At 43.8% G+C, this 72089-nt stretch overlaps 1 protein-coding gene and 2 long non-coding RNA genes across 3 annotated transcripts in view; 2 read left to right on the top strand and 1 right to left on the bottom strand.

The window, feature by feature from the left end:
* Window positions 1-16265: 16265 nt before the first annotated feature.
* On the bottom strand, window positions 16266-38334 carry LOC106602152 (neuronal acetylcholine receptor subunit beta-2). Its single transcript, XM_082978579.1, has 9 exons — window positions 37443-38334; window positions 27265-27410; window positions 26130-26174; window positions 24825-24934; window positions 23858-23993; window positions 21390-21780; window positions 18875-19368; window positions 17993-18138; window positions 16266-17420 (listed from the first exon to the last, which is right to left on the bottom strand). Exons 1-9 carry the CDS (start codon window positions 37492-37494, stop codon window positions 17405-17407), a joined length of 1536 nt encoding a protein of 511 aa, XP_082834705.1. The 5' UTR covers window positions 37495-38334; the 3' UTR covers window positions 16266-17404.
* A 28720-nt stretch (window positions 38335-67054) lies between these two features.
* LOC145881536 (uncharacterized) overlaps window positions 67055-72089 on the top strand; it is an 8323-nt gene continuing 3288 nt past the window's right edge. Inside the window, exons 1-6 of the long non-coding RNA XR_014393093.1 lie at window positions 67055-67184; window positions 68949-69024; window positions 69142-69243; window positions 69329-70297; window positions 70771-70913; window positions 71503-71597. This is a non-coding gene — a long non-coding RNA (uncharacterized LOC145881536). The remainder of the gene's footprint in view (window positions 67185-68948; window positions 69025-69141; window positions 69244-69328; window positions 70298-70770; window positions 70914-71502; window positions 71598-72089) is intronic.
* Window positions 71679-72089, top strand: part of LOC145881537 (uncharacterized) — a 3171-nt gene continuing 2760 nt past the window's right edge. The window contains exon 1 of the long non-coding RNA XR_014393094.1: window positions 71679-72089. This exon is cut by the window's right edge and continues 124 nt beyond it. This is a non-coding gene — a long non-coding RNA (uncharacterized LOC145881537).

Raw genomic sequence — 72089 nt, 5'->3', positions numbered from 1 at the left:
CCATACAGTCTGTTATAGGTAGTGATATAATATAACCATACAGTCTGTTATAGGTAGTGATACAATATAACCATACAGTCTGACTGTTATAGGTAGAGATATAATATAACCATACAGTCTGTTATAGGTAGTGATATAATATAACCATACAGTCTGACTGTTATAGGTAGTGATATAATATAACCATACAGTCTGTTATAGGTAGTGATATAATATAACCATACAGTCTGACTGTTATAGGTAGTGATATAATATAATCATACAGTCTGACTGTTATAGGTAGAGATATAATATAACCATACAGTCTGTTATAGGTAGTGATATAATATAACCATACAGTCTGTTATAGGTAGTGATATAATATAACCATACAGTCTGACTGTTATAGGTAGAGATATAATATAACCATACAGTCTGACTGTTATAGGTAGTGATATAATATAACCATACAGTCTGTTATAGGTAGTGATATAATATAACCATACAGTCTGTTACAGGTAGTGATATAATATAACCATACAGTCTGTTATAGGTAGTGATATAATATAACCATACAGTCTGTTATAGGTAGAGATATAATATAACCATACAGTCTGTTATAGGTAGTGATATAATATAACCACACAGTCTGACTGGTATAGGTAGTGATATAATATAACCATACAGTCTGTTATAGGTAGAGATATAATATAACCATACAGTCTGTTATAGGTAGTGATATAATATAACCATACGGTCTGTTATAGGTAGTGATATAATATAACCATACAGTCTGTTATAGGTAGTGATATAATATAACCATACAGTCTGTTATAGGTAGTGATATAATATAACCATACAGTCTGTTATAGGTAGTGATATAATATAACCATACAGTCTGTTATAGGTAGTGATATAATATAACCATACAGTCTGTTATAGGTAGTGATACAATATAACCATACAGTCTGACTGTTATAGGTAGAGATATAATATAACCATACAGTCTGTTATAGGTAGTGATATAATATAACCATACAGTCTGACTGTTATAGGTAGTGATATAATATAACCATACAGTCTGTTAAAGGTAGAGATATAATATAACCATACAGTCTGTTATAGGTAGTGATATAATATAACCATACAGTCTGTTATAGGTAGTGATATAATATAACCATACAGTCTGTTATAGGTAGTGATATAATATAACCATACAGTCTGTTATAGGTAGTGATATAATATAACCATACAGTCTGTTATAGGTAGTGATATAATATAACCATACAGTCTGTTATAGGTAGTGATATAATATAACCATACAGTCTGTTATAGGTAGTGATACAATATAACCATACAGTCTGACTGTTATAGGTAGAGATATAATATAACCATACAGTCTGTTATAGGTAGTGATATAATATAACCATACAGTCTGTTATAGGTAGAGATATAATATAACCATACAGTCTGTTATAGGTAGTGATATAATATAACCATACAGTCTGTTATAGGTAGAGATATAATATAACCATACAGTCTGTTATAGGTAGTGATATAATATAACCATACAGTCTGTTATAGGTAGTGATATAATATAACCATACAGTGTGACTGTTATAGGTAGAGATATAATATAACCATACAGTCTGTTATAGGTAGTGATATAATATAACCATACAGTCTGTTATAGGTAGTGATATAATATAACCATACAGTCTGTTATAGGTAGTGATATAATATAACCATACAGTCTGACTGTTATAGGTAGAGATATAATATAACCATACAGTCTGTTATAGGTAGTGATATAATATAACCATACAGTCTGTTATAGGTAGTGATATAATATAACCATACAGTCTGTTATAGTTAGTGATATAATATAACCATACAGTCTGTTATAGGTAGTGATATAATATAACCATACAGTCTGTTATAGGTAGTGATATAATATAACCATACAGTCTGTTATATGTAGTGATATAATATAACCATACAGTCTGTTATAGGTAGTGATATAATATAACCATACAGTCTGTTATAGGTAGTGATATAATATAACCATACAGTCTGTTATAGGTAGTGATATAATATAACCATACAGTCTGTTATAGGTAGTGATATAATATAACCATACAGTCTGTTATAGGTAGAGATATAATATAACCATACAGTCTGTTATAGGTAGTGATATAATATAACCATACAGTCTGTTATAGGTAGTGATATAATATAACCATACAGTCTGTTATAGGTAGTGATATAATATAACCATACAGTCTGTTATAGGTAGTGATATAATATAACCATACAGTCTGTTATAGGTAGTGATATAATATAACCATACAGTCTGTTATATGTAGTGATATAATATAACCATACAGTCTGTTATATGTAGTGATATAATATAACCATACAGTCTGTTATATGTAGTGATATAATATAACCATACAGTCTGTTATATGTAGTGATATAATATAACCATACAGTCTGTTATATGTAGTGATATAATATAACCATACAGTCTGTTATATGTAGTGATATAATATAACCATACAGTCTGTTATAGGTAGAGATATAATATAACCATACAGTCTGTTATAGGTAGTGATATAATATAACCATACAGTCTGTTATAGGTAGTGATATAATATAACCATACAGTCTGTTATAGGTAGAGATATAATATAACCATACAGTCTGTTATAGGTAGTGATATAATATAACCATACAGTCTGTTATAGGTAGTGATATAATATAACCATACAGTCTGTTATAGGTAGTGATATAATATAACCATACAGTCTGACTGTTATAGGTAGAGATATAATATAACCATACAGTCTGTTATAGGTAGAGATATAATATAACCATACAGTCTGACTGTTATAGGTAGTGATATAATATAACCATACAGTCTGTTATAGGTAGTGATATAATATAACCATACAGTCTGTTATAGGTAGTGATATAATATAACCATACAGTCTGTTATATGTAGTGATATAATATAACCATACAGTCTGTTATTGGTAGTGATATAATATAACCATACAGTCTGTTATAGGTAGTGATATAATATAACCATACAGTCTGTTATAGGTAGTGATATAATATAACCATACAGTCTGTTATAGGTAGAGATATAATATAACCATACAGTCTGACTGTTATAGGTAGTGATATAATATAACCATACAGTCTGTTATAGGTAGTGATATAATATAACCATACAGTCTGACTGTTATAGGTAGTGATATAATATAACCATACAGTCTGTTATAGGTAGAGATATAATATAACCATACAGTCTGACTGTTATAGGTAGAGATATAATATAACCATACAGTCTGTTATAGGTAGTGATATAATATAACCATACAGTCTGACTGTTATAGGTAGAGATATAATATAACCATACAGTCTGTTATAGGTAGAGATATAATATAACCATACAGTCTGTTATAGGTAGTGATATAATATAACCATACAGTCTGTTATAGGTAGTGATATAATATAACCATACAGTCTGTTATAGGTAGTGATATAATATAACCATACAGTCTGTTATAGGTAGAGATATAATATAACCATACAGTCTGTTATATGTAGTGATATAATATAACCATACAGTCTGTTATAGGTAGTGATATAATATAACCATACAGTCTGTTATATGTAGTGATATAATATAACCATACAGTCTGTTATAGGTAGAGATATAATATAACCATACAGTCTGTTATAGGTAGTGATATAATATAACCATTCAGTCTGACTGTTATAGGTAGAGATATAATATAACCATACAGTCTGTTATAGGTAGTGATATAATATAACCATACAGTCTGTTATAGGTAGTGATATAATATAACCATACAGTCTGTTATAGGTAGAGATATAATATAACCATACAGTCTGTTATAGGTAGTGATATAATATAACCATACAGTCTGTTATAGGTAGTGATATAATATAACCATACAGTCTGACTGTTATAGGTAGTTATTTCCAAAGCAGTGAAAGGAGAGTTTGTAAGTCATTGAGCTACCTGGGACAGCAGAGCTATTTAACCACTTTACATTTCTATTTGTAAATCAGAAGCACTATATAAAGAGGCTGTTAAATAATATGAACATTCATTAATATCACTGTCATGGTGGGGTTCATTTGATATTGTGTTATACTGTGAAAGGTCTTTCTGAAAACGATACCTCACTACCCCAGTATGGCCCAGCATGAGGAAATAATGTCAATTTAATTAAAGTATACTGCAGCGTGAACTTAACTTAATCTAACACGAGTTACAATGGTAGGAGCAGGTAATAGACTGGCTCTGTTACATCGTTTTGACCACAGCGTTGTGTTCTTTTTCCAGACACTCAGTGACATAGTATTATTTGAATATCCTCCATGTAATGTTAATGGGGAGCCAACATGGCTGCCATAGAATGTTAACGTGTCATGTATCATAATGCAGAATCCTCAATGTCCCAACTCTCTCAACATATAGCTCTGGTTTGGACCAGATTTCTGCTCGTCCTCAGGCTGCTGCCGTTGTCTTTTTGGAGATTCTCCCTGCATGTGGCCTTCTTCTCCACTGAGCCTTAGTCCCAGTATCAAATTACACCCTGTTCCCTGTGTAGTGCACTACTTATTCCCTGTATAGTGCACTACTTATTCCCTATATGGTGCACTACTGCTGTATGGGCAATGGGATGCCATTTGGGACTCAGGCTAAGATGCTGATTTACCCACTTGAAAACCTAGCATGAGAGGAGAGCGTTAGATTGCCCTGTAGTGTCTCTATGTCCCTTCTAGTTAATATATCTCTACATACACAGTCAGACAAGTTAATCTAGCTCTATATTCTGTCTCTACTATGTCCCTTCTAGTTAATATAGCTCTATATTCTGTCTCTACTATGTCCCTTCTAGTTAATCTAGCTCTATATTCTGTCTCTACTATGTCCCTTCTAGTTAATCTAGCTCTATATTCTGTCTCTACTATGACCCTTCTAGTTAATCTAGCTCTTTATTCTGTCTCTACTGTGTCCTTTCTAGTTAATCTAGCTCTATATGCTGTCTCTACTATGTCTCTTCTAGTTAATCTAGCTCGAAATTCTCTCTACCTGTCCCTTCTAGTTAATATATGTCTATTATTTCTCTATGGCCCTTCTAGTTAAGCTAGCTCTATATTATGTCTCTACTATGTCCTTTATAGCTCGATATTATATTTATACTATGTCCATTCTAGTTAATCTAGCTCTATATTATATTTCTACTATGTCCATTCTAGTTAATCTGGCTCTATATTCCTGTCCTCTGTGTAAGAGTACTCTGCGGTCAGCTCTAATCTAAAACTGGCTGATCAAACACTGCTCCTCTCTCTCTGTGTGTGTGTGTGTGTGTGTGTGTGTGTGTGTGTGTGTGTGTGTGTGTGTGTGTGTGTGTGTGTGTGTGTGTGTGTGTGTGTGTGTGTGTGTGTGTGTGTGTGTGTGTGTGTGTGTGATCAAACACTTGTGTACAGCAGAACGAGTCAGTCCCTTGGCAACTCCTGACCTTAACATTAACAGGCGTTATCTGTGGGCACACAGAAGTGTGTGTGTGGTGGTTGCATGTGTGCGCACGTGTCAACATTTCTGTGTGTGTTTGAATGCATGCGTGACAAAAGTTGTGTGTGTGTGCTGCCGCAGTGACTCGACTTTAAGTTCATCACCGCAGTATTTTTAGTTGAATTGCTCACACAATTTAGAATGAAAAAAACATAGCTTGGCAGTTTTCCAGTTTTAAAATCCTTTTTCTTTTTTTTGCAGACTCCCCGCTGGCAGCAGAACAGACTTAACTACAGCAGTAGAACACTGCAAGATGATCACAATTGCTCATTTTGGAAACAACAAAACAACGCATCGGAGGACAAATGAATGGTCCTAGAACCATTCCAGAATGGAATGGAGTCATTCTAGAAGACAATGGAGAAATTCTGGAATGCTATGCAGGCATTCTTGAAATAAAATGTGAATCTTCAGTGAAGCAGAGTACATCATATCATGTGTTCCATTGATTTGTCAGTAGATAGAATTTATATTTTAATCGCAAATAAAAGGAAAACATAAAACGTCATGAAGATTGCTGTTATGTAGATGAAGTGACAAAAGGCAGGTTGTGAGATGACTGTGTTGACTGTAGGTGCTGCTGTAATGTGTGTTTGTGTGTACACAGAGGGCTGATTATCTGCACTGATGCATTCATTCAAATTAACACCGCTCAAGGTCAGCTGAGGTCGTCGCTCAATGGAGAGACAGAGGTAGAGAAAAAGAGACATACAGAGAGAGAGACGCATAGAGACAGAGATAGACACTGACAGAGAGAAAGAGAGAGAGGCGGAGAGAAAGAGAGAGAGAGAGACAGAGACAGACACTGACAGAGAGCAAGCGAGACAGAGGCAGAGAGGAGACATGCATAGAGACAGAGATAGACACTGTCAGAGAGAAAGAGAGATGCATAGGGACAAAGATAGACACTGACAGAGAGCAAGAGAGGCAGAGAGGAGACATACAGAGAGAGAGAGAGAGAGGCAGAGAGGAGACATACAGAGAGACAGAGGCAGAGAGGAGACATACAGAGAGAGCGAGAGAGAGAGACAGAGACAGAGATAGACACTGACAGAGAGCAAGAGAGACAGAGGCAGAGAGAAAGATAGACAGAGAGAGAGAAAGAGAGAAACAGAGAGAGAGAGACAGAGATAGACACTGACAGAGAGCAAGAGAGACAGAAGCGGAAAGAAATAAGGGACACGACAGTGCACAAGGGACACTCTTGAATAAGGGACACGACAGTGTACAGGATGGCAACTCCAAGAGACGGTTTATTAACATTCCATAAAGCAAGAGGACGCACCACCTGATCATTTAAACCCATGCACCCTGTGCATAACCTTCTGCCGTCTATCCAACACAACAGTAATCTTTAAACATGTTGTACTTTTCTTAAATCTACTTTTGTAATTGACTAAAACAAACAGACAAGATTAAAATGATGTTTGAAAAAGGTCAAGTTTTTGCTGTGAGCCAATGGGGTAACCTAGGTAACCACAGGATGTTGTTTCCCCACAGGCTGTTGGGCCCGCAACGTTCTAATACCGACTGGGACGATAGACCAATGACTGTTCATCTAGGTAAGGGGGTGTGGTCTAGACCATCCTATCAGCCAATCAGGGCTGTCTGTAAATATCTTCAAATGTGTTTCCTAACACCCCCACACAATCAGACTGAGCATTTCAAGGGCCAAGGGAGGCTCAGGGAAATAAATGATAAATATATTTTGAAGTCATTTTCATTAAATATTAGACATACAATGACGATTTAAAAAGAAAATTACAAAGACTGCATGGGGGCTTTAACATTGCCCATTCACCTGTGTATACCAATGACTTACAGAATACGACTGTGAAAACTTACCACATCAAGATGGATACCAGAAGACTTCTGAGTTGGACAGCACCGCACTTTTCAGGATCTTCACTACCTCCTAAATAACACCCTGTCCAGGCCGGCGTCTCTAATGACACACCTTTCTTTCTATTTAATGCACTACTGTTGTAGAAGTAGTGCACTAAATAGGAGGTAGGGGGCCATTTGGGACGCAGGCCAAGGTCTCTACGTTGTCCACACCAGAAACGCATCACTCAGCTTTATGTCCGTATCATGACACGTTAATAGGTAGCGGGGCACACAGTAAATATAGGGCCCCTGTCGATATCCCTCCGCCGTGTGAAGTAACTCACGGTGTCCTGGGCCTGTGTTTCACACCGTTTGTGCTGAGAGATAAAAGGATTGTGATGAGCTAGATCTTCTCCATATGACAGTGGAGTTGATGTGAACGGTATTAAATCATGAACCGGAGTTGACCTCTAGTGTGGGTGAACTGTCATATACAGTCCTGTGTAATTAAGCAATAAGGATCGAGGAGGTGTGGTATGTGGTCAATATACCACGGCTAAGGGCTGTTCTTAGACACGACGCAACGCGGAGTGCCTGGATACAGCCCTTAGCCGTGGTATATTGTCCATATACCACAAACCCCCGATGTGCCTTACTGCTATTATAAACTGGTTACCAACGTCATTAGAGCAGTAAAAATAAATGTTTTGTCATACCCGTGGTATACGGTCTGACATACCACGGCTGTCAGCCAATCAGCATTCAGGGCTTGACCCATGAAGTTACAGACCAGAAGAGGAGGAAGGTTTACTACTGTACAGCTGAAGATACACTTTAAGTATATGTACCGGACAAAAGATACACACACACCATAACACTCTTACTGCAGACAGCAACGAGTCACACACACACACACACACACACACACACACACACACACACACACACACACACACACACACACACACACACACACACACACACACACACCACCTAACACTCCTACTGCAGACAGCAACGAGTCACACACACACACTATAACACTCCTACTGCAGACAGCAACGAATGAGTCACACACACACACACACACACCATAACACTCCTACTGCAGACAGCAACGAGTCACACACACACACCATAACACTCCTACTGCAGACAGCAACGAGTCACACACACACACCATAACACTCCTACTGCAGACAGCAACGAATGAGTCACACACACACACACACACCATAACACTCCTACTGCAGACAGTAACGAGTGAGTCACACACACACACACACCATAACACTCCTACTGCAGACAGCAACGAGTGAGTCACACACACACACACACACACACACACACACACACACACACACCCATAACACTCCTACTGCAGACAGCAACGAATGAGTCACACACACACACACACACCATAACACTCCTACTGCAGACAGCAACGAGTGAGTCACACACACACACACACACACACACCATAACACTCCTACTGCAGACAGCAACGAATGAGTCACACACACACACACACACACACACACACACACACACACACACACACACACACACACACACACACACACACACACACACACACCATAACACTCCTACTGCAGACAGCAACGAATGAGTCACACACACACACACACACACACACACACACCATAACACTCCTACTGCAGACAGCAACGAATGAGTCACACACAAACACACACACACCATAACACTCCTACTGCAGACAGCAACGAGTGAGTCACACACACACACACACACACACACACACACACACACACACACACACACACACACACACACACACACACACACACACACACACACTATAACACTCCTACTGCAGACAGCAACGAGTGAGTCACACACACACACACACACTAACACTCCTACTGCAGACAGCAACGAGTGAGTCACACACACACACACACACACACACACACACACCACACACACACACACACACACACACACACACACACCACACACACAGCCCACACTCACTGTCCCAGTGTCCATTAAAATCAGAGTGCATTTGGCCTCACCTCTGCAAGGAAACATAGAGACCATCTGAGTGTAAGTGTGTGTGCATATTGAGTGTCTCCTGTGTAGCCTTGAGCAGTCTCTGGGTGGTAGGTAATGTTACAGTGTCTACAGAGAGAGTAGTGTACCAGTCTCTGGGTGGTAGGTAATGTTATAGTGTCTACAGAGAGAGTAGTGTACCAGTCTCTGGGTGGTAGGTAATGTTACAGTGTCTACAGAGAGAGTAGTGTACCAGTCTCTGGGTGGTAGGTAATGTTACAGTGTCTACAGAGAGAGTAGTGTACCAGTCTCTGGGTGGTAGGTAATGTTATAGTGTCTACAGAGAGAGTAGTGTACCAGTCTCTGGGTGGTAGGTAATGTTATAGTGTCTACAGAGAGAGTAGTGTACCAGTCTCTGGGTGGTAGGTAGTGTTGCAGTGTCTACAGAGAGAGTAGTGTACCAGTCTCTGGGTGGTAGGTAATGTTATAGTGTCTACAGAGAGAGTAGTGTACCAGTCTCTGGGTGGTAGGTAATGTTACAGTGTCTACAGAGAGAGTAGTGTACCAGTCTCTGGGTGGTAGGTAATGTTACAGTGTCTACAGAGAGAGTAGTGTACCAGTCTCTGGGTGGTAGGTAATGTTATAGTGTCTACAGAGAGAGTAGTGTACCAGTCTCTGGGTGGTAGGTAGTGTTACAGTATCTACAGAGAGAGTAGTGTACCAGTCTCTGGGTGGTAGGTAGTGTTACAGTATCTACAGAGAGAGTAGTGTACCAGTCTCTGGGTGGTAGGTAATGTTACAGTGTCTACAGAGAGAGTAGTGTACCAGTCTCTGGGTGGTAGGTAATGTTACAGTGTCTACAGAAAGAGTAGTGTAACAGTCTCTGGGTGGTAGGTAATGTTATAGTGTCAACAGAGAGAGTAGTGTACCAGTCTCTGGGTGGTAGGTAATGTTACAGTGTCTACAGAGAGAGTAGTGTACCAGTCTCTGGGTGGTAGGTAATGTTATAGTGTCTACAGAGAGAGTAGTGTACCAGTCTCTGGGTGGTAGGTAATGTTATAGTGTCAACAGAGAGAGTAGTGTACCAGTCTCTGGGTGGTAGGTAGTGTTACAGTGTCTACAGAGAGAGTAGTGTACCAGTCTCTGGGTGGTAGGTAATGTTACAGTGTCTACAGAGAGAGTAGTGTACCAGTCTCTGGGTGGTAGGTAATGTTACAGTGTCTACAGAGAGAGTAGTGTACCAGTCTCTGGGTGGTAGGTAATGTTATAGTGTCTCAGAGAGAGTAGTGTACCAGTCTCTGGGTGGTAGGTAATGTTATAGTGTCTACAGAGAGAGTAGTGTACCAGTCTCTGGGTGGTAGGTAATGTTACAGTGTCTACAGAGAGAGTAGTGTACCAGTCTCTGGGTGGTAGGTAATGTTATAGTGTCTACAGAGAGAGTAGTGTACCAGTCTCTGGGTGGTAGGTAATGTTATAGTGTCTACAGAGAGAGTAGTGTACCAGTCTCTGGGTGGTAGGTAATGTTATAGTGTCTCAGAGAGAGTAGTGTACCAGTCTCTGGGTGGTAGGTAATGTTATAGTGTCTCAGAGAGAGTAGTGTACCAGTCTCTGGGTGGTAGGTAATGTTATAGTGTCTACAGAGAGAGTAGTGTACCAGTCTCTGGGTGGTAGGTAATGTCATAGTGTCTCAGAGAGAGTAGTGTACCAGTCTCTGGGTGGTAGGTAATGTTATAGTGTCTACAGAGAGAGTAGTGTACCAGTCTCTGGGTGGTAGGTAATGATATAGTGTCTACAGAGAGAGTAGTGTACCAGTCTCTGGGTGGTAGGTAATGTTATAGTGTCTACAGAGAGAGTAGTGTACCAGTCTCTGGGTGGTAGGTAATGTTATAGTATCTACAGAGAGAGTAGTGTACCAGTCTCTGGGTGGTAGGTAGTGTTACAGTGTCTACAGAGAGAGTAGTGTACCAGTCTCTGGGTGGTAGGTAGTGTTACAGTATCTACAGAGAGAGTAGTGTACCAGTCTCTGGGTGGTAGGTAATGTTATAGTGTCTACAGAGAGAGTAGTGTACCAGTCTCTGGGTGGTAGGTAATGTTACAGTGTCTACAGAGAGAGTCGTGTACCAGTCTCTGGGTGGTAGGTAATGTTATAGTGTCAACAGAGAGAGTAGTGTACCAGTCTCTGGGTGGTAGGTAGTGTTACAGTGTCTACAGAGAGAGTAGTGTACCAGTCTCTGGGTGGTAGGTAATGTTACAGTGTCTACAGAGAGAGTAGTGTACCAGTCTCTGGGTGGTAGGTAATGTTACAGTGTCTACAGAGAGAGTAGTGTACCAGTCTCTGGGTGGTAGGTAATGTTATAGTGTCTACAGAGAGAGTAGTGTACCAGTCTCTGGGTGGTAGGTAATGTTACAGTGTCTACAGAGAGAGTAGTGTACCAGTCTCTGGGTGGTAGGTAATGTTACAGTGTCTACTGAGAGAGTAGTGTACCAGTCTCTGGGTGGTAGGTAATGTTACAGTGTCTACAGAGAGAGTAGTGTACCAGTCTCTGGGTGGTAGGTAATGTTACAGTGTCTACAGAGAGAGTAGTGTACCAGTCTCTGGGTGGTAGGTAATGTTATAGTGTCTACAGAGAGAGTAGTGTACCAGTCTCTGGGTGGTAGGTAATGTTACAGTGTCTACAGAGAGAGTAGTGTACCAGTCTCTGGGTGGTAGGTAATGTTATAGTGTCTACAGAGAGAGTAGTGTACCAGTCTCTGGGTGGTAGGTAATGTTATAGTGTCTCAGAGAGAGTAGTGTACCAGTCTCTGGGTGGTAGGTAATGTTACAGTGTCTACAGAGAGAGTAGTGTACCAGTCTCTGGGTGGTAGGTAATGTTATAGTGTCTACAGAGAGAGTAGTGTACCAGTCTCTGGGTGGTAGGTAATGTTATAGTGTCTACAGAGAGAGTAGTGTACCAGTCTCTGGGTGGTAGGTAGTGTTACAGTGTCTACAGAGAGAGTAGTGTACCAGTCTCTGGGTGGTAGGTAGTGTTACAGTGTCTACAGAGAGAGTAGTGTACCAGTCTCTGGGTGGTAGGTAATGTTATAGTGTCTACAGAGAGAGTAGTGTACCAGTCTCTGGGTGGTAGGTAATGTTACAGTGTCTACAGAGAGAGTAGTGTACCAGTCTCTGGGTGGTAGGTAATGTTATAGTGTCTACAGAGAGAGTAGTGTACCAGTCTCTGGGTGGTAGGTAATGTTATAGTGTCTACAGAGAGAGTAGTGTACCAGTCTCTGGGTGGTAGGTAGATGTTACAGTGATCTACAGAGAGAGTAGTGTACCAGTCTCTGGGTGGTAGGTAATGTTACAGTGTCTACAGAGAGAGTAGTGTACCAGTCTCTGGGTGGTAGGTAATGTTACAGTGTCTACAGAGAGAGTAGTGTACCAGTCTCTGGGTGGTAGGTAATGTTACAGTGTCTACAGAGAGAGTAGTGTACCAGTCTCTGGGTGGTAGGTAATGTTACAGTGTCTACAGAGAGAGTAGTGTACCAGTCTCTGGGTGGTAGGTAATGTTATAGTGTCTACAGAGAGAGTAGTGTACCAGTCTCTGGGTGGTAGGTAATGTTATAGTGTCTACAGAGAGAGTAGTGTACCAGTCTCTGGGTGGTAGGTAATGTTATAGTGTCTACAGAGAGAGTAGTGTACCAGTCTCTGGGTGGTAGGTAATGTTATAGTGTCTACAGAGAGAGTAGTGTACCAGTCTCTGGGTGGTAGGTAATGTTATAGTGTCTACAGAGAGAGTAGTGTACCAGTCTCTGGGTGGTAGGTAATGTTACAGTGTCTACAGAGAGAGTAGTGTACCAGTCTCTGGGTGGTAGGTAATGTTATAGTGTCTACAGAGAGAGTAGTGTACCAGTCTCTGGGTGGTAGGTAATGTTATAGTGTCTACAGAGAGAGTAGTGTACCAGTCTCTGGGTGGTAGGTAATGTTATAGTGTCTACAGAGAGAGTAGTGTACCAGTCTCTGGGTGGTAGGTAATGTTATAGTGTCTACAGAGAGAGTAGTGTACCAGTCTCTGGGTGGTAGGTAATGTTACAGTGTCTACAGAGAGAGTAGTGTACCAGTCTCTGGGTGGTAGGTAATGTTACAGTGTCTACAGAGAGAGTAGTGTACCAGTCTCTGGGTGGTAGGTAATGTTACAGTGTCTACAGAGAGAGTAGTGTACCAGTCTCTGGGTGGTAGGTAATGTTACAGTGTCTACAGAGAGAGTAGTGTACCAGTCTCTGGGTGGTAGGTAATGTTATAGTGTCTACAGAGAGAGTAGTGTACCAGTCTCTGGGTGGTAGGTAATGTTATAGTGTCTACAGAGAGAGTAGTGTACCAGTCTCTGGGTGGTAGGTAATGTTACGGTGTCTACAGAGAGATTAGTGTACCAGTCTCTGGGTGGTAGGTAATGTTATTGTGTCTACAGAGAGAGTAGTGTACCAGTCTCTGGGTGGTAGGTAATGTTACAGTGTCTACAGAGAGAGTAGTGTACCAGTCTCTGGGTGGTAGGTAATGTTACAGTGTCTACAGAGAGAGTAGTGTACCAGTCTCTGGGTGGTAGGTAATGTTACAGTGTCTACAGAGAGAGTAGTGTACCAGTCTCTGGGTGGTAGGTAATGTTACAGTGTCTACAGAGAGAGTAGTGTACCAGTCTCTGGGTGGTAGGTAATGTTACAGTGTCTACAGAGAGAGTAGTGTACCAGTATCTGGGTGGTAGGTAATGTTATAGTGTCTACAGAGAGAGTAGTGTAACAGTCTCTGGGTGGTAGGTAATGTTACAGTGTCTACAGAGAGAGTAGTGTACCAGTCTCTGGGTGGTAGGTAATGTTACAGTGTCTACAGAGAGAGTAGTGTACCAGTCTCTGGGTGGTAGATAATGTTATAGTGTCTACAGAGAGAGTAGTGTACCAGTCTCTGGGTGGTAGGTAATGTTACAGTGTCTACTGAGAGAGTAGTGTACCAGTCTCTGGGTGGTAGGTAATGTTATAGTGTCTACAGAGAGAGTAGTGTACCAGTCTCTGGGTGGTAGGTAATGTTATAGTGTCTACAGAGAGAGTAGTGTACCAGTTTCTGGGTGGTAGGTAATGTTATAGTGTCTACAGAGAGAGTAGTGTACCAGTCTCTGGGTGGTAGGTAATGTTATAGTGTCTACAGAGAGAGTAGTGTACCAGTCTCTGGGTGGTAGGTAATGTTATAGTGTCTACAGAAAGAGTAGTGTAACAGTCTCTGGGTGGTAGGTAATGTTATAGTGTCTCAGAGAGAGTAGTGTACCAGTCTCTGGGTGGTAGGTAATGTTATAGTGTCTCAGAGAGAGTAGTGTACCAGTCTCTGGGTGGTAGGTAATGTTACAGTGTCTACAGAGAGAGTAGTGTACCAGTCTCTGGGTGGTAGGTAATGTTACAGTGTCTACAGAGAGAGTAGTGTACCAGTCTCTGGGTGGTAGGTAATGTTATAGTGTCTACAGAGAGAGTAGTGTACCAGTCTCTGGGTGGTAGGTAGTGTTACAGTGTCTACAGAGAGAGTAGTGTACCAGTCTCTGGGTGGTAGGTAATGTTATAGTGTCTACAGAGAGAGTAGTGTACCAGTCTCTGGGTGGTAGGTAATGTTATAGTGTCAACAGAGAGAGTAGTGTAACAGTCTCTGGGTGGTAGGTAATGTTATAGTGTCAACAGAGAGAGTAGTGTACCAGTCTCTGGGTGGTAGGTAATGTTACAGTGTCTACAGAGAGAGTAGTGTACCAGTCTCTGGGTGGTAGGTAATGTTACAGTGTCTACAGAGAGAGTAGTGTACCAGTCTCTGGGTGGTAGGTAATGTTACAGTGTCTACAGAGAGAGTAGTGTACCAGTCTCTGGGTGGTAGGTAATGTTACAGTGTCTACAGAGAGAGTAGTGTACCAGTCTCTGGGTGGTAGGTAATGTTACAGTGTCTACAGAGAGAGTAGTGTACCAGTCTTTTGGGTGGTAGGTAATGTTACAGTGTCTACAGAGAGAGTAGTTATAATGATGTGTTTTGACCCACTAACTCAAATATGATACAGGCACAGTCTAAATAAGAACTGTTGTCACACACACACACACACACACACACACACACACACACACACACACACACACACACACACACACACACACACACACTGAAGTGTCCAAAATATGCCTCAGTACTCAGAAGGTGTATGCAGCTGTTAATAGAGCCTCCAAGAGGAAACAGCCATGTGAACCGTTGATCCAGAAGAGTTGATGACAGAAGGTTGACAGTTGACAGACGATTCAGAAAGGACCAGGAGATGGAAGGCCAGCAGATTGGTACATTGGTTTGGAAAACATTTCCTCATGGCTCCGTCACCCCTATAAGGGACACACAGCAGGACTAGACTATCCTGACTAGACATTCCCCAGATTTCAACTTTGACCTGTACACGACATGGGAATGGTCCTGTATTCATCTTCACATCATTCCAACCACACGCATGTTTATTAGTATTCCTTTAGAAATGGAAGACTTACGACATATTTTGGAATTCCTCAGATCAAAGGTCATTTTTCCTTGCGTCTCAGACTAAACACATCTTGTGAAGGCCAGTCAGAATGCCAGTTCTCATCCTGAAGATGGGAATCAAGTTGGTTCTCTTTCCACCGCTCCTCTGTAGCTCTAGACAGCGTCCCAAAAGGCACCCTATTCCCTACGTAGTGCACTTCTTTGACCAGGGCCCACAGGGTGCCAGTTGGGACGCAGTCCTAGTGTTTCCCCCGTGCTCTCACACACATCAGTAAAACAGACCAAAGGTGTTTTTTAGAGCATTTTATTTGACATAATACAAAGGAGCCCATTGTTGCTCTTGTTGTTTTTCTCCAGATGTCATACTGATTTGGAATCAATAATATCCTGGTGTTAAAATCCTTGAATTATTCCTCTTATAATAATTAGTCTATCGTCATTAGCTGTATTCATCTATTATTAAGGCAGATACAAAGTGAACGTCCCAGCTAAATCCTGGAACATGGGCTACATCCAAAAACCGCACCCTATTCCCTAGATAGTGCACTCCTTTTGACCAGGACCCATAGGGCTCTGGTCAAAAGTAGTGCCCCGTATAGGGAATAAGGTGCCATTTTGGACTCAGCCATGTGGTCAGATATGTGGGAAGTAGAGTAGCAGACTGACAGGTTTAACATACAGTTGGTATTTAAACATAATAAGTAGAGTGTGTGTTGTGTGGAACTAGGGAAGCGGCGTGATCATTAGTCTTTTCAAAACCATCTTTTAATAACAAGTCTCTTCACAATGACCTTTGTCAGTCCTTCAAATGAGTTTCCTTCCTTTAGCTTTAAGTGTAGAGTCTTAGACCTATCCTTTTGATAGGCTACTGCAAGTGTAATGGCTTGAGAGAGAGAGAGAGAGAGAGAGAACCCACATTTTCCAAACATAAGATAATGCAATTATAACTACTGTACACTCTCTTAAAGAGGAGAACACAGTTCAAAGTGCGTCCAAGTGAAATCTTCCTCAAAAGAAGAGAGAGAACAAGAGAGAGAGACAGAAAGAAAGAGAGAAAGAAAAAAAGAGACAGACAGAAAGAAAGAGAGAGAGCGAACAAACAAAGGAAAGAGAGACCCTGTCCATGAATAGTACATGAGAAGGAAGAGAAGAGAACCTGAATGTGTCCTGTTGGTAGTTGAGATCTAGCTTGTCTTGAAGAGTGGAGAGCCCAGAGAGAGTTAGAGAGAGAGAGAGATCCAGCATAATGCTCACAGTAGACCGTATAGTACCTCTACAATGTCTTCTAATGCTTGATGAGCTACTGACCAGGGTAGAAGTACTACTGACGGTGCTGGCTTTGGCACAGGTTGCTCCAGAGTTCGTAGGACAGCGGTCCGTTTAGCTGCTACGGGGTTTCCCTCTCCAACGCCCACTCCCAGGGGCTCTCAGAAATCACCATACCTGAGAGAGGAGAAATAAAACATGTAGAAATATTACAATGATACGGGAATATAGAAGAGAGTTGAGTTTTAGCCATGTTATTGGATTTATGTGTATTTCATCTGTTTATTTGACCATGTCTTCGTGTGTGTGTGTGTGTGTGTGTGTGTGTGTGTGTGTGTGTGTGTGTGTGTGTGTGTGTGTGTGTGTGTGTGTGTGTGACTCACTCGTTGATGTCTGCAGTAGGAGTGTTGTAGCTCTGTGTGTGTGTGTGTGTGTGTGAATGTGTGTGTGTGTGTGTGTGTGTGACTCACTCGTTGCTGTCTGCAGTAGGAGTGTTGTAGCTCTGTGTGTGTGTGTGTGTGTGTGTGTGTGTGTGTGTGTGTGTGTGACTCACTCGTTGCTGTCTGCAGTAGGAGTGTTGTAGCTCTGTGTGTGTGTGTGTGTGTGTGTGTGTGTGTGTGTGTGTGTGTGTGTGTGTGACTCACTCGTTGCTGTCTGCAGTAGGAGTGTTGTAGCTCTGTGTGTGTGTGTGTGTGTGTGTGTGTGTGTGTGTGTGTGTGTGTGTGTGTGTGTGTGTGTGTGTGACTCACTCGTTGCTGTCTGCAGTAGGAGTGTTGTAGCTCTGGAAGAGGGGCTGCATGAAGAGACCCAGAGTTCCCACCACACACACCAGGATAAAGATCCACAGGAACAGACGGTCAATTACCATCGCTACGTACTTCCAGTCCTCTATGATCTACAGGGGGGAGACGGAGAGAGAGGGGGAGAGGGAGAGGGAGAGAGAGGGGGAGAGAGGGGGAGAGGAAGAGAGGGGGGAGAGGGAGAGAGAGGGGGAGAGAGGGGGAGAGGAAGAGAGAGGGGGAGAGAGAGAGAGAGAGAGAGAGGGGGAGAGGGAGAGAGAGAAGGAGAGGGGGAGAGGGAGAGAGAGAGAGAGGGGGAGAGAGAGAGAAGGAGAGGGGGAGAGGGAGAGAGAGAGAGAAGGAGAGAGAGGGGGAGAGGAAGAGAGAGGGGGAGAGGGGGAGAGGAAGAGAGAGAGAGAGAGAGAGAGGGGGAGAGAGAGAGAAGGAGAGGGGGAGAGGGAGAGAGAGAGAGAGAGAGAGAGAGAGGAAGAGAGAGAGAGAGAGAAAGAGAGAGAGAGAGAGAGAGAGAGAGAGAGAGAGAGAGAGAGAGAGAGAGAGAGAGAGAGAGAGAGAGAGAGAGAAGGTGTAGGGGGGGATAGACAGGAACAGAGGGGGAGAGAGAGAGGTTGGGAGAGAGAGAATGAAAGAGAGAGGTGGGAGGTGTGGAGAGAGAGAGACAGCGGGAGAGAGAGAATGAAAGAGAGAGGTGGGAGGTGTGGAGAGAGAGAGACAGCGGGAGAGAGAGAAAGAGAGGGGGAGGGGGGAGAGAGATTGTGTGACTGTAAAAAATGTATATGCCAATTACAAATCTACACAAATCATTTGAACAGATTCCATTCTCCTCCTCCTCACCCCTTCATCTCCGTCCTCCGTCTTCATGTGTTCAGCGATATACCTCACTCCATCCACCGCCTCCTCCAGGTCAGCGTCCCACTGGACCGCCACGCGACGCCTGATCTCCGGAATACCACCGTCCCCCGACACGTCTCCCACCTTCCAGCCAAACTTCCGGGCCGAATCCTCCTTCACACAGAACGAGTCAGAGTCCGTCTGGACTCCTCCCAGCTTGATGTCGGAACACCGCTTTTTCGCCCCGCCTCGGGAATTCCCAGGGTTCCCGGAGGTGGTGTTCCCGGCAGTGGCCTGCTTCCGTCGAAGTTTTTCCCGGACGTTACTGTTCCCGGGTCGTCTCATGAGGAGGAAGGCGGGGAGGCGAAGCAGGAAGAGGCGTTTGACCCAGTCAGGCATGCGGTGGGTGGACGGGGAGCGGTGGTGAACGTTGAGGACACACACACTGGTCACGATGGAGAAGGTCACCAACACCATAGTGAACATCAGGTATTTACCTGGAGAGGAGAGGTTGGTTAATATACACACACACACACACACACACACACACACACACACACACACACACACACACACACACACACACACACACACACACACACACACACAGAGGAAGAATTACCCACATGGAATAAAAAAAATGCAGTACTAACAACACTTAAAATGTATAGAAATAATTGACCAGAACAAACCAACAAACTACGTCTACCTACCTATGAGAGGCCCAGCCAGAGAGATGGACGGTTCTACCTACCTATGAGAGGCCCAGCCAGAGAGATGGACGGTTCTACCTACCTATGAGAGGCCCAGCCAGAGAGATGGACGGTTCTACCTACCTATGTGTCACGTCCTGGCCAGTATAAGGTTAATTGGTATTGTAGTTTGGTCAGGACGTGGCAGAGGGTATTGGTTTTATGTGGTTCGGGGTGGTGTGTTTGTTGAAGGGGCATTTGATTTAGTATTCCAGGGTTTTTGGGCACTGTTTGGTTTTCATGTATTCTATGTTTAGTCTAGTATGTCTGTTTCTATGTTTGGTTAATTGGGGTTGGGACTCTCAGTTGAAGGCAGGTGTTGTCTATTTGCCTTTGACTGAGAGTCCCATATATTAGGGTGTGTTTGTTAGGTGTGGGAGATTGTTCTACGTTTAGCCTTATGCTTTGCCAGACTGTTTTTGTCGATCGTATTCCTGTTTGTTATTTTTGTGTTCATTTGGTACTTATTAAAACGTCGAGATGAGCATTCACATACCTGCTGCGTTTTGGTCCATTTCTACCGACGAGAACTGTGACACTATGAGAGACACAGCCAGAGATGGACGGTTCTACCTACCTATGAGAGACACAGCCAGAGAGATGGACGGTTCTACCTACCTATGAGAGACACAGCCAGAGAGGTGGACGGTTCTACCTACCTATGAGAGGCCCAGCCAGAGAGATGGACGGTTCTACCTACCTATGAGAGGCACAGCCAGAGAGGTGGACGGTTCTACCTACCTATGAGAGGCCCAGCCAGAGAGATGGACGGTTCTACCTACCTATGAGAGACACAGCCAGAGAGATGGACGGTTCTACCTACCTATGAGAGGCCCAGCCAGAGAGGTGGACGGTTCTACCTACCTATGAGAGGCCCAGCCAGAGAGATGGACGGTTCTACCTACCTATGAGAGGCACAGCCAGAGAGATGGACGGTTCTACCTACCTATGAGAGGCACAGCCAGAGAGATGGGCGGTTCTACCTACCTATGAGAGGCACAGCCAGAGAGATGGGCGGTTCTACCTACCTATGAGAGGCCCAGCCAGAGAGATGGACGGTTCTACCTACCTATGAGAGGCCCAGCCAGAGAGATGGACGGTTCTACCTACCTATGAGAGACACAGCCAGAGAGATGGACGGTTCTACCTACCTATGAGAGACACAGCCAGATAGATGGGCGGTTCTACCTACCTATGAGAGACACAGCCAGAGAGATGGATGGTTCTACCTACCTATGAGAGGCACAGCCAGAGAGATGGATGGTTCTACCTACCTATGAGAGACACAGCCAGAGAGATGGACGGTTCTACCTACCTATGAGAGACACAGCCAGAGAGATGGGCGGTTCTACCTACCTATGAGAGACACAGCCAGAGAGGTGGGCGGTTCTACCTACCTATGAGAGGCACAGCTAGAGAGGTGGACGGTTCTACCTACCTATGAGAGGCACAGCCAGAGAGGTGGGCGGTTCTACCTACCTATGAGAGGCACAGCCAGAGAGGTGGGCGGTTCTACCTACCTATGAGAGGCCCAGCCAGAGAGGTGGGCGGTTCTACCTACCTATGAGAGGCACAGCCAGAGAGGTGGGCGGTTCTACCTACCTATGAGAGGCACAGCCAGAGAGGTGGGCGGTTCTACCTACCTATGAGAGGCACAGCCAGAGAGATGGACGGTTCTACCTACCTATGAGAGGCACAGCCAGAGAGATGGACGGTTCTACCTACCTATGAGAGGCACAGCCAGAGAGGTGGGCGGTTCTACCTACCTATGAGAGGCACAGCCAGAGAGGTGGGCGGTACTATCTTAGAGATGAGCAGCAGGAAGACAGTGAGGGCCAGCAGGACAGAGATACACAGGGTCATCTTCTCCCCACAGTCAGAGGGCAGGTAGAAGACCAGGATGGCCAGAGAGGTGATCAGCACACAGGGGATGATCAGGTTGATGGTGTAGAACAGAGGCTTCCTCTTGATGACAAAGTCGTAGGTGATGTCCAGGTAGGTGATGTCGTCGGGGTCTTCGTTCTTGCGGGCGGGCAGCGACACGATGTCCCACTCGCCACTCGGCGTGAAGTCGTCCCGGCTGGCGAAGTCGCTGGTGAGGATGAGGTCGACTTCGGTGTGGTCGTAGGTCCACGAGCGGAACTTGAGTGTGCAGTTCTAGATGGATAGATAGATCAGACATCAGTGACATCAGACAGCATCAGTCAGACAGCATCAGTCAGACAGCATCAGTCACATCAGACACACAGACAGCATCACATCAGACAACATCAGTCACATCAGACATACAGACAGCATCACATCAGACAACATTAGTCAGATCAGACACACAGACAGCATCACATCAGACAACATCAGTCACATCAGACATATAGACAGCATCACATCAGACAACATCAGTCACATCAGACACACAGACAGCATCACATCAGACAACATCAGTCACATCAGACATACAGACAGCATCACATCAGACAACATCAGTCACATCAGACATACAGACAGCATCACATCAGACAACATCAGTCACATCAGACACACAGACAGCATCACATCAGACAACATCAGTCACATCAGACATACAGACAGCATCACATCAGACAACATTAGTCAGATCAGACACACAGACAGCATCACATCAGACAACATCAGTCACATCAGACATACAGACAGCATCACATCAGACAACATCAGTCACATCAGACACACAGACAGCATCACATCAGACAACATCAGTCACATCAGACATACAGACAGCATCACATCAGACAACATCAGTCACATCAGACACACAGACAGCATCACATCAGACAACATCAGTCACATCAGACACACAGACAGCATCACATCAGACAACATTAGTCAGATCAGACACACAGACAGCATCACATCAGACAACATCAGTCACATCAGACACACAGACAGCATCACATCAGACAACATTAGTCAGATCAGACACACAGACAGCATCACATCAGACAACATCAGTCACATCAGACATACAGACAGCATCACATCAGACAACATCAGTCACATCAGACACACAGCCAGCATCACATCAGACAACATCAGTCACATCAGACATACAGACAGCATCACATCAGACAACATCAGTCACATCAGACACACAGACAGCATCACATCAGACAACATCAGTCACAGACACACAGACAGCATCACATCAGACAACATTAGTCACATCAGACACACAGACAGCATCACATCAGACAACATCAGTCACATCAGACACACAGACAGCATCACATCAGACAACATTAGTCAGATCAGACAGCATCACATCAGACAACATCAGTCACATCAGACACACAGACAGCATCAGTCAGACAACATCAGTCACATCAGACACACAGACAGCATCACATCAGACAACATCAGTCACATCAGACACACAGACAGCATCACATCAGACAACATCAGTCACATCAGACATACAGACAGCATCACATCAGACAACATCAGTCACATCAGACACACAGACAGCATCACATCAGACAACATCAGTCACATCAGACACACAGACAGCATCACATCAGACAACATCAGTCACATCAGACACACAGACAGCATCACATCAGACAACATTAGTCACATCAGACACACAGACAGCATCACATCAGACAACATCAGTCACATCAGACAACATCACATCAGACAACATCAGTCACATCAGACACACAGACAGCATCACATCAGACAACATCAGTCACATCAGACAACATCACATCAGACAACATCAGTCACATCAGACACACAGACAGCATCACATCAGACAACATCAGTCACATCAGACAACATCACATCAGACAACATCAGTCACATCAGACACACAGACAGCATCACATCAGACAACATCAGTCACATCAGACATACAGACAGCATCACATCAGACAACATCAGTCACATCAGACACACAGACAGCATCAGTCAGACAGCATCAGTCAGACCAGTATGATATTCCAGTAAACAGGAGTGTTACAGTATCCAGCTAACTTTGATAAACAGCTACATGTAACTTTTCTGTTTGATTAAGAACACTGAACTTGTATATTGGTTGTTGTTGTCGAGTCAATTATACCATGACCATTTTAAGTCTATATTTCTCAAAAGGACAGTTAGCTGTCTCTCATTGGTCCAGCCTTCTGTAACAGCCCCCAGAAGCACAGATCAAAGACAGCATCAACAACAACCACATTACAACAACACCAACAGCCACCTGCTGGTCGAAGGGGAAGTGCTGGACCTCGATGGCGCAGGCTGACTTGTAGATGGCAGGCGGGAGCCAGAAGATGTCTCCTGTGTTGGACACCACGGCGTTGCAATAGAAGGAGACCTCGTACACCCCGTCCGCACTGCAGGGACGAGAGAGTCCACATCAATGTTACACACACACACACACACACACACACACACTGCAGGGTTGAGTAAAGGTGGAACCGCTAACAGATAGATAGTATGTACAGACTGGTGTGATAACGAGGTGTGATTATTCCACATTAATTAACTGCTCCTCGTTAATCCCTCACCCTCGTTAACAGCCTGGTACTTGAGGACACATCAGGACCATTATTTCTGCACTAAATTTCAATTAAAAATCACCGTAGAAACATGAACCTTATTTTAGCTGTGGATTTTCCGCATGAGCGTTCTGGAACAGAGAGAATGTCAGAATGCCTCTACCAGGATGAGGGACATACACAAACGGATACACACATGAACAAAGGTACACACACACACACACACACACACACACACACACACACACACACACACACACACACACACACACACACACACACACACACACACACACACACACACACATGCTGAAAGAAAGGAACATGAGCACACACACACACAGAAACACATGCTGAAAGGGACACAGACACAAACAGACACACACACACATGCTGAAAGGCACGCACACACACATGCTGAAAGGCACGCACACACACATGCTGAAAGGCACGCACACACACACACACACACACACACACACACACACACACACACACACACACACACACACACGCTGAAAGGCACACAAACACACACAGACATGCTGAAAGGCACACACACGTCTGCAACAATACAGTAATACATTGACATCTATAAATGTATCGTACATGTGAATAGGATTCAATTTCATAAATACACACACACACTGCACCTGCGTTACATACTTGTTGTAGAGAACAATATCAGGAAGCCAAATGTGTTGAGATGGAATTCGTAGTTTTTTGATGCCTTCGTATTTCTCTGGGTCCCATCTCAGTCTGTAGTCATTCCACTCCTGGAGACAGAGACAGACAGGGACCCATAAACTACACCACCCAGAAACACACACAGCTCAACATTTCAAACACTGAGATAATGTACAATGGTATAATATGTGGTGATTACAATATGAACATCCCAAATAGCATCCTAGTCCCTATATATCAGGGCTCTCCAACTCTGTTCCTGGAGAGATACCCTCCTGTAGGTTCAGTCCAACTCAGTTCCTGGAGAGCTTCAGTCCTGTAGGTTCAGTCCAACTCAGTTCCTGGAGAGCTTCAGTCCTGTAGGTTCAGTCCAACTCAGTTCTAAGGAGAGTAACAGTCTTGTAGGTTTTAACTCCAACTCAGTTCCTGGAGAGCTACCCTCCTGTAGCTTTACTCCTACAGGACGGTAGCTCTCTAGGAACAGGGTTGGAGTTAAAGCCTACAGGACGGTAGCTCTCCAGAAACAGGGTTGGAGTTAAAACCTACAGGACAGTAGCTCTCCAGGAACAGGGTTGGAGTTAAAACCTACAGGACAGTAGCTCTCCAGGAACAGGGTTGGAGTTAAAACCTACAGGACAGTAGCTCTCCAGAAACAGGGTTGGAGTTAAAACCTACAGGACAGTAGCTCTCCAGGAACAGGGTTGGAGTTAAAACCTACAGGACGGTAGCTCTCCAGAAACAGGGTTGGAGTTAAAACCTACAGGACAGTAGCTCTCCAGGAACAGGGTTGGAGTTAAAACCTACAGGACAGTAGCTCTCCAGGAACAGGGTTGGAGTTAAAACCTACAGGACAGTAGCTCTCCAGGAACAGGGTTGGAGTTAAAACCTACAGGACAGTAGCTCTCCAGGAACAGGGTTGGAGTTAAAACCTACAGGACGGTAGCTCTCCAGAAACAGGGTTGGAGTTAAAACCTACAGGACAGTAGCTCTCCAGAAACAGGGTTGGAGTTAAAACCTACAGGACGGTAGCTCTCCAGAAACAGGGTTGGAGTTAAAACCTACAGGACAGTAGCTCTCCAGAAACAGGGTTGGAGTTAAAACCTACAGGAGGGTATCTCTCCAGAAACAGGGTTGGAGAGCCCTGTCCTGTAGTGCACTACTGGGCACTGGTATAACGTGCCACACTATATAGAGAATATATATAGTGAAAGGGAGGCATTTGGGAGTCATCCACAGTGTTGGTTAACTGGTGCCTGTTAGGGCTGGAAGTGTAAAGACCATCACCTGGAACAGCCAGAGGTTGGTGGTCATAATCTGTTCTCTCTCATTCTGAAAGACAAACACATGGTGACATAGTGTCTGTATATGAATGTTCTGGTCAGTGTGTTATAGACATGGTGACATAGTGTCTGTATATGAATGTTCTGGTCAGTGTGTTTATAGACATGGTGACATAGTGTCTGTATATGAATGTTCTGGTCAGTGTGTTATAGACATGGTGACATAGTGTCTGTATATGAATGTTCTGGTCAGTGTGTTTATAGACATGGTGACATAGTGTCTGTATATGAATGTTCTGGTCAGTGTGTTTATAGAAATGGTGACATAGTGTCTGTATATGAATGTTCTGGTCAGTGTGTTATAGAAATGGTGACATAGTGTCTGTATATGAATGTTCTGGTCAGTGTGTTATAGAAATGGTGACATAGTGTCTGTATATGAATGTTCTGGTCAGTGTGTTTATAGAAATGGTGACATAGTGTCTGTATATGAATGTTCTGGTCAGTGTGTTATAGAAATGGTGACATAGTGTCTGTATATGTATGTTCTGGTCAGTGTGTTTATAGACATGGTGACATAGTGTCTGTATATGAATGTTCTGGTCAGTGTGTTATAGAAATGGTGACATAGTGTCTGTATATGAATGTTCTGGTCAGTGTGTTTATAGAAATGGTGACATAGTGTCTGTATATGAATGTTCTGGTCAGTGTGTTATAGAAATGGTGACATAGTGTCTGTATATGAATGTTCTGGTCAGTGTGTTATAGAAATGGTGACATAGTGTCTGTATATGAATGTTCTGGTCAGTGTGTTATAGAAATGGTGACATAGTGTCTGTATATGAATGTTCTGGTCAGTGTGTTTATAGACATGGTGACATAGTGTCTGTATATGAATGTTCTGGTCAGTGTGTTATAGAAATGGTGACATAGTGTCTGTATATGAATGTTCTGGCCAGTGTGTTATAGAAATGGTGACATAGTGTCTGTATATGAATGTTCTGGTCAGTGTGTTTATAGAAATGGTGACATAGTGTCTGTATATGAATGTTCTGGTCAGTGTGTTATAGAAATGGTGACATAGTGTCTGTATATGAATGTTCTGGTCAGTGTGTGTGTGTGTGTGTGTGTGTACCCACCACACTGATGAGCTGTGACAGAGACACCTGTATAGAGATGGTAACCTGCTGGCTCTTGTTAACAGCAGGACGGATCAGTTTGTTATAACGCTCTGGACTCAACAGGTAGTTCACCAGCCGCTCCTCGGCATTCTCCGCTCCTGTACCTGGACACACACACACACACGAGAGAGAGAGAGAGTTTCTGAAAGCACACACACCAGCCTCCCTTGACTCAACAAGATACAAAACACACTTTCACACACACCAGCTAGCTGTTCACCATCTGAAACGAGCACACGCCCACACGTCTCACACACACACACACACACACACACACACACACACACACACACACACACACACACACACACACACACACACACACACACACACACACACACACACACACACACACACACACACAGGAGATAGACTGCTGATAGTTTAGGTCCCCATAGTAGCACAGCTATTTTATCTGAAAGGAACACACTCACAGACAGAACGTCTGCTCAAACACAGACCCAACACTCTGGCTCAGAGAGACAGATAAATGCCTTATAAAAGGGGCAATCTGGGATTCAAACTACAATAAAAGGGCCACTTTACCTTGGTAAACAGCTGAGGGACGGGGCAGGAGAAATATAACCACTCTCAAATTCATAGACAAAGATATGGATGCAGGGACTGACCATCCACGTGATTCTAGTTTTAATAATGTTCTGAAGCTTCAGGCTACAGTGTTTGTTTACAAACAATGGAGAAAAACAAGCTTATATTTTGGGTTTTGATAGGTTAAGATGGTTGAACTAAGATCAAGAGACATTTATAAATTATATTCTTCAAGAATGAATGGATATATACCATTCATTTCAATGTAAAAAAAACCATTAAATCCCTGATTGCCCCTTTAACTAACAGAGGTTTGTTGGCAGAGAGTTTGAACTCTAGAGGACTGACACACTGTAGCAGCCATCACGGCCCCTCCAGACATGTGGAGAAGGAAAATGTCAACATACACACAATATGAGAGTGTGTGTGTGTGTGTATAAAAAGCAGAGACAGAAACAGAGAGACAGAAAGATGACAGAAAGACGACTGAAAGACAGAGACATTGTCTTTTTCTGCTCCAATGTAACCCTCTCTCTCTCTCTCTCTCTCTCTCTCTCTCTCTCTCCCCCCCCGGTCGTGCTACTCCCACAATACATTGCTCTGACACACTCCTATCTTCTGTCATGATCCCCCCCAGCAGCTGACTGGGAATCAGAGTGTGTAGTGACGTGGCAACGTATGCAGAGACAGCTGGAGGGGAGGAATCTAACACACACTAACGTTTAGTCCACGCATCACTTTTCCTCTGCTGCACTTTACTGTAACAGCCCAGAGACAAAGCAGTTGTAGAGCTGATGTCATTACAACCAGCATTACCCGCAGGGAGAAACCTACCTGTACTGTTAGTTAACTCAACTGCTGTTCAGTTCAGCTAGGCTACCAAAGCTTTCTGTGTGTTAAAGGTTGTGAAGGCCCTAGTTCAGGTTTCTGTGTGTTCAAGGTTGTGAAGACCCTAGTTCAGGTTTCTGTGTGTTCAAGGTTGTGAAGGCCCTAGTTCAGGTTTCTGTGTGTTCAAGGTTGTGAAGACCCTAGTTCAGGTTCTGTGTGTTCAAGGTTGTGAAGGTCCTAGTTAAGGTTTCTGTGTGTTCAAGGTTGTGAAGACCCTAGTTCAGGTTTCTGTGTGTTCAAGGTTGTGAAGGCCCTAGTTCAGGTTTCTGTGTGTTCAAGGTTGTGAAGGCCCTAGTTCAGGTTTCTGTGTGTTCAAGGTTGTGAAGGCCCTAGTTAAGGTTTCTGTGTGTTCAAGGTTGTGAAGACCCTAGTTCAGGTTTCTGTGTGTTCAAGGTTGTGAAGGCCCTAGTTCAGGTTTCTGTGTGTTCAAGGTTGTGAAGACCCTAGTTCAGGTTTCTGTGTGTTCAAGGTTGTGAAGGCCCTAGTTCAGGTTTCTGTGTGTTCAAGGTTGTGAAGGCCCTAGTTCAGGTTTCTGTGTGTTCAAGGTTGTGAAGGCCCTAGTTCAGGTTTCTGTGTGTTCAAGGTTGTGAAGACCCTAGTTCAGGTTTCTGTGTGTTCAAGGTTGTGAAGGCCCTAGTTAAGGTTTCTGTGTGTTCAAGGTTGTGAAGGCCCTAGTTAAGGTTTCTGTGTGTTCAAGGTTGTGAAGGCCCTAGTTCAGGTTTCTGTGTGTTCAAGGTTGTGAAGGCCCTAGTTAAGGTTTCTGTGTGTTCAAGGTTGTGAAGGCCCTAGTTCAGGTTTCTGTGTGTTCAAGGTTGTGAAGACCCTAGTTCAGGTTTCTGTGTGTTCAAGGTTGTGAAGGCCCTAGTTCAGGTTTCTGTGTGTTCAAGGTTGTGAAGGCCCTAGTTCAGGTTTCTGTGTGTTCAAGGTTGTGAAGGCCCTAGTTCAGGTTTCTGTGTGTTCAAGGTTGTGAAGGCCCTAGTTCAGGTTTCTGTGTGTTCAAGGTTGTGAAGACCCTAGTTCAGGTTTCTGTGTGTTCAAGGTTGTGAAGGCCCTAGTTCAGGTTTCTGTGTGTTCAAGGTTGTGAAGACCCTAGTTCAGGTTTCTGTGTGTTCAAGGTTGTGAAGGCCCTAGTTCAGGTTTCTGTGTGTTCAAGGTTGTGAAGGCCCTAGTTCAGGTTTCTGTGTGTTCAAGGTTGTGAAGGCCCTAGTTCAGGTTTCTGTGTGTTCAAGGTTGTGAAGACCCTAGTTCAGGTTTCTGTGTGTTCAAGGTTGTGAAGGCCCTAGTTCAGGTTTCTGTGTGTTCAAGGTTGTGAAGGCCCTAGTTCAGGTTTCTGTGTGTTCAAGGTTGTGAAGGCCCTAGTTCAGGTTTCTGTGTGTTCAAGGTTGTGAAGGCCCTAGTTCAGGTTTCTGTGTGTTCAAGGTTGTGAAGACCCTAGTTCAGGTTTCTGTGTGTTCAAGGTTGTGAAGACCCTAGTTCAGGTTTCTGTGTGTTCAAGGTGTGAAGGCTCAGGTTTCTGTGTGTTCAAGGTTGTGAAGACCCTAGTTCAGGTTTCTGTGTGTTCAAGGTTGTGAAGGCCCCTTAGTTCAGGTTTCTGTGTGTTCAAGGTTGTGAAGGCCCTAGTTCAGGTTTCTGTGTGTTCAAGGTTGTGAAGGCCCTAGTTCAGGTATTCTGTGTGTTCAAGGTTGTGAAAGCCCTAGTTAAGTTGAGTATTGTATCAAGTTAGCAAGTAGACATGTTTCATAGATACCAGGCAGGATATATTCAAAAGCAAGCACTAACATTAGTGACCCTGGTCAGGAGTAGTGCACTACATAGGGAATAGGGCCCTGGTCAGAAGTACTGCACTACATAGGAAATAGGGTCCTGGTCAGAAGTAGTGCACTACATAGGGAATAGGGCCCTGGTCAGACGTACTGCACTACATAGGGAATAGAGCCCTGGTCAGAAGTAGTGCACTACATCGGGAATAAGGCCCTGGTCAGAAGTAGTGCACTACATAGGGAATAAGGCCCTGGTCAGAAGTACTGCACTACATAAGGAATAGGGCCCGGTCAGAAGTAGTGCACTACATAGGGAATAGGGCCCTGGTCAGAAGTAGTGCACTACATAGGGAATAGGGCCCTGGTCAGAAGTAGTGCACTACATGGGGAATAGGGCCCTGGTCAGAAGTAGTGCACTACATAGGAAATAGGGTCCTGGTAAGAAGTAGTGCACTACATAGGGAATAGGGCCCTGGTCAGAAGTACTGCACTACATAGGGAATAGAGCCCTGGTCAGAAGTAGTGCACTACATAGGGAATAGAGCCCTGGTCAGAAGTAGTGCACTACATAGGGAATAGGGTCCTGGTCAGAAGTAGTGCACTACATAGGGAATAGGGCCCTGGTCAGAAGTAGTGCACTACATGGGGAATAGGGCCCTGGTCAGAAGTAGTGCACTACATAGGGAATAGGGCCCTGGTCAGAAGTAGTGCACTACATAGGGAATAGGGCCCTGGCCAGAAGTAGTGCACTACATGGGGAATAGGGCCCTGGTCAGAAGTAGTGCACTACATGGGGAATAGAGTTCCATTTGGAACAAAGACACTGTACACAATCAAATTAGTACTCATCCCTCTGATAGGTCGAGTGACTGACTGATATTAGCATCCACATCCCTCTATAGTTGTGTGTATAATGTACACTGTAGCTAGCTGTTCTATACCGCAGAACAATCACTGCATGTCTTTTCAAAAAAGCTCTTTGCTCTCCCTGTGAATAGGATATTAGCACAGTATCAGAGAGAGAGACAGAGCGAGAGATAGATAGATGTAGAGAGCGAGAGAAAGAGGCAGAGAAAGAGACAGAATCTGTCAAAAGTGAGTTGCTGCAGCATCATGAAAACATCTGTTAAATGTCATGGAATGTTAGAATGATAGCACACATATGGAGAAGATCCTTTGGAGTAAAACACACACACAGACACAGACACACACATAGAAAAACACACACCAGAGGAGAGTGAATCAGTTGAACCTCTACCATGCTGTCTCTTTTCCCTCATCCTGCGTCATGTAGTTAAGGTGTATCTGTAGAAACACTGTTCTTTCACATGTTATCAGCTGGGATAAAGGACATGTAAAGCAGATCATGTTAAGATGGAGAATAAACTCTCTTTGTGCACGTTGATCATTTTGTGGAGATGTAACCAGTTCAATGTATCATTATGGTACCACTGTCTTCATGACTCTTTATTAGGTGTCCCAACTGATGTTTAAGTTTCAACTCAACAAACATTGTGTGTGTGTGTGTGTGTGTGTGTGTGTGTGTGTGTGTGTGTGTGTGTGTGTGTGTGTGTGTGTGTAGCTCACCAGACAAAGCGTTAGCGGTGGAGGAGAGGTAGAACATATCCTGGTTTAAATTATTAAGAGAGAAACCATCTGGAGCGGCTTCCTTTAAGAGCTAGTCTCTCCAGCCTGAACATGCACGCACGCACACACTATCACTCTCTTTCTCAAACAAACAGTGAGGTCTCCTTTATCAGTGTGATGGTCTCAGGTCTCCTTTATCAGTGTGATGGTCTCAGGTCTCCTTTATCAGTGTGATGGTCTCAGGTCTCCTTTATCAGTGTGATGGTCTCAGGTCTCCTTTATCAGTGTGATGGTCTCAGGTCTCCTTTATCAGTGTGATGGTCTCAGGTCTCCTTTATCAGTGTGATGGTCTCAGGTCTCCTTTATCAGTGTGATGGTCTCAGGTCTCCTTTATCAGTGTGATGGTCTCAGGTCTCCTTTATCAGTGTGATGGTCTCAGGTCTCCTTTATCAGTGTGATGGTCTCAGGTCTCCTTTATCAGTGTGATGGTCTCAGGTCTCCTTTATCAGTGTGATGGTCTCAGGTCTCCTTTATCAGTGTGATGGTCTCAGGTCTCCTTTATCAGTGTGATGGTCTCAGGTCTCCTTTATCAGTGTGATGGTCTCAGGTCTCCTTTATCAGTGTGATGGTCTCAGGTCTCCTTTATCAGTGTGATGGTCTCAGGTCTCCTTTATCAGTGTGATGGTCTCAGGTCTCCTTTATCAGTGTGATGGTCTCAGGTCTCCTTTATCAGTGTGATGGTCTCAGGTCTCCTTTATCAGTGTGATGGTCTCAGGTCTCCTTTATCAGTGTGATGGTCTCAGGTCTCCTTTATCAGTGTGATGGTCTCAGGTCTCCTTTATCAGTGTGATGGTCTCAGGTCTCCTTTATCAGTGTGATGGTCTCAGGTCTCCTTTATCAGTGTGATGGTCTCAGGTCTCCTTTATCAGTGTGATGGTCTCAGGTCTCCTTTATCAGTGTGATGGTCTCAGGTCTCCTTTATCAGTGTGATGGTCTCAGGTCTCCTTTATCAGTGTGATGGTCTCAGGTCTCCTTTATCAGTGTGATGGTCTCAGGTCTCCTTTATCAGTGTGATGGTCTCAGGTCTCCTTTATCAGTGTGATGGTCTCAGGTCTCCTTTATCAGTGTGATGGTCTCAGGTCTCCTTTATCAGTGTGATGGTCTCAGGTCTCCTTTATCAGTGTGATGGTCTCAGGTCTCCTTTATCAGTGTGATGGTCTCAGGTCTCCTTTATCAGTGTGATGGTCTCAGGTCTCCTTTATCAGTGTGATGGTCTCAGGTCTCCTTTATCAGTGTGATGGTCTCAGGTCTCAGCTGCTGTGGGTTGTTTCAGTGTGGATGACTTCAGCTTGGAGAGGAAAGGGGATGGGGAGGAGAGAGGGAGGAGAGGAGGGAGGAGAGGCAGTGGGGAGAAGAGAGGGGATAGGGAGAGGAGAGAGGAGAGGTGATGGGGAGAAGAGAGGAGAGGGATGAGGAGAGGAGAGAGGGAGAGGGAGGAGAGGGGGAGAAGAGAGGAGAGGGGGAGAAGAGAGGAGAGGGGATGGGGATGGGGAGAGGAGAGAGGGAGGGAGGAGAGGGGGAGAAGAGAGAGGGAGGAGAGAGGAGAAGGGGAGAGGAGAAGGGGAGAAGAAAGGAGAAAGAAGAGAGGAGAGGGGGAGAAGAGAGAGGAGAGGCGATGGAGAGGAGAGGCGACACCACACCCATAGAGCATCCTCATCACCTCTAGGTTACACTTTATCTGAACCTGGAGCCTTCATAAAGGCTACATAACACTGTCATAACCCTACATAGCACGGTCATAAGTGTTTTTTGTTTCAGCCCAGCGCTAACACACCTGATTCAACGACTCAATCTAACCATCAAGCCCTGGAATAGTGGAATCGGGGGTATTAGTGCTGGGCTGGAACAAATATGTGCAATCCTAAGGGTACACCTGGACTGGGAGGAATGCTGGCCTTTATTAATATTAACAGTAAGGGCAAATAAAAAGCAGACTGAGGCGCCTGTGAGAAAGAACTGTCACACACACACATATACACCCCCCCGTTGGGATGGAAATGTTGGCAGAGTGACACAACTCTCTTGTTACCGCCTGATGAGAACTGCATCCTGGGTAGATCACTAATGCTCAGCTGTCATTGGTCTGCACAGTGTGTTTGTGTGTGTGCACCTGTACTTGTATGTGTATGTTTCTGTGTGTGTGTTTCTGTATGTGTGTGTGGTGTGTGTGTGTGTGTGTGTGTGTGTGTGTGTGTGTGTGTGGTGTGTGTGTGTGTGTGTGTGTGTGTGTGTGTGTGTGTGTGTGTGTGTGTGCTCAACAGACTGCAGGAGACTGGTCCTTTCCTCTGTGGGTTCATGTACCTTGTCTTCTATACCTGGATCACTGGATCACACCTCCACCCCAAGCTGTAAGGCCCTAGTGTGCATCTAGCTAGCAGGAGAGACTGAGGCTGGGGCCGTGGTAGACATGATCAGGACTCTACAGAGAATCAATCTGTCTGTCTGTGTCCTGGAAACTCAATTGAACTTCAACGAATACCTTCACGTTTCAATACAAACTGATTAACTGAATAAGGTATGTGTTGGAGTAAGCAGAGAGGAAGTGGCGAAACAAGAGAGATTTACTCCACCCAAGATCTGTCCCCATGAGATAAGCCCTTTTTGTATGAAGGTCTATGAGAGACTGTCAAATTACATGAGTCTTATTTGATTTAATAGAAATGTCCTAATGTTTAGGCTGTTACAAATGTATTGATACATGTGAATGCACGTGCATTCTGGCAAGATTTAGAAAAACGACTTAGTTGTGCCTGTTGTTCACATGCGTATCTGCTCTCTCATTGGCTAAAATGGTCCCACCTAATCTCACCTGCCTTCAATCACGGAGGACAAGTATTTCCATTCTTAGAGCTGTCACTCGGCTATCTTGTCAACATAAAATATAATCTTTGGAGTAAGGCAGCCGGTCGCAAATTGCTCCTTGTCCCTTACGCTTGGCCATAACCCCTCGATGGGTGTTGGCATGTCTGTAGGGTCTGGGTAGGTATCAGATAGATGTTAGCATGTCTGTAGGGTCTGGGTAGTTATCAGCTAGGTGTTAGCATGTCTGTAGGGTCTGGGTAGGTATCAGATAGGTGTTAGCATGTCTGTAGGGTCTGGGTAGGTATCAGATAGATGTTAGCATGTCTGTAGGGTCTGGGTAGGTATCAGATAGATGTTAGCATGTCTGTAGGGTCTGGGTAGTTATCAGCTAGGTGTTAGCATGTCTGTAGGGTCTAGGTAGGTATCAGATAGCTGTTAGCATGTCTGTAGGGTCTGGGTAGTTATCAGATAGATGTTAGCATGTCTGTAGGGTCTGGGTAGTTATCAGATAGGTGTTAGCATGTCTGTAGGGTCTGGGTAGGTATCAGATAGGTGTTAGCATGTCTGTAGGGTCTGGGTAGTTATCAGATAGATGTTAGCATGTCTGTAGGGTCTGGGTAGTTATCAGATAGATGTTAGCATGTCTGTAGGGTCTGGGTAGGTATCAGATAGGTGTTAGCATGTCTGTAGGGTCTGGATAGTTATCAGCTAGATGTTAGCATGTCTGGTGGTTCTGGGTAGGTATAAACAGTGTACTGGTAAAGCTTCCACCATATTGCTTTCATCTTCCAGATGTGAAAACAATGAAGGGGAGGGGTAAGACGTGACTTGGGATGGGCTGAGTGTCTATGCGGGTCCAAGCAACCCATGGAAAGTGTGTGTTTGACTCCACAAGCTGAAGGCCTTGGTTTCCATTCATGTCTAACTACTTCCTCCTTCACTGGCTGAGCTTCACTTCAGGTATCTGCAGTCTGGCTGAACACTGTGCATGATAATGGGACTATTTACTCCTGCAGTGTTTCTTTAAAGGCCTAGGGAAGTAAAAAATTAGATTTTGTTGTGTTTTATATACACTGAGGGTACAAAACATTAGGAACACCTGCTCTTTCCATGACATAGACTGACCAAGTGAATCCAGGTGAAATCAATGATCCTTTATTGATGTCACCTGTTAAATCCACTTCAGTCAGTGTGGATGAAGGGGAGGAGACATGTTAAAGAAGGATTTTTAGGCCTTCAGACATGAGACATGGATTGTGTGTGTGCCATTAATAGGGTGAATGGACAAGATAAGATATTTAAGTGCCTTTGAACAGGGTTTGGTAGTAGGTGCCAGGCACACCGGTTTGTGTTAAGAACTGCAATGCTGCTGGGTTTTTCACACTCAACAGTTTCCACTGTGTATCAAGAATGGTCCACCACCCAAAGGACATCCAGCCAACTTGACACAACTGTGGGAAGCATCGGAGTCACCATGGGCCAGCCTCCCTGTGGAACACTGTGGAATGTGTGGAGCGCTTTTGAGACCTTGTGGAGTCCATGCCCCAACGAATTGGTGGGGGGTGGGGGGGAATAATACTGTGAAATTGTGAAAATGATGATAACACCCTTTTAGTGTAAGAACTGTTTGAATGGAGTTTTGGCCTGCCTGGTGACATCACCCCCCCCCCCCCCCCCAGCACTAACACACCTGATTCAAATAATCAACGGCTTGATGATGAGTTGATTTGTTTTATCAGGTGTGTTAGTGCCATGGCAAAACCCCTCTGGCTCTCCAGGACCAGGATGAGTAACACTACTAGTGTACTAGTTGTAAGTAGAGTAAATTAGACTTCTCCTGCCATAGTCGTATTGACTCAGTGTCATTAATGTTCTCTACTAAACCGTTATATCCAAGGGCCCAACGTTGACTGAACAGCATTAGGCATGAAAGTTTTCCTTTACAAATGTCTAGCGAGATTCAACAGAACACCACTGTATTCAATAGAGACACACTTTAGAGAGTTGAATCCGTGTGCGCTGTCCATGGTGCTGACAGTTTGCTGAGATCAGGCTACAAGGTCATGCAGTCTGTAATCGTGGCAAACTTTCAGAACAACGGACAACGGAAACTCCCCTGCAAGTTTTCAAGACCTAAAAAAGCGAGGAGAGGGCGAAACAACATACTTACATAAGCTGTTATACGAAAATATCCAGCGACTTTGGAAGCTGTCTTCGTTGCTATATATATATATATATATACATATATACACTTTAGAATGTATATAATATGTTTCCTTACTTGAGTAATAGCCTATCCAAATACATTTCGAAAAGCGATTTATTTCAGTCTGTAGTGTATAGCCTAGATGCATTTCACAAACGACTTCATGACATTGTCTAATTTAAAAACAATGTGGTCAACCCGAGCGGCGTTCATTTTGAGTGAGTCTTCTGCGTGCAAAACATGAAATTTACAAACACAAACGGTTTACCATTGAGGCTACTTACTTGAGAGAGATAAGAGAAGGAGAGAGAGCGATAAAGTCACGGTCACCGCCATATCTCCTCCGTGTCCTTCTTCCCTTCCCCGGAATCCGACGCTCAAAACTTGGATGGGGCTGTGCCGGAGTGGGGTTATTATCTCCGGGAGAGATGGTCAAAAGTTCACGGCAAAGCGCAGCAGGAGATCCAGGACTGTCAACGCGTTCATACACCATCGAGGTCGTCAGAAATGAACCGCGTCGTGATCGTTGTTGTGGTAGCCTACGAACCGATCCGTTTAGATGTTTGCGTCTCCGGTAATTCTCACAAACACGTGCACTCAGTCCTGATCTGATCTTTGCCCCTCCACCCTCAAGCGGTGTGTCACAATACAAATTAGAAAGCGAATGCGTACAGATTAATGTGATAACATATCGATGGACGTAATGGATCACATTGAAATTCCCTGTAACTCTGATACTGAAACAAAATCACGTCGCTATCCTCGTCGTCCGTCGGAGTGGCCCGCGCCTTGCCTCAGACTTGCGGTTTCAGCCAAACGCCACAAACTCGCCGCGTTGACATTTGAGATAAATTTGATCCGTGTCCCAATCTAACAGGCTACGCATGTCTACAGAACAGAGAAATATGTTTTTGCAACTGTTTAGGCTACATTTCACTGAGTATTCCCTACGCCACGTTTAATTAAAAGCATAAACGACAAACCTCTCTTTTTCAGTTGTAACTTTTTTTTTTTACACACCAAATGTATCATGTATCAGGTTAAATAAAGGCGAAATAAAAAATCCTAAACGATAGGCCTATGTCTAAGCGAATGATTGTCGTTAAAACTCGGGCTGGCTCCGTGGACCACTCGAGGTTAGAACGCTCTGAGCTTGGACCGGAATGGAACGCGTCACGTGACCCGGTGGAAGCCTGAGAGGACGGATCCCTGCGCTACTCTGTTACAAAACTCAACTCAACACAGAACCAGATTTCGAAATTGCGCCTGGAATTATTCCCCAATATTCGACTTGCATTGGCAGCTAGACTGACCCCTCACACGCAGGGTATAGCCTGCCAGATGTAGGCTAATACATGGATAAATTAATATATATCCTAAATAAATAAACCTAGTCTACATTATTTTTCATATTTTCAGCAGAATTGTTTAACAATTGCTGCAGGACTGTATTCACGCAAACTGTGAGGATTGTTTAGCTAGCGTTTAATTGCGTTGTTTGAAGAAAGTGTTTTGGGACCACTAACTGCACGTGGCCTGCCCGCGGGCTCCCCAGCGTGATGGTGTATTTGATCAGTGCCTCGAGGCAGTTGGAGGCTCCTGCTGCTCTCCGTGTGATGCCGAACTTATTCACCTGGATGAAATCTGTCTGATAGTCACGACTTCATGATAAGAGGAAGGAAAGTACTGGAACTCACACGTCACACAAACCCTTTCTCTATCACTCGCTCCCCCTCTCTTTCTCCCCACTCTCTGCCTCACTCTTTCTCTCTCTCTCAAACACACACACCTGCTACCCTTACTTCCCAGAAGACTTTGGAAAGCCTTCGAAGTAAGAGGGCACTTAGGTTGCATTATCCGCTTTCGCTGCACATCATTCAATTTAAATGTGGGGTAAAGACTAGGCTACTACACTAGGTCCTGGACTGTGTCCCAAATCATTCCATATTCCCCATATAGTCCTATATATTCCCTATATAGTTTTGACCCTCTTCCCTATTTAGTTCACTTCTTTTTAACCAGGGCCCTGGTCAAAAGTAGTGGACTATATACTGTAGGGAATGGGGAATAATTTGGGATGCAGCCCTGGACCTAGTGTAGTAGCCTAGCCTATCAAGACTGGTCTGAGTGGTGGTGTCGGACGGTCAAAGCAGGACCTCTGTAGCTACAGTAGCACCTGGCACACGCACCAAAGACAGGGGAAGAGGGAAGGGGAGAGAAAGACACAGAGGAGACAATTTTACTTTTTAACATTGAGCTTGTCATTCATGAATAAAGCATGGATGGACTCCAACTATAGAGTCTTAAAAGCTTGGATTTTCCTGCCGCTGACATGACAGGTTCTTTTCTAAGACACTCTGCAGTTGCTTAATACATTTTTTATAGCCATTGATTCTTAAAGAATACAGCTTATAGATGCCCTATGAGCTTAGTTCAACCGTCTTAACCCATCAGAACCCAAAATAGAAGCTTGTTTCACTCCAATGTTTGTAAACAAAGTAAATGTAAACAAACATTATAAAGACTCAAAACATGATTCTTTTGATTTCATGGATGATCAGTCCTTGCATCCATAGTCCCGTCTATACATTTGAGAGTGTTAAAGATGCTCTATGAAGAAATCCCTCTGCCATTTCCTGGTTTTTGAAATTCTAATAGTTTGCCTAATCTCAGTTTACATGACAAAACAAACTAGTATAGAGTAGAGAATCATTGTACCATCTAAACCACTGGGAAATATATTTTCCATAACCAAAAATATTGTATTTTCAGCTGTTTGAAACTTGTGTACGAAACTGAAAGTAGAAGATGCAAAAACAAAACTTATAAAGTGGGAAGTATAGAAAAGGAGCACATAGAACAGATCTACAGCTTCTTAGACTTGCTTTCAATGAAAATGACAGATCTATAACTCACATTTCTATGTGCATTTTGTTGGGTCATCCAAAAAGTGACATATTGCAGTTTTAACATTTCTCCAGTGTTGTCTTTCAAATCCAAGATTGCACCTTCATAGAGAATAGATATTTATTCTCAGCTACTTTCCTTTGATAGTGTCACTGGAAGGACAATACTCAAATGGCACCCTATTTAAGTGCACTACTTTTCTATGGGCTCTGCTCAGAAGGAGTGCACTAAATAGGGAATAGGATGCCATTTGGGGCTCAAGCGAAGTCAACATGTAGATTCGCATATGGGGATCATAGGCTTTACACAGACGATACGATTTCATTTGAAGGATCAATTCAATCAAACCCCTCAATATCCTAATCAAGACATAATACATTAAAACAGTGAGTAAAACAGCCAATATTGTCATATTTTGAAGTGGAACTGAGAAGTAGAAACATATGTTGTGACTCCACTAGTCCTCCAAAATACAAATCATCACACCATAACAAAACGTGATCATTCCTAGGATTTAGAGCTGTGACTAGTGAACGGCAGAGCATGACAATAAATCACTCACACATGACTCACTCTTCCAAGCTCACGGGATATTTTAATCTCATGTAATGGAGGTGTCTGTGTGTGTGTCACATATTTAGTCACTGACACACACACACACACACACACACACACACACACACACACACACACACACACACACACACACACACACACACACACACACACACACACACACACACACACACAAACGCCATATTATATATGAAGATTGCATCCCAAATGGCACCCTATTCCCTATAAAGTGCATTACTTTTGACTAGAGCTGATAGGGTTCTGGTCAACAGTAGTGCCCTACCTAGGGAATAGGGTGCTGGTGAGCTCTTCTAAGTATAGTGATAATCAACCTTTTACCCTGGACCACCACCCTTTACCCTGGACCACCACCCTTTACCCTGGACCACCACATTTTACCCTGGACCACCACATTTTACCTTGGACCACTACCCTTTACCCTGGACCACCACATTTTACCCTGGACCACCACCCTTTACCCTGGACCACCACCCTTTACCCTGGACCACCACCCTTTACCCTGAACCACCACCCTTTACCCTGGACCACTACCCTTTACCCTGGACCACCACCCTTTACCCTGGACCACCACCCTTTACCCTGGACCACCACCCTTTACCCTGGACCACTACCCTTTACCCTGAACCACCACCCTTTACCCTGGACCACCACCCTTTACCCTGAACCACCACCCTTTACCCTGGACCACCACATTTTACCCTGGACCACTACCCTTTACCCTGGACCACTACCCTTTACCCTGGACCACTACCCTTTACCCTGAACCACCACCCTTTACCCTGGACCACCACCCTTTACCCTGGACCACCACCCTTTACCCTGAACCACCACCCTTTACCCTGGACCACCACCCTTTACCTTGGACCACCACCCTTTACCCTGGACCACCACCCTTTACCCTGAACCACCACCCTTTACCCTGGACCACCACCCTTTACCCTGGACCACCACCCTTTACCCTGGACCACCACCCTTTACCCTGGACCACCACCCTTCACCCTGGACCACCACCCTTTACCCTGGACCACCACCCTTTACCCTGGACCACCACCCTTTACCCTGGACCACCACCCTTTACCCTGGACCACCACCCTTTACCCTGGACCACCACCTACCACCCTTTACCACCACCCTTTACCCTGGACCACCACCCTTTACCCTGGACCACCACCCTTTACCCTGGACCACCACCCTTTACCCTGGACCACCACCCTTTACCCCTGGACCACCACCCTTTACCAGTGGACCACCACCCTTTACCTTAGACCACCCCCCTTTATCCTGGACCACGACCCTTTATCCTGGACCACGACCCTTTACCTTGGACCACACACACACACACACGCAGAGGAGAGCAGGTGCAGGAGAGCAACCCAAGGGTTTGGTGACTGTCATGTTACACCTGAGCTCCTTGGCACCATGTGTTTGTGCCTTTGTGTGTGTGTGTGTGTGTTTGTGTGTGTGTGTGTGTGTGTGTGTGTGTGTGTGTGTGTGTGTGTGTGTGTGTGTGTGTGTGTGTGTGTGTGTGTGTGTGTGTGTGTGTGATGTATGTGGGGTTATGTTAATTCCCTTCCCTCATATTTTGGACTGTAGTTTATAGGAACAGCTCCCTGTGCTTCCTGGAATGAATGAAAGTGTGTAAATCCTAAATGACATCCTATTCACTCCATAGTTCACTACCTTTGACCAGAGGCTATGGCTTAAATCACATCCTATTCCCTAGGTAGTGCACAACTTTTAATAAGAGTCACAAAGCCAAAAAAAAGACTATTCCCTCTATATAGTGCATTACTTATAACCAGAGCCTATGTTTTACGTTACATGGAGTTCCCCATATAGTGAGGATCACAGCTGAAAAATACTGCTCCTATTTCTTCCTGCTCCAGTCAGAGAGTGAGCAACATACACTGCATGACCAAAAGTAGGTGGACACCTGCTCGTCCAACATCTATTTCAAAATCATGGGCATTAATATGGACTTGGTTCCCCCTTTGCTGCTGTAACAGCCTTCACTCTTCTGGGAAGGCTTTCCACTAGATGTTGGAACATTGCTGCGGGGACTTGCTTCCATTCAGTCACAAGAGCATTAGTGAGGTCGGGCACTGATGTTGGGTGATTAGGCCTGGCTCACAATCTGTGTTCAAATTCATCCCAAATGTGTACGCTGGGGTTGAAGTCAGGGCTCTGTTTAGGCCAGTCAAGTTCTTCCACACCGATCTCGACAAAACCATTTCTGTATGGACCTCGCTTTCTGCACATGGGCAGACTGTTCCCCAAACTGTTGCCACAAAGTTGGAAGCACAGAATCATCTATAATGTCATTGTATGCTGTAGCTTTAAGATTTCCCTTACTGGAACTAAGGGGCCCGAACCATGAAAAACAGCCCCAGACCATTATTACTGTACAGTTGGCACTGCATTGGGGCAGGTAGCGTTCTCCTGTCATCCGCCAAACCCAGATACGATTATCACTTCACACTGTGCGATGTTACCAAATAAAAATATTGATATGAATGTGGCAAGATTGTACGATTTGCTTCAGATTTGTCATGTTTAGCGATTGGCTTGCGAGGCTATGTCAACTGCAGCGTTGTATTTGATATGCGCATGTGTCAACAGCAGCAGCGCCAGCCTCTGTCTATGCTGATGCGAGAGTGAAGTGAGTTGGGAAAAACTGACAGTATGCATCTTAGAAATAGTTTTCACATATTAACTTTATATGTCTGAACTCAGAATCAAATCGGCTTCCCCAAAATAACATGGTCGCTATGGTAGAATATCTATCTTCCCCAAAATAACATGGTCGCTATGGTAGAATATCTATCTTCCCCAAAATAACATGGTCGCTATGGTAGAGCATCTATCTTCCCCAAAATAACATGGTCGCTATGGTAGAACATCTATCTTCCCCAAAATAACATGGTCGCTATGGTAGAACATCTATCTTCCCCAAAATAACATGGTCGCTATGGTAGAACATCTATCTTCCCCAAAATAACATGGTCGCTATGGTAGAATATCTATCTTCCCCAAAATAACATGGTCGCTATGGTAGAACATCTATCTTCCCTAAAATAACATGGTCGCTATGGTAGAACATCTATCTTCCCCAAAATAACATGGTCGCTATGGTAGAACATCTATTTTGTTTAGCGATTTTGTGCATTTATCAAAATCCCATCAGGTACCCTGATTTCACATGGGTCACGTAAACAAGATTATTAGGGAAATCGTTCTTCCTGTACAGCATGTAAACGTTTAAATCAAACTATTAATTAATCTGACTATTCACAATAATCATATTATTTTGTGCATACTTAGTGCCGGCCGAGGGATCGGCTTGTAACACAGCCACACAACACGATAAAGCAAAAACATTGTGACGCGGCCAGAACTTTGTCAGATTCTACGACTGCATTCTGTGGTACTTCATCTGCAGACTCAGACCCGGTCACACTGGACGAGCCAAAATGTCCGACAATCGTTTACGACCTAAGAATATGCCCACAACCAGGACATTTTGTCTGAGGTGGCATAGGACGACTAAAATCTTACAGTCTGTGGGGTCTCTTAGCCCAAACACCCCAGTCAAGATGCGCGCATGCTTGCGTCCCATCTCACAGCTCCAGGGTCAAAGTTCAGACTGAGGTCACTTCCTGTCTCGTTGTCCACTCAGACTGTCAGCTACACTCCTCCGTGTCTGTTACCCCTCATTCTCCTCTCCTCCAACTATTCCTCCACTCCTCCTCTCGTGGTCCAGCCCTGACTGGGAGTCAGGATAAATCATTATTAGATTCATACAGGAAGGAATATTAGATTCATACAGGAAGGAAGCTGGGGCCCAAAACAGTCACATAGATAGGAGAGGAGAGGAGAGGAGAGGAGAGGGAGACAGACAGACAAGTGCAATTGAAACAGAAATGAGTAGAGAATGAGAGGAGGAGAGGAGGAGAGGAGAGGAAGAGGGCAAAGCTACAGCTGTGACCTCTTGGCAGTGGGGACAAGATGTACGAAACATCACAGAACCCTCCGGAACACTACGGAACACCATAGAACGCTACGGAACACTAGCTCTGGAAGCAGGTGTGTGTCCAATCGGATCGTCCCCGCAGCCAGCCAGCCAGAAGACCATCAGACAGAGCATGAGTGGTGACCAGGATTAGACCAGGTAGCAGAGAGAGATGGGGGGAGCGAGAGAGAGGGGGAGAGAGAGAGGGAGGAAAGAGAGAGACGGAGATGGGGCAGAAAGAGAGAGGGGAGGGGTGAGACAGGGCAGGAGAAAGCAAAATCTGATATGTAAAGTAAGGAATCCTGTCAGCTCTATTTATGGTATTTCTGTCTATACGTCTATGTTATATATCTATCTGTAAAGTTCAGTGTCTATGTATTATTTCTATCTGTACAGTTCAGTGTATTTGTTATATTATGACGTGTGGAGCTCATCTGGTTATATCCAAAATGATGCACTACTGTTGATCAGGGCCCCAAATAGGTCTGGTTAAATATAGTGCATTATATAGTGAATAGGATGGACACAGTCCATGTTGTAGTTACTGAACTAATGAGGGTATCTCAGGGCGTATATAGGAAGGTTGACTGTGATCTATGTGGATAGATGGAACACACTGAAGGGTAGAACAGAAGGGTAGACAGAAACTCTTCTGGAGTTCTACTGTTCTATAGTAGAACACATCAGACAGCGTTCTAATCAGCCTCAAGGAGGTCTTCTCAGGGTCTGGCTGGCTTGGTGTGTCTGAGTGTTCTCAGAATGACAGTACAAAGTGAAGGGTCTCGCTGGCTTGGTGTGTCTGAGTGTTCTCAGAATGACAGTACAAAGTGAAGGGTCTCGCTGGCTTGGTGTGTCTGAGTGTTCTCAGAATGACAGTACAAAGTGAAGGGTCTCACTGGCTTGGTGTGTCTGAGTGTTCTCAGAATGACAGTACAAAGTGAAGGGTCTCGCTGGCTTGGTGTGTCTGAGTGTTCTCAGAATGACAGTACAAAGTGAAGGGTCTCGCTGGCTTGGTGTGTCTGAGTGTTCTCAGAATGACAGTACAAAGTGAAGGATCTCGCTGGCTTGGTGTGTCTGAGTGTTCTCAGAATGACAGTACAAAGTGAAGGGTCTGGCTGGCTTGGTGTGTCTGAGTGTTCTCAGAATGATAGTACAAAGTGAAGGGTTGGGCTGGGGAGATATGGCATCAGCTGGAAGATGTCTCAATCAATCAATCAGCCAACCGGATGGCCGACCGACCGACTAACATATAATTTGTTAATTAATCAATCCAACAAATAACAAAGTGGCCAGATAACATCTGTGGAGTTTTTCCATCCCCCATAGCAGTCTCTACTCATCTGTTTAAACCATCACTGCATCCCAAATGCCACCATATTACCCATAGGGCTCTGGTCAAAAGCAGTGCACTATGTAAAGAACAGGGTGGCACGTCAGAGAGCACAGCACACTTAGCACGCTGACACACACTCAAAATGTTGGTGCCATCCATGACACATTCAGAAAGCATGAGGGTGTCCAGCCAACCAAGGCTGAAACATGCCATCTAAGCTATTTTCGAAGTAACATTTTCCCTTGAGGAGGGACGGAGGGGGAGGGATGGAGGACAGAGGAGGGAGGGAAGAAAGGAGGGGGAGAGAGAAGGGAGGGAGGGTGTAGGAGGCCTATTTCTGGACGAAAGAGAGCACTAGGTGACGTTGCAAGAGGGCAGGAGTTGAGAGGTGCCAGGTGAAATACCTTCAGGCTTTCTGACTCAGCAATACACACACACACACACACACACACACACACACACACACACACACACACACACACACACACACACACACACACACACAGGGGCCGCCACAACGTCATCTGGGTCTGCGTTTTCCACAAAGTTATAAAAAATGGTTCGCTTACCGACATGTTCTGTCAACGTCCCAAATGGCAACCTATTCCTTATTTAGAATACTACTTTTGACAACGGCCCATAGGGCTCTGGTCTTTGTCTTTGTCGGTTAGGACATCTACTTTGTGCATGACACAAGTAATTTTTCCAGCAATTGTTTACAGACAGATTATTTCACTTATAATTCACTGTATCACAATTCCAGTGGGTCAGAAGTTTACATACACTAAGTTGACTGTGCCTTTAAACAGCTTGGAACATTTCTGAAAATGATGTCATGGCTTTAGAAGCTTCTGATAGGCTAATTGACATAATTTGAGTCAATTGGAGGTGTACCTGTGGATGTATTTCGAGGCCTACCTTCAAACTCAGTACCTCTTTGCTTGACATCATGGGAAAATCAAAAGAAATCAGCAAAGATCTCAGAAAAAAAATTGTAGACCTCCACAATTCCATGTTTCATCCTTGGGAGCAATTTCTAAATACCTGAAGGTACTATGTTCATCTGTACAAACAATAGTACGCAAGTATAAACACCATGGGACCACGCAGCCGTCATACCGCTCAGGAAGGAGATGCGTTCTGTCTCCTAGAGATGAACGTACTTCGGTGAAAAAAGTGCAAATCAATCCCAGAACAACAGCAAAGGACCTTGATGCTGGAGGAAACAGGTACAACAGTATCCATATCCACAGTAAAACGAGTCCTATATCGACATAACCTGAAAGGCCGCTCAGCAAGGAAGAAGCCACTGCTCTAAAACCGCCATAAAAAAGCCAGACTACGGTTTGCAACTGCACATGGGGACAAAGATCGTACTTTTTGGAGAAATGTCCTCTGGTCTGATGAAACAAAAATAGAACTGTTTAGCCATAATGACCATTGTTATGTTTGGAGGAAAAAGGGGGAGGCAGCACGCGGGTGGCAGCATCATGTTGTGGGGGTGCTTTGCTGCAGGAGGGACTGGTGCACTTCACAAAATAGATGGCATCATGAGGTAGGGAAATTATGTGGATATATTGAAGCAACATCAAGACATCAGTCAGGAAGTAAAAGCTTGGTTGCAAATGGGTCTTCCAAATGGAAAATGACCTCAAGCATACTTCCAAAGATGTGGCAAAATGGCTTAAGGACAACAAAGTCAAGGTATTGGAGTGGCCATCACAAAGCCCTGACCTCAATCCTATAGAACATTTGTGGGCAGAACTGAAAAAGCGTGTGCGAGAAAGGAGGCCTACAAACCTAATTCAGTTACACCAGCTCTGTCAGGAGGAATGGGCCAAAATTCACCCAAATTATTGTGTGAAGCTTGTGGAAGGCTACCCAAAACATTTGACCCAAGTTAAACAATTGAAAGGCAATGCTACCAAATACTAATTGAGTGTACTTCTGACCCACTGGGAATGTGATGAAAGAAATAAAAGCTGAAAGAAATAATTCTCTCTACTATTATTCTGACATTTCACATTCTTAAAATAAAGTGGTGACCTAAGACAGGGAATTTTAACTAGGATTAAATGTCAGGAATTGTGAAAAACTGAGTTGAAATGTATTTGGCTAAGGTGTATGTAAACTTCCGACTTCAACTGTATGTAAACATTATTAAAGTGACTAGTATACCAGATGTTCCACTGTACATATCTCACCGCTTGTGATTATCAAAACCCATTCAAAAAGAAAATCAAGCTCCCAGTTGTACCACGGTGCCTCCATGTGTTGAGACACATGTAAAAAAGGGAACTTTTCAAACTGTAGTTTCTGTAGGAGCGTCCTATTGTGAGTGGGACACCAGAGTTGGGATTTCCAGGGACCTCACAATACCATAATATCACGATACTTTGGTGCCAATACGATCAAAGCATTGCGATTCTATATGTACTATGATTCTATGAGTATTGAGATTCGATACTGCAATTTTATTGTGATTCAATGTACCAAACATATTGCTCACCATGTCTGCTGTAGAGAGACAAGAGAGAGCCTTCATCTTTTTCCCCATCACTATGGAAACGCTGTATTTGTAACATTTTCTTGCGCATCACGATTACAATTAGTTTCAAGACAATTAACTAACATTTTTAATTTCCTCGAACTGGAGTTCTCTAAACTGGAATAGACCCCAATCCTACCTTTACCCCAGACCTCTCTAGAAATGACTAAAAGATTATTATGCAATACCTATCAGTAATCATTAATTTATAATGTTGATTCATTAATTAAAAACTTCTCAGTAGCTTAGATGAAGTTTGGTCAGTGTGCCAAGTACAGTACCATCCTTTGTAGGCTAATTTTAAGTTGAGAGAAAAGAGAGAGCGAGAGAGAGAGAGAGAGAGAGATTAAGAAGAGAGGGTAGTTTGTCAGGACCTATCAGCACCTAATAAATTCTTCTTTTTAAATTCCCTTTTAATTGGAGCCAAGTCACATTTAGCTCTTTTGAAAGTCTCTCCCACCGGCCTCCCCTACCAGATGTACACTGCATTTTTTGGTACACACACACACAAGAACAGTTCAACTTTGGGACAAATGAGGCACTTTTTTATAAGACTGTTTTCCTAAAAGTCAGTTAGTATTTGATCTATAACTTGCCATGCTAATCACTAGCTAACTCCTCAGGCTCATGGTAACACCTACCTAACTGTCTAAAATGGCACCCCATTCCATATAGTTGTCACACCCTGATCTGTTTCACCTGTCTTTGTGCTTGTCTCCACCCCCCTCCAGGTGTTGCCTATCTTCTTCATTATCCCCAGTATATTTATAGCTGACAGTTTGTTTTGTTTTGGCAAACCCCCTGTTTTTCCCATGCTCCTGTCTGCTCTAGCGCCAGTTTATTTTTTTATTTTTTTATTTATTTTTTAAGCATTCACGTTTTTTAACCATTCTGCCTGCCCTGAGCCTGCTTGTCATTCTGTACCTTGTCACACCACCCTGGATTGCTGACCTCTGCCTGCCCTGAGCCTGCCTGACGTTCTGTACTTTTCGGACTCTGCTCTGGACTACTGACCTTTGACTGCCCTTGACTTGTTTGCCTGCCCCCCTGTTTTTGTAATACATTTTTGTTACTACGAAACTGTCTGCATCTGCGTATTCTCCTGAGCCTTGACAATAGTGCCATTTGGGATTAAACCAATTCCCTATATAGCCCAGCAAACCAAAATTGGTTCTGTGAAAATTCCCAGAACATTAAGTTGCGGCAAATGTTCTCATAACACAAAAACTTTCCAGTCGTGCTGATGATATGAGAATGTTTGTATAAAACATTCAGCTGATATTGTAAGAACATGACCAGAAAACATTGTCTGTCCTTTTAAAAGGTTCCCAGAATGTTTCATTAGGTTGTGGGAACAGTCTGGTGGGAACATTGTGAGGACATCACAACATATATAGAATGTCCCCAAAACACGAACACTGTCCAGTTGTGAAGATGATTCTACAATGTTCCTTTTAGGGTGCAAAAAACATTCACCTGATGTTGCAAGAATATTCCTAGAACACATCTAGTCAGTTCTTTAAAGGTTCCAATAATGTTTATTTAGGTTGTGGGAACATTGTGGGGATATGACAATAGATAGGTTCCCAAAACAAAAAACAGTCCAGTTGTGCTGACATCCAGATAATGTTTGTATCAGGGTGCACAAAACATTACTTTGATGTTGCCAAAACAGCCTTTCTGATTTATTTAAAGGTTCTCAGAACATTTAATTAGGTTGTGGGAAGAGTGTGGGTACATTACAAGAGAATGTAGCTGATACAGAGACAAACAACATTTTAATTTCATTCATAGGACATTTGAACAGAATTGTATCAAACAATCCTATTTTAAACTTCATATGTTAACAATCTGCACATGTGGAGTTTGAACCTGCAATGTCTGGTTCTTAAAACGTCTTCAGGATCGGTGGGTCCCCTGCGGGACGTTGAGCTAATGCGATTAGCATGAGGTTGTAAGTAACAAGAAAATTTCCCCGGACATTGACATATCTGATATTGTCAGAAAGCTTAAATTCTTGTTAATCTAACTGCACTTACCAATTTACAGTAGCTATTACAGTGAAGGAATACCATGCTATTGATGTCCTTGCCGTGTCTGGATCCTGGCTTAAGAAGGCCACCAAACATTCTAAGATTTCCATACCAAACTACAACATTTTCCGTCAAGGTAGAACTGCCAAAGGGGGAGGAGTTGCAATCTACTGCAGAGATAGCTTGCAAAGTTCTGTCATACTTTCCAGGTCTATGCCCAAACAGTTCGAGCTTCTAATTTAAAAAACGAATCTCTCCAGAAATAAGTCTCTCACTGTTGCCGCCTGTTATAGACCCCCCTCAGCTCCCAGCTGTGCCCTGGACACCATATGTGAATTGATTGCCCCCCATCTATCTTCAGAGTTCATTCTGTTAGGTGACCTAAACTGGGATAGGCTTAACACCCCTGACCAGCTTGCCCTCCAAATACACCTCTGCTGTTTTCAATCAGGATCTCAGCGATCACTGCCTCATTGCCTGCATCCGCTATGGGTCCGCGGTCAAACGACCACCCCTCATCACTGTCAAACGCTCCCTGAAACACTTCTGCGAGCAGGCCTTTCTAATCGACCTGGCCCGCGTATCCTGGAAGAATATCGACCTCATCCTGTCAGTCGAGGATGCCTGGTCGTTCTTTAAGAGTAATTTCCTCCCCATCTTAAATAAGCATGCCCCTTTCAAAAAATGTAGAACTAAGAACAGATATAGCCCTTGGTTCACTCCAGACCTGACTGCCCTTGACCAGCACAAAAACATCCTGTGGCGGACTGCAATAGCATTGAATAGTCCCCGCGATATGCAACTGTTCAGGGAAGTCAGGAATCAATACACGCAGTCAGTCAGGAAAGCAAAGGCTAGCTTTTTAAAGCAGAAATTTGCATCCTGTAGCTCTAACTCCAAAAAGTTTTGGGACACTGTAAAGTCCATGGAGAACAAGAGCACCTACTCCCAGCTGCCCACTGCATGAGGCTAGGTAACACGGTCACCATCGATAAATCAATGATCATGGAAAATTTCAATATGCATTTCTCTACGGCTGGCCATGTTTTCCTCCTGGCTACCCCAACCCCAGCCAACAGCTCCGTACCACCCGCAGCTACTTGCCTGAGCCCCACCCAAATCCAGCTAGCAGATGTTCTGAAAGAGCTGCAAAACCTGGACCCGTACAAATCAGCTGGGCTAGACAATCTGGACCCTCTCTTTCTAAAATGATCCGCCGCCATTGTTGCAACCCCTATTACCAGTCTGTTCAACCTCTCTTTCGTATCGTCCGAGATCCCTAAAGATTGGAAAGCTGCCGCGGTCATCCCCCTCTTCAAAGGGGGTGACACTCTAGACCCAAACTGTTATAGACCTATATCCATCCTGCCCTGCCTTTCTAAAGTCTTCGAAAGCCAAGTAAATAAACAGATCACTGACCATTTCGAATCCCACCGTACCTTCTCCGCTGTGCAATCCGGTTTCCGAGCTGGTCATGGATGCAGCTCAGCCACGCTCAAGGTACTAAACAATATCATAACCGCCATCGATAAAAGACAGTACTGTGCAGCCGTCTTCATTGACCTGGCCAATGCTTTCGACTCTGTCAATCCCCGTATTCTTATCGGCAGACTCAATAGCCTTGGTTTCTCAAATGACTGCCTCGCCTGGTTCACCAGCTACTTCGCAGACAGAGTTCAGTGTGTCAAATCGGAGGGCCTGTTGTCCGGACCTCTAGCAGTCTCTATGGGGGTACCGCAGGGTTCAATTCTTGGGCCGACTCTTTTCTCTGTATATATCAACGATATCGCTCTTGCTCCGGGTGATTCCCTGATCCACCTCTATGCAGACGACACCATTCTGTATACATCTGGCCCTTCTTTGGACACTGTGTTAACTAACCTCCAAACGAGCTTCAATGCCATACAACACTCTATCCGTGGCCTCTAACTGCACTTAAATGCTAGTAAAACCAAATGCATGCTTTTCAACCGTTCGCTGCCCCCACCCGCCTGCCCGACTAGCATCACTACTCTGGACGGTACTGACCTAGAATATGTGGACATCTACAAATACCTAGGTGTCTGGCTAGACTGTAAATTCTCCTTCCAGACTCATATCAAACATCTCCAATCCAAAATCAAATCTAGAATCGGCTTTCTATTTCGCAACAAAGCCTCCTTCACTCACGCCGCCAAACTTACCCTAGTAAAACTGACTATACTACCGATCCTCGACTTCGGCGATGTCATTTACAAAATAGATTCCAATACTCTACTCAGCAAACTGGATGTAGTCTATCACGGTGCCATCCGTTTTGTTACCAAAGTCCCTTATATCACCCACCATTGTGACCTGTACGCGCTAGTCGGCTGGCCCTCGCTACATATTCGTTGTCAGACCCACTGGCTCCAGGTCATCTATAAATCTATGCTTGGCAAAGCTCCGATTTACCTCAGCTCACTGGTCACGATAACAACACCCACCCGTAGCATGTGCTCCAGCAGGTATATCTCACTGGTCATCCCCAAAGCCAGCACCTCCTTTGGCCGCCTTTACTTCCAGTTCTCTGCTGCCAGTGACTGGAATGAATTGAAAAAAAATCGCTGAAGCTGGAGACTTACATTTCCCTCACTAACTTTAAACATCAGCTATCTGAGCAGTTAACCGATCACTGTTGCTGCACATATTCCATCTGTAAATAGCCCACCCAATCCACCTACCTCATCCCCATACTGTTTTTATTTACTTTTCTGCTCTTTTGCACACCAGTATCACTACTTGCACATCATCATCTGCTTATCTATCACTCCAGTGTTAATCTGCTAAATCATAATTACTTTGCTACTATGGCCAATTTATTGCCTTACCTCCTCACGCCATTTGCACACACTGTATATAGACTTTCTTATTTTCTGTTGTGTTATTGACTGTACACTTGTTTATTCCATGTGTAACTCTGTGTTGTTGTTTGTGTCGCACTGCTTTGCTTTATTTTGGCCAGGTCGCAGTTGTAAATGAGAACTTGTTCTCAACTAGCCTACCTGGTTAAAAAAAGGTGAACATTGTTTTTATATATATAGTTTGAGGAGAGTGCACCGTTTTTAACATGAAAATATATTAATAAACTAATTAGGCACATTTGGGCAGTCTTGACAAAAATTTTAACAGAAATGCAATGGTTCATTTGATCAGTCTAAATCTTTGCACATACACTGCTGCCATCTAGTGGTCAAGCTCTAAATTGCAGCTGGGCTGGAATAATACATGATGGCCTTTCTCTTGCATTTCAAAGTTGATGGTACAAAAATAAAACAAAAGAACAGTTGTTTTTTTCTTTGTATTATCTTTTACCAGATCTATTGTGTTATATTCTCCTACATTCCTTTCACATTTCCACAAACTTCAAAGTGTTTCCTTTCAAATGGTAACAAGAATATGCATATCCTTGCTTCAGGGCTTGAGTTACAGGCAGTTAGATTTGGGTATGTCATTTTAGGCAAAAATTAAAAAAAAACGGGTCCGATCCTGAAGAAGTTTAAGCCAGGTCTTTTATCCTCTGTGGCACCAGGGAAGCTCTTTTACATCTTATATTTTTTCAGTAAGGTCTTAGACATTACTAACCCAGGGAAATACTGGTAACTGGGTTATTCACCATCATTTCACCCATCCTCTCTATAGGCTGAGTACTTCTGGGGCCATATTTAGATACTGAAAAATAACAATTTCTGACTGGATTTATAAATCTGGACGAAATAAAGAAACATGGTTGAAAAATATGTGGGCTTGAACCATACATTTTCAGCTCTGCTGCCAGATCATTAACCCTCTGTACCACTAAAGGGACAGCTGTGGGATTGTACTGTAGGTTTCTTCAGTGTAATTATGTCAATCAGGAAACAGAACACAATTTCTGAGTTGATCAAATGTTCCCATCCTCTTCATAAACTGTGTACCGGTAACACTGTATTAAATATTCCCATCCTCATCATATGCTGTGTACTGGTAACACTGTATTAAATGTTCCCATCCTCTTCACTGGTAACACTGCATTAAATGTTCCCATCCTCTTCACTGGTAACACTGTATTAAATATTCCCATCCTCTTCATAAGCTGTGTACTGGTAACACTGAATTAAATATTCCCATCCTCTTCATATGCTGTGTACTGGTAACACTGTATTAAATATTCCCATCCTCGTCATATGCTGTGTACTGGTAACACTGTATTAAATGTTCCCATCCTCTTCATAAGCTGTGTACTGGTAACACTGTATTAAATGTTCCCATCCTCTTCATATGCTGTGTACTGGTAACACTGTATTAAATATTCCCATCCTCTTCACTGGTAACACTGCATTAAATATTCCCATCCTCTTCATATGCTGTGTACTGGTAACACTGTATTAAATATTCCCATCCTCGTCATATGCTGTGTACTGGTAACACTGTATTAAATGTTCCCATCCTCTTCATATGCTGTGTACTGGTAACACTGTATTAAATATTCCCATCCTCGTCATATGCTGTGTACTGGTAACACTGTATTAAATGTTCCCATCCTCTTCATATGCTGTGTACTGGTAACACTGTATTAAATATTCCCATCCTCTTCACTGGTAACACTGTATTAAATGTTCCCATTCTCTTCATAAACTGTGTACTGGTAACACTGTATTAAATATTCCCATCCTTGTCATATGCTGTGTACTGGTAACACTGTATTAAATGTTCCCATCCTCTTCACTGGTAACACTGAATTAAATGTTCCCATCCTCTTCACTGGTAATACTGTATTAAATATTCCCATTCTCTTCATAAGCTGTGTACTGGTAACACTGAATTAAATGTTCCCATCCTCTTCATATGCTGTGTACTGGTAATACTGTATTAAATGTTCCCATCCTCTTCATAAGCTGTGTACTGGTAACACTGTGTTTTATGATTTCCTTTCTTCATCACATGTGTTGAATGTCTTATGAAATGTGATTGTAGTTGAGCTTCCTTTAAAGAACTTGTATTTTGGTGTATTACTACGCTTCTTAAATACAGGCTCAGAACCTTCAAACTAAATCAGAAATGCTGACATTTTCTCAATATCAATCAAAACACATGAAAATGCATGCAATACCCATTCTGAAACACTATGATACATAATACAAATACAAAAATACATTCAGGATCAATTAAATAATCTCTTCTTGATGTAAAGGTCCAATGCAGCCGTTTTTATCTCAATATCACATCATTAAGTTCCTGACTGATTGTTTTCAAGTAAAACGGTAAAGGAAAAACACAATAGCAAAAGGCAAAATCATAAGTGTGACAAGTACACAGCACATTTGAATAACTAATTGTGTTCCGTGTCCTGATAGACGATATTAGACTCGAAAACCCTGGCAAGGACATAGCTATCCACTGGTGGCTCAGAGGGTTAATGAGCTGGCTGTAGATCTGAAGATTACAGGTTCAATCCCACATGTTTTTTAACAATTTTTCTTTCAAAAACAAAGAACTAATTAAACAGTACAGCTGGACAGCCGCAACCTAACGAATGTTCTCGGGACTTTCACAGAAACAATTTTGGTTTGCTGGAAAAAAAACATTACTGGTACATTGTGTGACTACATTACCTGGAAACCTAATGAGAACGTTTGGGGAATGTTTCTGTGGTGGTTGTTACAGATGCTGTGCACAACATTTTAGTGAACGTTAGAACATTCCAAGGATATTTCATTAAAAAAAAAAGATTACATTTTTTCCCCCCAAGGATATTGGAACAAAATCTTGGGATGTTATCGTTGTAATGTTAGATAAAACCCTAACTAAAACTTAAATGGGAATCTTAGCTAATGTTGTGGGAACGTTCCTGGTTTGCTGGGAGTGCACTTGCTCTGGTCAAAAGAAGCACACTTTACAGGGAATACAGTGCCTTTTCAGACACATCCATCAAGGACATTGTGGTGGTTGTGGGCCTTTAGATGTTGACATCTGTTGTGTTTCAAGACTATACTGTGGCGTGGATATAGAAACATACTGTACACTGAACCCAACTGACACACAAACACACAATCTTACCCTGTGGTTGTGTTGTCCTGTATGTTAGAGCATGTTGGCAGAGACAGCCTTAGGCATGGCGTTTGTGTGTGTGTGTGTGTGTGTGTGTGTGTGTGTGTGTGTGTGTGTGTGTGTGTGTGTGTGTGTGTGTGTGTGTAACAGAGAATGCATGAGATGTATGTGTGATACATGTAAAAGGCTATACATCCATTCTGTGTGACTGCTCAGTAACCATGCATGATAACCATGCTCACCACATCTGGCCCAGAAGCGCTACATCCTGGGAAGGCTTCAGTTCCAGTCCAGCGGAGTAATAACACAATTGATTCAGTCAACAACACAACACGAACCCCGTACACTTGGGCTGTCTCTCAGTCACCTAAAACTCTGTCCTCTCCTGCACTGATCTGAAAGAAGTGACCAGGTGAAAGCTAAGCCAGTCTAAGCTTCCTTCCACCGTTATTTTTTTCAACTGTGAAGCCAATCAGTGCAGATGAAGAGGAGACAATTGAGAAATAGCCTCTGGCCACGTTCAGTAGCCAAACGTGGTCAAACGTTGCAGAAATACCATGAATTAAGCAGACTTGATTCTTTATTCTACACATCCGATGGGCAAGTTTTTTCTACACAGCATATTTCTATCTGAACGTTCCTAAACGTTGCATCCTGCTGAACAGGCCCCTTGGTCTGGTCACATGTCCACAGATGACGGACCAAGACCACCATCTACTGGTCACTTATTGTACTTGCTACAACCTTCCTTATGAAGACGAGTTTCTATCAATTATGTGTAATAACACAAGATGACTTGTGCACTGTTTTGCAGCGACTGCACAGTCATGTTGGTACTACTCCAGTGTAACCCTAACCCCTACCCTTACCTTAACTATAACCCTTACCTAATCCTTACCAATTTTACGTTTCAACCTCAATGGGTTAGGGAGATCCCAAGGTTCCCGGAGATCACAGAACATTTATTAACGTCTACATTTGTTTTTGACAAGTATATTCTACTACAGAAACCTTAATGTGTACTTAAAAATGATATTAAGTGACCTGAACATAAGCATTATATTTCAAAAATACATAAAAACATATTCCTTAAAATATATTTTAGAGAGTACTAATGTTACTGTCCCCACTACAACAAAAATACTTAAATACATTATTGAAATAATGTAGATATAAATTCATTCCTATGGAGGACTGCTCCTTCTGGGGAGTGTCAATATGGCAGCCGGTGGCTTCAAAGCCTCTCATTGGCCAATACATAGCATCAACAATCCAGGGTTTATATACATCATTAGTTTCTATCTGTTCAATCTGATCTTTTTTTAAACTGTGCTTTCTCAACGTACAACTGACACCATTTAGAAGTGAAACACTGGTTTTACTATAGTATTAGTACATTACAACACTTAGTAGTACAGTATACATACATCTTTAATTACATTATATATATCTTAGTAGTACAGCATACATACATCTTTAATCACATGATATATATCTTAGTACTATACATACATCTTTAATCACATATATATCTTAGTAGTACAGCATACATACATCATTAATCACATTATATATATCTTAGTAGTACAGTATACATACATCTTTAATCACATTATATATATCTTAGTAGTACTGTACACATACATCTTTAATCACATTATATACATCTTAGTAGTACAGCATACATACATCTTTAATCACATTATATATATATCTTAGTAGTACAGTATACATACATCTTTAATGCCAACGTTGTAGGATCCCTAGCTGGCCTATTGTAGGGTCACTAGCTGGCCTACTGTAGGGTCACTAGCTGGCCTATTGTAGGGTCACTAGCTGGCCTATTGTAGGGTCACTAGCTGGCCTACTGTAGGTTCACTAGCTGGCCTACTGTAGGGTCACTAGCTGGCCTATTGTAGGGTCACTAGCTGGCCTATTGTAGGGTCACTAGCTGGCCTATTGTAGGGTCACTAGCTGGTCTATTGTAGGGTCACTAGCTGGCCTATTGTAGATTCCCAAGCTGGCCTATTGTAGGTTCCCTAGCTGGTCTATTGTAGGATCCCTAGCTGGCCTATTGTAGGGTCACTAGCTGGCCTATTGTAGGGTCACTAGCTGGCCTACTGTAGGGTCACTAGCTGGCCTATTGTAGGGTCACTAGCTGGCCTATTGTAGGGTCACTAGCTGGCCTACTGTAGGTTCACTAGCTGGCCTACTGTAGGGTCACTAGCTGGCCTATTGTAGGGTCACTAGCTGGCCTATTGTAGGGTCACTAGCTGGCCTATTGTAGGGTCACTAGCTGGTCTATTGTAGGGTCACTAGCTGGCCTATTGTAGATTCCCGAGTGGGCCTACTGTAGGATCCCTAGATGGTCTATAGTTGGATCCCTAGCAGGCCTTTAGTAAAATCCCTAGATGGTCTATTGTAGGGTCACTAGCTGGTCTATTGTAGGGTCGCTAGCTGGTCTATTGTAGGGTCGCTAGCTGGTCTATTGTAGGGTCACTATCTGGTCTACTGTAGGGTCACTAGCTGGCCTATTGTAGGGTCACTATCTGGTCTACTGTAGGGTCACTAGCTGGCCTATTGTAGGGTCACTAGCTGGCCTATTGTAGGGTCACTAGCTGGCCTATAGTAGGATCCCTAGCTAGCTTATTGTAGGGTCACTAGCTGGTCTATTGTAGGATCCCTAGCTGGCTTATTGTAGGGTCACTAGCTGGCCTATTGTAGGGTCACTAGCTGGCCTATTGTAGGGTCACTAGCTGGCCTATTGTAGGGTCACTAGCTGGTCTATTGTCGGGTCACTAGCTGGTCTATTGTAGGGTCACTAGCTGGTCTATTGTAGGGTCACTAGCTGGCCTATTGTAGGATCCCTAGCTGGTCTATTGTAGGATCCCTAGCTGGCCTATTGTAGGGTCACTAGCTGGCCTATTGTAGGATCCCGAGCGGGCCTACTGTAGGATCCCTAGCAGGTCTATAGTTTGATCCCTAGATGGTCTATTGTAGGGTCACTAGCTGGTCTACTAGGGTCACTAGCTGGCCTATTGTAGGGTCACTAGCTGGCCTATTGTAGGGTCACTTGCGGGTCTACTGTAGGGTCACTAGCTGGCATATTGTAGGGTCACTAGCTGGCCTATTGTAGGGTCACTAGCTGGCCTATAGAAGGATCCCTAGCTAGCTTATTGTAGGGTGACTAGCTGGTCTATTGTAGGATCCCTAGCTGGCTTATTGTAGGATCCCTAGCTGGCTTATTGTAGGGTCACTAGCTTGTCTATTTTAGGATCCCTAGCTGGCCTATTGTAGGGTCACTAGCTGGCCTATTGTATGGTCGCTAGCTGGCCTATTGTAGGGTCGCTAGCTGGCCTATTGTAGGGTCGCTAGCTGGCCTATTGTAGGGTCACTAACTGGTCTATTGTAGGGTCACTAGCTGGCCTATTGTAGGGTCACTAGCTGGCCTATTGTAGAGTCACTAGCTGGTCTATTGTAGGGTCACTAGCTGGCCTACTGTAGGGTCACTAGCTGGTCTATTGTAGGATCCCTAGCTGGCCTATTGTAGGGTCACTAGCTGGCCTATTGTAGGATCCCGAGCGGGCCTACTGTAGGATCCCTAGCAGGTCTATAGTTGGATCCCTAGATGGTCTATTGTAGGGTCACTAACTGGTCTATTGTAGGGTCACTAACTGGTCTATTGTAGGGTCACTAGGTGGCCTATTGTAGGGTCACTAGCTGGTCTATTGTAGGGTCACTAGCTGGCCTATTGTAGGGTCACTAGCTGGCCTATTGTAGGGTCACTAGCTGGCCTATTGTAGGGTCACTAGCTGGCCTATTGTAGGGTCACTAGCTGGCCTATTGTAGGGTCACTAGCTGGCCTGTTGTAGGGTCACTCGATGGTCTATTGTAGGATCCATAGCAGGCCTATTGTAGGATCCCTAGCAGGCCTTTAGTAAAATCCCTATATGGTCTATTGTAGGGTCACTAGCTGGTCTATTGTAGGGTCGCTAGCTGGTCTGTTGTAGGGTCGCTGGCTGGTCTACTGTAGGGTCACTATCTGGTCTACTGTAGGGTCACTAGCTGGCCTATTGTAGGGTCACTATCTGGTCTACTGTAGGGTCACTAGCTGGCCTATTGTAGGGTCACTAGCTGGCCTATTGTAGGGTCACTAGCTGGCCTATAGTAGGATCCCTAGCTAGCTTATTGTAGGGTCACTAGCTGGTCTATTGTAGGATCCCTAGCTGGCTTATTGTAGGATCCCTAGCTGGCCTATTGTAGGGTCACTAGCTGGCCTATTGTAGGGTCACTAGCTGGCCTATTGTAGGGTCACTAGCTGGCCTATTGTAGGGTCACTAGCTGGCCTATTGTAGGGTCACTAGCTGGCCTATTGTAGGGTCACTAGCTGGCCTATTGTAGGGTCACTAGCTGGCCTATTGTAGGGTCACTAGCTGGTCTATTGTCGGGTCACTAGCTGGTCTATTGTAGGGTCACTAGCTGGTCTATTGTAGGGTCACTAGCTGGCCTATTGTAGGATCCCTAGCTGGTCTATTGTAGGATCCCTAGCTGGCCTATTGTAGGGTCACTAGCTGACCTATTGTAGGATCCCGAGCGGGCCTACTGTAGGATCCCTAGCAGGTCTATAGTTTGATCCCTAGATGGTCTATTGTAGGGTCACTAGCTGGTCTACTAGGGTCACTAGCTGGCCTATTGTAGGGTCACTAGCTGGCCTATTGTAGGGTCACTTGCTGGTCTAGTGTAGGGTCACTAGCTGGCCTATTGTAGGGTCACTAGCTGGCCTATTGTAGGGTCACTAGCTGGCCTATTGTAGGGTCACTAGCTGGCCTATAGTAGGATCCCTAGCTAGCTTATTGTAGGGTCACTAGCTGGTCTATTGTAGGATCCCTAGCTGGCTTATTGTAGGGTCACTAGCTTGTCTATTGTAGGATCCCTAGCTGGCCTATTGTAGGGTCACTAGCTGGCCTATTGTAGGGTTGCTAGCTGGCCTATTGTAGGGTCGCTAGCTGGCCTATTGTAGGGTCGCTAGCTGGCCTATTGTAGGGTCACTAACTGGTCTATTGTAGGGTCACTAGCTGGCCTATTGTAGAGTCACTAGCTGGTCTATTGTAGGGTCACTAGCTGGCCTACTGTAGGGTCACTAGCTGGCCTATTGTAGGGTCACTAACTGGTCTATTGTAGGGTCACTAACTGGTCTATTGTAGGGTCACTAGCTGGCCTATTGTAGAGTCACTAGCTGGCCTATTGTAGGGTCACTAGCTGGCCTATAATAGGATCCCTAACTGGCTTATTGTAGGGTCACTAGCTGGTCTATTGTAGGATCCCTAGCTGGCTTATTTTAGGGTCACTAGCTGGCTTATTGTAGGGTCACTAGCTGGCCTATTGTAGGGTCACTAGCTGGTCTATTGTAGGGTCACTAGCTGGCCTATTGTAGGGTCACTAGCTGGTCTATTGTCGGGTCACTAGCTGGTCTATTGTAGGGTCACTAGCTAGTCTATTGTAGGGTCACTAGCTGGCCTATTGTAGGATCCCTAGCTGGTCTATTGTAGGATCCCTAGCTGGCCTATTGTAGGGTCACTAGCAGGCCTATTGTAGGATCCCTAGCAGGCCTACTGTAGGATCCCTAGCAGGCCTATAGTTGGATCCCTAGATGGTCTATTGCAGGGTCACTAGCTGGTCTATTGTAGGATCCCTAGCTGGCCTATTGTAGGGTTGCTAGCTGGCCTATTGTAGGGTTGCTAGCTGGCCTATTGTAGGGTCACTAACTGGTCTATTGTAGGGTCACTAGCCGGCCTATTTTAGAGTCACTAGCTGGTCTATTGTAGAGTCCCTAGCAGGCCTATTGTAGGGTCACTAGCTGGCCTATTGTAGGGTTGCTAGCTGGCCTATTGTAGGGTTGCTAGCTGGCCTATTGTAGGGTTACTAGCTGGCCTATTGTAGAATCCCTAGCTGGCCTATTGTAGAATCCCTAGCTGGCTTATTGTAGGGTCACTAACTGGTCTATTGTAGGGTCACTAGCTGGCCTATTGTAGGGTCACTAGCTGGCCTATTGTAGGGTCACTAGCTGGCCTATTGTAGGGTGACTAGCTGGTCTATTTTAGGGTCACTAGCCGGTCTATTGTAGGGCCACTAGCTGGTCTATTTTAGGGTCACTAGCTGGTCTATTGTAGGGTCACTAGCTGGCCTATTGTAGGTTCACTAGCTGGCCTATTGTAGGTTCTCTCCCCACCAGCGGGTGAGCAGAGTTTTGCACTTATGATGTGATTTGCATCTCTGGTGGGTTGATTTTTATCTGGCAGGAGGATTTGCATCTAAAAGCGGACACCCTGCCAGTAAGGTGAGCAAGTCTGCTGTCTCACCACCCAAATAATTTTGGAGAGCCACCTGCCTGTTCAGTGCTTGATGCTAACTGGGTAGCTAGCCTGTTGGAGAGACACCTGCCTGCTGAGTGCTTGTTGCTAACTGGGTAGCCAGTCTGATGTAAAGCACTGTAGGGCCCTACTGTAGGTCAACCAAGATCATGTGGTTTACAAGAAACTGTATAGGACTTTAAGAAGTCACATGGTACCACTGTGGAGTGTTAGGTGGATTCCTTCTTATTACCCTGACACAGCTCCTCCACTTCTCCTTTTCTCACACCAAACTTTCATCTTTTCATCTTTCACTTTCCTCTCTAGTTTCTGTAGAATATTTAGACGGATGTAAAACCTGAAGAAAGTGCTGCATCAGCAGACTCAAGTCAGGGCCCATATTTATCAAACGTCTCAGTGCAGGACTGCTGATCTAGGATCAGTTTATCTTTTTGATCATCATGAATAAGGTCATGTTGGCAGGGATGACTTGATCCCAGATCAGTATTCCTGACATCCTTGATAAATAAGGGCCCTGATCTCTAGATTTGCTCTTGCGTTGAGTCCAGGTTTGGGTTTATTTCACTGAAGAAGATTGCCTGCAATGTCATTCACACAGACCACATTATTTCACAACATATTTATTTGAAAGTACGGTATAGACACATGTTGGTATTGAGTCTTTCAAGTTTTCTAACATTAGGGAATTTTGGAGTAGCAGAATATTCAACCATTCATAACCCCAGGTTTTGTGCTTGAGAGAGGGTGTTGTGAAACACTTCTGTGCAGCAGCCTGCAAATGTAACTTTCAGTTGGACTTGAGCTTGACTGAACTTTTATTTATAAAGCCCTTCTTACATCAGCTGATGTCACAAAGTGCTGTACAGAAATCCAGCCTAAAACCTCAAACAGCAAGCAATGCAGGTGTGGAAAAACTCCCTAGAAATGCCCGAACCTATTATAGACCAGCTAGGGATCTTACTACAGACCAGCTAGGGATCTTACTATAGACCAGCTAGGGATCTAACTATAGACCAGCTAGGGATCTAACTATAGACCAGCTAGGGATCTTACTATAGACCAGCTAGGGATCTTACTATAGACCAGCTAGGGATCTTACTATAGACCAGCTAGGGATCTTACTATAGACCAGCTAGGGATCTTACTACAGACCAGCTAGGGATCTAACTATAGACCAGCTAGGGATCTAACTATAGACCAGCTAGGGATCTAACTATAGACCAGCTAGGGATCTAACTATAGACCAGCTAGGGATCTAACTATAGACCAGCTAGGGATCTTAATACAGACCAGCTAGGGATCTAACTATAGACCAGCTAGGGATCTTACTACAGACCAGCTAGGGATCTTACTACAGACCAGCTAGGGATCTAACTACAGACAAGCTAGGGATCTTACTACAGACCAGCTAGGGATCTTACTACAGACCAGCTAGGGATCTTACTATAGACCAGCTAGGGATCTTACTACAGACCAGCTAGGGATCTTACTACAGACCAGCTAGGGATCTAACTACAGACCAGCTAGGGATCTTACTACAGACCAGCTAGGGATCTTACTACAGACCAGCTAGGGATCTTACTACAGACCAGCTAGGGATCTTACTACAGACCAGCTAGGGATCTAACTACAGACCAGCTAGGGATCTTACTATAGACCAGCTAGGGATCTTACTACAGACCAGCTAGGGATCTTACTACAGACCAGCTAGGGATCTTACTACAGACCAGCTAGGGATCTTACTACAGACCAGCTAGGGATCTAACTACAGACCAGCTAGGGATCTTACTACAGACCAGCTAGGGATCTTACTACAGACCAGCTAGGGATCTTACTACAGACCAGCTAGGGATCTAACTACAGACCAGCTAGGGATCTTACTATAGACCAGCTAGGGATCTTACTACAGACCAGCTAGGGATCTTACTACAGACCAGCTAGGGATCTTACTACAGACCAGCTAGGGATCTTACTACAGACCAGCTAGGGATCTAACTATAGACCAGCTAGGGATCTTACTACAGACCAGCTAGGGATCTTACTACAGACCAGCTAGGGATCTTACTACAGACCAGCTAGGGATCTAACTACAGACCAGCTAAGGATCTTACTATAGACCAGCTAAGGATCTTACTATAGACCAGCTAGGGATCTTACTATAGACCAGCTAGGGATCTTACTACAGACCAGCTAGGGATCTTACTACAGACCAGCTAGGGATCTAACTATAGACCAGCTAGGTGATCTAACTATAGACCAGCTAAGGATCTTACTATAGACCAGCTAGGGATCTTACTATAGACCAGCTAGGGATCTTACTATAGACCAGCTAGGGATCTTACTATAGACCAGCTAGGGATCTAACTATAGACCAGCTAGGGATCTTACTATAGACCAGCTAGGGATCTTACTACAGACCAGCTAGGGATCTTACTACAGACCAGCTAGGGATCTTACTACAGACCAGCTAGGGATCTTACTATAGACCAGCTAGGGATCTTACTATAGACCAGCTTGGGATCTTACTATAGACCAGCTTGGGATCTTACTATACACCAGCTTGGGATCTTACTATAGACCAGCTTGGGATCTTACTATAGACCAGCTTGGGATCTTACTATACACCAGCTTGGGATCTTACTATAGATCAGCTAGGGATCTTACTATAGACCAGCTAGGGATCTTACTACAGACCAGCTAGGGATCTTACTATAGACCAGCTAGGGATCTAACTATAGACCAGCTAGGGATCCTACTATAGATCAGCTAGGGATCTTACTATAGACCAGCTAGGGATCTTACTATAGACCAGCTAGGGATCTTACTATAGACCAGCTAGGGATCTTACTACAGACCAGCTAGGGATCTTACTACAGACCAGCTAGGGATCTTACTACAGACCAGCTAGGGATCTTACTATAGACCAGCTAGGGATCTAACTATAGACCAGCTAGGGATCTTACTATAGACCAGCTAGGGATCTTACAACAGACCAGCTAAGGATCTTAGTACAGACCAGATAGGGATCTTAATATAGACCAGCTAGGGATCTTACAATACACCAGCAAGGAATCTTGCTATAGACTAGCTAGGGATCTTACTATAGACCAGCTAGGGATCTTACTACAGACCAGCTAGGGATCTTACTATAGACCAGCTAGGGATCTAACTATAGACCAGCTAGGGATCCTACTATAGATCAGCTAGGGATCTTACTATAGACCAGCTAGGGATCTTACTATAGACCAGCTAGGGATCTTACTACAGACCAGCTAGGGATCTTACTACAGACCAGCTAGCGATCTTACTATAGACCTGCTAGGAATCCTACTATAGGCCTGCTAGGGATCCTACTATAGACCTGCTAGGGATCCTACTATAGACCTGCTAGGGATCCTACTATAGGCCTGCCAGGGATCCTATTATAGGCCAGCTAGATATCCTACTATAGGCCTGCTAGGTACTCTATAATAGGCCAGCTGACTGCAGAATGCCAAATGCATCAAAAGTGAAGGGGGTTGGGCGGGATAAATAATGTTGCCTCCAATGTGATTAATATGATGTTACCAGCTAGGCCTGTCATGGACAGATTGGTGAATCTGTTGTTGGCTAAAACCATTCTAGCACCCTCCTCCCGAACAGGGTTCAGCAACCAGTTACTGAGTTACTGTAGGTCGGGACAGGAGCAAGGTTAGAAAGTTCAGAACCCAGTTTGAATACTGAACATTATTATAAAATGGCAGTTGACAGGGCTTTAAATAAGGTATAGACACATTTTGCCTTGCCACATTCAGCCTTCCAAGTTTTCCAAGCTTTAGAATTTTGGAGTAGCTGAACATTCAACCATTCATTTTAACCTAAAGTTTACCTTTGACCCCTATAGCTTATGTGCTTGAGATAGAGGGGAAATAAAACACTTCTACGCAGCATTCTGGAACTTGAACTTTCAGTTTGACTTACTTCCTGTTAACGACGATGGCTTTTATCTGAACCTACCATCCAGTGGTACATTAGTTCATAATTTTTTGACCAAATAAGGTAAAGGATATGCTGATGTTGACACAAAAGGTGGGGTCTCTCAGACTATAAAAAACTTGTGGACACGTTATTCCAATCTTACATTGATGGTCATTCATTTAACATATTTGTATGTATCCATTTTCAACTCTCATAGACTGTGGTAAGATTTATTTTCTCTATTTCACCAGATATGATTATTTCATGCATTGTCTGATTCTAATGTAATATGTTAGTGTCTCAGGGAGACTAAGCAGGTGAACTGTAACTGGGACAAAGTACATATCTACAATACATGTGGAAAGTATTCAGACCCCTTGACTTTTTCCACATTTTGTTACGCTACAGCCTTATTCTGAAATGTATTAAATTGTTTTTTTCCCCCTCATCAATCTACATGCAAAACCCCATAATGAAAAAACCCCTGGAAATATTACATTTACATAAGTATACAGACCCTTTACTCAGTACTTTGTTGAAGCACCTATGGCAGCGATTACAGGCTTGAGTCTTCTTGGGAATGACACTACCAGCTTGGCACACCTGTATTTGGGGAGTTTCTTCCATTCTTCTCTGCATATCCTCTCAAGGTCTGTCAGGTTGGATGGTGAGCGTCGCTGCGCAGCTATTTTCAGGTCTCTCCAGAGATGTTCAATCGGGTTCAACTCTGTGCTCTGGCTGGGCCACTCAAGGACATTCAGAGACTTGTCCCGAAGCCACTCCTAAGTTGTCTTGGCTGTGTGCTTAGGGTCATTGTCCTGTTGGAAGGTGAACCTTCGCCCAAGTCTGAGGTCCTCAGCGCTCTGTACTTTGCTCCGTTCATCTTTCCCTCATTCCTGACTGATATCCCAGTCCCTGCAGCTGAAAAACATCCCCATAGTATGATGTTGCCACCACCATGCTTCACCGTAGGGATGGTGCCAGGTTTCCTTCAGACGTGACACTTGGCATTCAGGCCAAAGTGTTCAATATTGCTTTCTTCAGACCAGAGCATCTTGTTTCTCATGGTCTGAGAGTCCTCAAGGTGCCTCTTGGCAAACTCCAAGCAGGCTGTTATGTGCCTTTTACTACCATCTGTCTGGCCACTCTAACATAAAGGCCTAATTGGTGTAGTGCTGCAGAGATGGTTGTCCTTCTGGAAGGTTCTCCCATCTCCACAGAGGAACTCTGGAGCTATGTCAGAGTGACCATCTGGTTCTTGGTCACCTCCCTGACCAAGGCACTTCTCAACCGATTGCTCAGTTTGGCTGGGCGGCCAGCTTTAGGAAGAGTCTTGGTGGATCCAAACTACTTCAATTTAAGAATGATGGAGGCCACTGTGTTCTTGGGGACCTTCATTTTTTGGTACCCTTTCCCAGATTAGTGCCTCGACACAATCCTGTCTCGGAGCTCTACGGACAATTCCTTTGACATCATGGCTTGGTTTTTGCTCTGACATGCAATGTCAACTGTGGGACCTTATATAGACAGACCTTATAATGGTCTGAATACTTATGTAAATAATGTATTTTTGTTTTTTAATACATTTGCAAAAAAAATCCAAAACATGTTTATACTTATCATTATGGGGTATTTTATGTAGATCGATGAGGATTTAAAACAAATAAAAATCATTCTACGATAAGGCTGTAACGTAAAAAAAATTGTAAAAAGTCAAGGGGTCTGAATACGTTCTGAATGCACTGTATGTCAAATACTGAAGTGTGCTTGATTTAGCTTGACCACTGTGCATGTGTTGCTAGTTGGGTAGAGTTTGGGACTCTCCTATTTTGTCCTTTGTACTGGGTAAGCTAAGTCAAACTCACCTCAAGTATTTGACTTGCTGATACATAAGACACAGATACAAACCTACACTAGAGCTGAAGTAACAGAGGAAAATATAGCATTTGACTTCTAGAAATGTAAGAGACAATCTATAAAAACACAGGTGGAGAATCCAACAATGCAGACCATGGATATTGATGATGACACGTCTCCCAACAAGCCCAGTGTTACATTTTCAGGTATCAATTCAAGTACAAACTCATAGCTTTTGCTCCTTACATTCCTGGATAATATAAGTATTTTAACATTACCAGAGAGAGTTCAAAGCTCTTACATGATATTTCCCTGTGATTCAGTACATTTTCAGTGGTGGAAGAGACCATCCGGAGTTGCTGCAGTGTGTCTGGGGCTGCTGTGTGTTCTCCTATTGGCTGGGATCATAGGCCTGTCTGTCTACTGTAAGTTTAGTATGTTGTTTTGTAAACTTCAATGGTGTGATAGTTACACATATTTGAATAATTGATCAACTTTTCCCTTTTACAGATGGAGTCATTGATCATCACTGCTCAACAGAGAGAGACCAACATGCCAGTTACAGCCTTCTGACTAAAGGAGATCAGCAACCAACCAGTTATAATAACTTGACAAAAGAGGGAGACCAGATACAGACCAATTACAACACCCTGACTGAAGAGAGAGACCTAAATACCAGGACCACTGAGAGAGACCAGTTACAGAACAGTCTAAATACCAGGACCACTGAGAGAGACCAGTTACAGAACAGTCTAAATACCAGGACCACTGAGAGAGACCAGTTACAGAACAGTCTAAATACCAGGACCACTGAGAGAGACCAGTTACAGAACAGTCTAAATACCAGGACCACTGAGAGAGACCAGTTACTGAACAGTCTAAATACCAGGACCACTGAGAGAGACCAGTTACAGAACAGTCTAAATACCAGGACCACTGAGAGAGACCAGTTACAGAACAGTCTAAATACCAGGACCACTGAGAGAGACCAGTTACAGAACAGTCTAAATACCAGGACCGCTGAGAGAGACCAGTTACGGAACAGTCTAAATACCAGGACCAAAGAGAGAGACCAGTTACAGAACAGTCTAAATACCAGAACCGCTGAGAGAGACCAGTTACGGAACAGTCTAAATACCAGGACCAAAGAGAGAGACCAGTTACAGAACAGTCTAAATACCAGGACCACTGAGAGAGACCAGTTACAGAACAGTCTAAATACCAGGACCACTGAGAGAGACCAGTTACAGAATAGTCTAAATACCAGGACCACTGAGAGAGACCAGTTACAGAACAGTCTAAATACCACGGCCTCTGAGAGAGACCAGCTACAGAATAGTCTAAATACCACGACCACTGAGAGAGACCAGTTACAGAACAGTCTAAATACCACGGCCTCTGAGAGAGACCAGCTACAGAATAGTCTAAATACCACGACCACTGAGAGAGACCAGTTTAAAACGAGGCTTAGGTTCTATGGTGAGTGCAGTCTTTAATTTTCTTAATTTAAAAATACAATTTTATTTCATACTTAGAAGAGATTTAATTATTTATTTCTTTATTTTTTATTTCACCTTTATTTAACCAGGTAGGCTAGTTGAGAACAAGTTCTCATTTGCAACTGCGACCTGGCCAAGATAAAACATAGCAATTCGACACATACAACAACACAGAGTTACATTTTACATTTTTACATTTTAGTCATTTAGCAGACGCTCTTATCCAGAGCGACTTACAGTAGTGAATGCATACATTTTCTTTGTACTGGCCCCCCGTGGGAATCGAACCCACAACCCTGGCGTTGCAAACACCATGCTCTACCAACTGAGCCACAAGGAAGGCCGGAATAAACACATGGAATAAACAAAACATACAGTCAATAATACAGTAGAACAAAATAAATATATTTGGTATACTTTTAAATGCCTGCTGTTCTGTTGTGTTTATTTCAGAGAAACCCTGTGTGGATGGATGGTGGAAGTTTGGCACCAGCTGTTACTATGTCTCCTCCACAATGGACACAGGTGGGGGTGGTCAGAAGGACTGCAGAACAATGGGTGCTGATTTGGTTATTATAAACAGCAGAGAAGAACAGGTAATAGATAACACATTAGTAATACTACAATACTACTGTTTCATTATTATTATTATCTCTCATTAGTTTTCAACATGTTTAATTCTGTGTGGTTACAGGGTTAATTCTGTGTGGTTACAGGGTTAAAACAAAAACAATTCAAAGGGTTATGGTTAGGGGTTAAGGTTTGGGCTATGGGTTGGGGAAAGGATTAAAACTAAAATGATTAAACACAACGCTCTGTTTCCATCAAGTACTCTCCCAGCTTGCTAGAGCATTGTGAACTGTCGTGGTGCAGTCATCAGAGAGTGCTTGGTCTGTGTGGTCTGAGCACGCTTCCCTTCTGGGCATCATGAGTTTGCACCAGTGTTCTGCAACAGTTTGGTATTGTTTTAGTGAGCACTGAGGAAGGAATATATGGAAGTACTCAGGACCTTTTCAAACATCCTGAATCCCCTTGTATTTCTAGTGACCAGGCTGAGTACATTATTCTACTACTACTACTACTACTATTAGACTACTACTACTATTATTTATAAAATGTAGAAGTGTTTCTCTGCTGTGGAGATTAAATAATGGCCATTGTTTTTCATCAACAATTATATTATAGATATTTATCAATGGATTTAAGAAGAATGTCTGGATTGGTGCATATAAAAAAGATGCAATCTGGCAGTGGGTTGGCGACACACCATTTAAACCTACGTGAGTGAACAGGTTCTGGAATACTTTTACACTCTTTTTTTCTGTGGTAATAAATGAATTTTTACAGTCTGATAATCTCGTCCTCAGCTAGCTCTCTCTCTCCCTCTGTAGAATGGTAACAACTGATCCTGGGGACTAGGTTAACTGTCTGATTCTCTATGTAGAATGGTAACAACTGATCCTGGGGACTAGGTTAACTGTCTGATTCTCTATGTAGAATGGTAACAACTGATCCTGGGGACTAGGTTAACTGTCTGATTCTCTATGTAGAATGATAACAACTGAGCCTGGGGACTAGGTTAACTGTCTGATTCTCTATGTAGAATGGTAACAACTGAGCCTGGGGACTAGGTTAACTGTCTGATTCTCTATGTAGAATGGTAACAACTGAGCCTGGGGACTAGGTTAACTATCTGATTCTCTATGTAGAATGGTAACAACTGATCCTGGGGACTAGGTTAACTGTCTGATTCTCTCTGTAGAATGGTAACA

Source organism: Salmo salar, chromosome 08 (genome assembly GCF_965601325.2).
Source record: "Salmo salar chromosome 08, fSalSal1, whole genome shotgun sequence".
NCBI lineage: Eukaryota > Metazoa > Chordata > Actinopteri > Salmoniformes > Salmonidae > Salmo > Salmo salar.
The sequence above is the reverse complement of the archived record's forward strand: the minus strand, read 5'-3'. Positions and strand labels throughout refer to the sequence as shown.

Excerpts from the sequence above, each read along its gene's own strand:
- LOC106602152 (XM_082978579.1), bottom strand. The coding sequence starts at position 37,494 with ATGGCGGTGACCGTGACTTTATCGCTCTCTCTCCTTCTCTTATCTCTC. Across the intron at positions 26,175-27,264 it reads TGTCACAGCTCATCAGTGTG|AATGAGAGAGAACAGATTAT; the intron begins GTGGGTACACAC and ends TTTGTCTTTCAG. Across the intron at positions 23,994-24,824 it reads GATATTGTTCTCTACAACAA|TGCGGACGGGGTGTACGAGG; the intron begins GTATGTAACGCA and ends TCGTCCCTGCAG.